Source organism: Erpetoichthys calabaricus, chromosome 14 (genome assembly GCF_900747795.2).
Source record: "Erpetoichthys calabaricus chromosome 14, fErpCal1.3, whole genome shotgun sequence".
Classification (NCBI taxonomy): domain Eukaryota; kingdom Metazoa; phylum Chordata; class Cladistia; order Polypteriformes; family Polypteridae; genus Erpetoichthys; species Erpetoichthys calabaricus.
Genome location: NC_041407.2, coordinates 91,859,781 through 91,931,869, shown reverse-complemented (window position 1 = coordinate 91,931,869; position 72,089 = coordinate 91,859,781). Strand labels below are relative to the sequence as shown.

Genomic DNA, 72,089 nt, shown 5'->3' with positions numbered 1-72,089 from the left:
TTTACCTGCAGAGAGGCATGCTAGTTACTGGTTGCTAGTTACTGACATGGGTCTGTAGGAGACATGGAAGTAAGGAACTGATTGGAGTCCACTTGTGGTCACTTCAATTGGCAGGCACACACACCTATCTTTAGAAGGTCCCACAGTTGACAACAACTAAGCCAAAGGAATTCCCTGCAGAGCTCAGAAACAGGAGGCTTTGAAAAGCACAGTGGCCTCCATAATTTGTCAACAGAAGAAATTTGAAACAACCACAATTCTTTCTTCTTAGTCTTGGTAACCCAGTTAAAACTGGGTAACTATGGGAGAGTGGCCTTGCCCAGAGAGGAAGACAAGAACCTGATGGTCACTCTGGCTGAGGTCCAGAGAACCTGTGTGGAGATGGAAGAAACTTTCAGATGGATGACCATCAGTGCAACACTCTACTAATCTAGGCCTTATGACATAGACAGTCAGAAGCCTGTCCTCCGTAAAAGACACATGGACATCCACTTGGAGTCTGCAAAAGGGTACCTAAGGGACTCTCACCTTGTAAGAAACCGTATTCTCTGGTCTAATGATAACAATAATGTTTTACATTTATATAACGCTTTACATAGAGAGTGGGGAGCCACTTCAACCACCACCAATGTGCAGCCACCACCTGGATGATGTGACAGCAGCCATTTTTGTTCCAGTACGCTCACCACACCTTAGCTAATAGGCAGTTAAGGGGTGAGACAGCCAGCCAATAAGGGACAGGGGATGATTAGGGGGCCAGACAGACCAAGCCATGTAGGGAAATGTAGCCAGGATAGCACCATATGCCCTACTGTTTACAAAAGGGGCCATGGGGTCTGCAATGACCACAAAGGCAGGACCTTGGTTTTACACCTTACCTGAAGGATGGAACCATTTTTACAGCACAGTGTCTTTGTCACAGCACTGGGGGCATTGGAATCTACATACAGACCCACACTTCTTCCAGCAGCAACCCAAGCTTTTCCTAGATGGTCTCCCACCCAAGTACTGGCCAGGCCCAAACATACTTAGCATTAAGTGGGTTAGCTGTTCTGAAGTGTATGTGGCATGGCTGCTGGCTATTGATGAAATCAATATCGGCGTCATGTCTGGAAGAAACTAGGCACCGCACATCACCTATGTACAGTAATACCATTCCAACGGTGAAGAATAATGTTGGCAGCATCAAGGTTGTGGGTTTGTTTTCCAGGAGTAGGAGACTGGACAGGATTGGGGGAAAGCTACACAAAGCAAAGTATAGAGATATCCTTAATAGAAATCTGCTCCAGACTGCTCTGAAACTCAGACTTGGCCATAGGTTCACATTCCAACAGGACAAACCCTAAGCCCAAAGGAAAGACTACACAGAAGTAGCTGAGAGACAACTCTGGGAATGTCCTTTGGTGGCCCAGTCAGAACCCAGACTTGAACCTAAACAAACATCTCTGGAGAGACCACAAAATGACCGTCTACTAATGGTCTCCATCTAACCTAACTGATCCAGAGAAGAATGCCCTAATCCAGGTGTGTGAAGCTTGTCACGTTAAACCCCAAAACACTCTAGGCTGGAATCGTGGCTAAGGAGGCTTAAGTATTGGGCAAAGGGTCTGAATACTTGTGTCAATAGGATGTTTCATTTTTTCAATGACATTTACACAAATTTCTATAATCCTGGATGGATGTTTTCACTTTGTCATTCTGCGGTGTCGAGTGTTGCTTGATGAGAGAACATTTAATTTAAATGATTTTAGGACAAGGCTACAGCAAAGCAAAATGTGAAAAAGCGCGGGGATCTGAAGACTTTCTAGAGACTCTGTATGTACTGACTGGGTGTCATTAATGTCTGTCCACTTACTAGACTACCTGCTAAATTAAGTTCATGGTCAAAGGAGCTGCAGCCTTTCTGACAACATTAGGCAGAAGGTGAGAAGCAACACTGAAAGTCCGGTGTGACCCAAGACATCTGTCCATATGGCACTCAAATTCTTTTCTAGCAAAAACTTTTTTTTAATGGCCTAGCGAGAAACGAAGATCAAATCAGATGCACACTAACAAATAAACCATCCAATGACTAAGTTGCGGCATTTAAACTAACAGAAGGGAAAAGACAAATTTATATGGGCTGACATGAACTTAATGAAGCAAATCTGTACACAAAGTAGACCATTAGGAGTCATTTTTAAATCCTAACCCGTCCACTCTGTGTGCAATGGGTATCCTCTTTCTGTACTTGAGTAGTGTTTGACCCTCAGTCAGGACAACTGCCAGCTCTAGATTAGACCAGGACTGTGTGTGTGTGTGAATGTGGACCTGTAAAAGGTGATTCGGTGTTCATATTATCCATTCACATAAATGCTGAAACAGCTTACAGGTTGCTTGGGGCCTGTCACCACCCAGAGCGTTGCCTGCATTTTAGTGGCGACTTCTATCCAACAAAGAATAAGCAGTGAGCAAGTCAGACCACAGGTCATTAGATCTGTTATTTTGAAACACTCGAGTCAGGACCAGGGTGGGTCTCTAAAGAGAACGCTTGGAGTTACCCAGGAAAAGCAAGGTAACACATGCCAAATCATATTTGCCCAGCAGTTTTTTCTTTTTCCAGATAATGGCAGACTAGTACCAGAAATAATGATCCATTACTGCCAGCTACTGGATGGAAGTTCAAACTTTCCTACTGTATTACACTTTTAATTACTTACACTACAAGAATATATTATACATTTCTGTATCTTTTACATACTTAGAAAAGATTTTTCTTGATTATACTCTTAACTATTTATTTTAAATTACTAAAAGGGAGTGTTTTTTGTTTAAATTTCCCAATCAGCTTTTGCCTTACCCTACTATATTTCAAACACCAGACCATGTAATGTTTCTTCAGTACCACATTGCTCACTGTTTCCTGTTTTATGCTTGCCAATGTAAAAATAGTATTGATTCACACCAACATGCCCCAGCTTTAATCCATTACAAATAATTTCTTCCTTTCTAACTTCAGGATACCATTTATTCTTACCCCATACTAGAGATTTTAACCAAAACAAATGGCTTCCTTTATCACTGCTCTTCCAAATGTTTTGCCATTCCCCCAAAATAACCTTTTAAATCATACACTTAAATTCATATTTGCCTAAAGGAACCTTAAAGTCTATTTCTGTTCTAAACAATACTTGTTTACCTAACATATCTGTGCTTTCATTTCCATACATTCTTTTATAAACAGGAATCCACAAAAAAATCACAATTATATTATTCAAATACAAGCCAGTTATGGCATGTATTACTTTCAATAAAAGTTCATTTCTATTTGATGTTGTTTTCTATGGTCCTAAGATGGCAATGGGTCTGACAAGTCAAGTCAAGTTGGGGAGCATGCACTGGTACACGACGAAACAACTCGGGATCCCAGTTGCCAACCCCCCAGGCAGACACGCGGTCCAGTCCCACCCTCCGGAAATGACCCTCTGTCTTCCACAGCCAGGTGTTACGTGGGCGACCCCTTGGCCTGGTCCAGCCACTCAGATCCCCAACAATGAGGATCTTACAAGCTGGACCACCCTGTTACGATAACTACTTTATTAGGTTTAACCTCATTTATGCATTTTAAAGCAAGTAAAATGGCAATCAATTCTTCTTAAAAACTTAAAATCTGATTTTCTAATCTTGATGCCAGAAAAAAGGCCTGTTTAACAAGCAAGGATTACAAATATCAGAGTGTACTTTGTCAGACACATCCACTACATTCACAATTTCAGGTCACAGGTTCAAGATCTCATGGATAAAAAGCAACTGGTTCAAATACTCTTTCATTCCAATTAATCTTTCAAATAAGTTCAAAATTAATAAACATCCACAGGCTTAAATCATAGGATCGTAGGTGGCTATTTCACCAATCATCAGTCAAGTTTAAATGTTAAGTTTATTACTTATATCTTATATGTTTGATCAAATGTTTCACCACAAGTAATATGCTCTTTGTTATATTTTATTTTTTGTACCAACTTTACGTTTGTTGGCTGTGTTCTTTGTTGATGTGTTTTAATGTTACATCATTGTATCGGCCGTCAAGGCAAATTTCCGTCATGAAATAATAAAATGTAATTAAATTTACATTTCGGTACCTCTTCCATGATATGTTGTTTCCACGTTAAAATCTATTATGAAAAGTCATTACTAAAAACTTAAATACTTCCATCCATTCGATAAGGCGGTAAAAGATTCTTATTTAAAGTAGTTTACCGTTGTGTAAAACAAATGGCAACTGTTTCAGAAGCTGTCAATTTAAACCCTACCCCGCCACATACATTTGAGTTCTCTTCACCGATACTGCGGGTTGTACTTTTTCTATGGGGGTATCAAAATTTCTTCCTCGTTTCCAAATGCCACAGTCATCTGCAACTAATTATATGTTTACATTTGATACTACTTGCGGTAAATCATTTATCATGTGATAAAACAGGGCTAGTTCTAACCCGCGATACGCCATTCCCTACTGAAAAATCCACGAGTACCTGACTGCAGTGTGAATGGTCCGGCCAGTAACAGAAAAGCACGAGCTGTCAAGCCCCGCCTAAACCTAAAAAATCTGCATTCTGCAGCCGTTTAGTGAACGACGGTCCATACCACGTGATGGAATCAACGGCGCCTGCCATGTCACGTGATTCTCCTCTCACGTGATCCACGCATCTCCAGGAAGTCGTACTGTTCGTTGTTTCTTCCAGTTTTATTTTTCGTTATGTTCGTTAACGCTGTTTGGTCGCTTCTTGGTTGGTGGGTTTTAGTGTGCACCGCGAAGCCGGCTTGGAAGGAAAATGCCACCGTACCTCTAGTGCTGTGGCATGGAATGGGTGAGTGTTTGCCCTATAAAGCATCAGATGAAGCGTGTTGTGATAGGATGGGTTCATCAAATCCTTTGAAAGACAGTGACTCGAGTTTTTTTTTTTTTTTTTTGAGAAACAGCATGTTTTATTAAACGTGCATGAGTCCCAGTGGGCTTTTCTCAATCTTAACCTTAAATTGGTGGAGCTGTTTACGTATATAATGGCTATACTTCATACGCAACAGGAAGAAGTGAAAATGCACAGGCAGAATTCCCCTGGCTGGTCCTTGCTGCCACGTTCTTTCCGCGTTCCTTGATGTTGTCAACGTCTTCCAGTACTTAACTTTATTGTTGACAGGTTACGCAGTCTACAAATATTTATTCGGTTTTTCCCTCCCCTAACAGGTGACAGTTGCTGTAACCCCCTCAGTATGGGAGCCATCAAAAAGATGGTGGAGGTGGAGATTCCAGGGATTTATGTGCTGTCTCTGGAGATTGGAAACAACATTGCTGAGGTTAGTACTTTAAGCTGCAACATTGCTCACTTGTTTAATGAAGTACATTCAATAATTATGTCCTCTGCCACACACTTTAGGATGCAGAAAATAGTTTCTTCATGAACACTAACGATCAAGTGACAATGGCATGTGACAAGATTTCCAAGGATCCAAACCTACAAGCAGGATACAATGCCATGGGCTTTTCCCAAGGGGGGCAGTTTTTGTGAGTCAAGAGTAGAAACAGTTGGATGGATGTGTCCCCATTTAGTCGTCACTATGCACTTAATCACACAAACTGTCTTTGCAGGAGAGCTGTGGTTCAGAGATGTCCATCTCCACCAATGAAGAATCTTATTTCAGTTGGGGGACAACATCAAGGTAATAGAGCAAATTGTGACTCTTGGTGAAATCAGTTGAGCAAGACTATCAAAATGACAGTTACTTTATTTTTTTAAGGTGTGTATGGTTTGCCACACTGCCCTGGTCATAGTGTAGCCATCTGTAACTGGATCAGAAAAATGCTTAACACAGGAGCATACAGCAAATTGGTACAAGATCAGTAAGTGCTTCTTCAAGACTTTGTGAGATCTGTTAGATTTACAGGACGAGTTAAAGATTTATAAAAAACCTGATTCAATGTATGTTTTTCATCTAAAGGTTTGTACTTACATACTTAAAATTCTAAGACATAAATGTTGTGAGCTTGATCCCTAAATGTGAATTTCTATCAAAACTCTAGAATTTTAGCTTTAAAAACATTTTTGAAATGTTCCCCGACAAGACATTTTCATTTAGAACTTTATTGAAATTCATAGCTGGAAAGTGTTAACCACCATCACTATACACTCACTGAACAAATCATTAGGAACGCCTGTCCATCTGTTTATCCATAATAAATGGATGTAAATAAGTAAATATCTATTCAGCCAATCATGTGGCAGCAGCACAATGAATACAATCATGCAGGTACAGGTCAGGAGCTTCAGTTAATGTTTACAGCCAATGGCCTGAATATTTGTCCATTATACATATGGCGTAAAAGAAAATAAAATGCTTCTACTAATTACAAGCTGTCATATTGTTTAAGTTTCTTCTGTAATATACCTATCTGAAACCAAGTTTAATTAAAAAAGTAGTTTTCACCATTTCTGTAACAACAAAAACATGTATATATATTCTCATACAATCAATTAACTGATAATGACAATTCAACACTGCTGAAATGTAAACATACATGTTCTTAAAAGTTTTAATTATTTTAAATCATTAATTGCACTACATCTTTTTGCTGTTAAAATATACATATGCTATATTTACAGGTGTGGTTTTTGTCCTTCAGTGTATCAGCTAGACATTGTAATTCTTCAGGGGTAATTATTAAATATGGATTACCATTTTAATTATGTAGTACTTGTTTCTTACCAAAACGTATGCTGTATTGACACACGGCAACAAATAATAAACTCCGTACAAGTCATTAAGAAAAGTCTACTGTTTACTAAGCAGCAGTTTCAAATTTATCTTTATCTTTTCTTTTTGCAATTAAAAGTGTAAGCTTTTGTATTTTAAACAAGCTCGCTGTCCAAACTCAAGCGATATCCATTTTAATTTAAAGGAAAAATTAAAGGTATGAATTCCTTAAAGTAGCTTTTCTTGCCGTTTGTCTATTGCACAGGATGACTTTTCTGATCTAATTTTTTTCAGTTTATTACTTCACTTTTTTATAACGTATAGGCTAACTAGGAGGCTTACCCCCTGCTCGCCAACACCCCTTTTCTGTGCTACACACCAGCCACTTTGCGTCTCTGCCACTTGCGTTGTGAAGAGGTGGGCTAAACGCACCCCAGGGAGACACGGTTGCTTCTCCGAAACCCCCTCTTAAATGGTGATACAATGGGAAACAAATATTTATTTATTTATTTATTTTTATTTTTTTTAAACCTCCTCTTTGCTCAATCAGCTGCTGGCTTGCTGCTGCTGCAGTGCCGTGTGATCAGCATCTCGTGCAGCGCTTTGAACATTTAAAAACCTGTACAGCAGCTGTCTTTGTCATCTACTCTTTGTCTTTTATTTCCGGACCTGGCGTGGTTAAATCTCTTGGCACAAACTCTCGTCCCCTGGGACGTGAGTTCTTGATATTTTTTAGTTTAGAATTTAAAATTGGAATAAGAATCTGAAAATCTAACAACATCACATTAAAGTTTGATAAATTCTGAAAGGAGTGATACCAAACATACAGTATGTACAGTATACAGTGCATCCGGAAAGTATTCACAGCGCATCACTTTTTCCACATTTTGTTATGTTACAGCCTTATTCCAAAATGGATTAAATTCATTTTTTCTCTCAGAATTCTATACACAACACCCCATAATGACAATGTGAAAAAAAAGTTTACTTGAGGTTTTTGCAAATTTATTAAAAATAAAAACATTGAGAAAGCACATGTACATAAGTATTCACAGCCTTTGCCATGAAACTCAAAATTGAGCTCAGGTGCATCCTGTTTCCCCTGATCATCCTTGAGATGTTTCTGCAGCTTAATTCGAGTACCCCTGTGGTAAATTCAGTTGACTGGACATGATTTGGAAAGGCACACACCTGTCTATATAAGGTCCCACAGTTGACAGTTCATGTCAGAGCACAAACCAAGCATGAAGTCAAAGGAATTGTCTGTAGACCTCCGAGACAGGATTGTCTCGAGGCACAAATCTGGGGAAGGTTACAGAAAAATTTCTGCTGCTTTGAAGGTCCCAATGAGCACAGTGGCCTCCATCATCCGTAAGTGGAAGAAGTTAGAAACCACCAGGACTCTTCCTAGAGCTGGCCGGCCATCTAAACTGAGCGATTGGGGGAGAAAGGCCTTAGTCAGGGAGGTGACCAAGAACCCGATGGTCACTCTGTCAGAGCTCCAGAGGTCCTCTGTGGAGAGAGGAGAACCTTCCAGAAGGACAACCATCTCTGCAGCAATCCACCAATCAGGCCTGTATGGTAGAGTGGCCAGACGGAAGCCACTCCTTAGTAAAAGGCACATGGCAGCCCACCTGGAGTTTGCCAAAAGGCACCTGAAGGACTCTCAGACCATGAGAAAGAAAATTCTGTGGTCTGATGAGACAAAGATTGAACTCTTTGGTGTGAATGCCGGGCGTCACGTTTGGAGGAAACCAGGCACCATCCCTACAGTGAAGCATGGTGGTGGCAGCATCAGGCTGTGGGGATATTTTTCAGAGGCAGGAACTGGGAGACTAGTCAGGATAAAGGGAAAGATGACTGCAGCAATGTACAGAGCCCAGACTTGAATCTGATTGAATATCTCTGGAGAGATCTTAAAATGGCTGTGCACCGACGCTTCCCACCCAACCTGATGGAGCTTGAGAGGTGCTGCAAAGAGGAATGGGCGAAACTAGCCAAGGATAGGTGGGCCAAGCTTGTGGCATCATATTCAACAAGACTTGAGGCTGTAATTGCTGCCAAAGGTGCATCGACAAAGTATTGAGCCAATGCTGTGAATACTTATGTACATGGGATTTCTCAATTTTTTTATTTTTAATAAATTTGCAAAAACCTCAAGTAAACTTTTTTTCACATTGTCAATATGGGGTGTTGTGTGCAGAATTCTGAGGAAAAAAATGAATTGAATCCATTTTGGAATAAGGCTGTAACATCACAAAATGTGGAAAAAGTGATGCGCTGTGAATACTTTCCTGATGCAGTGTGTGTAGGTTTTAAAAGAAGACCTATTTAAAGCATGACAAAAAACGTCACATAAAATCGTTGCACTTTTAGGCTTAGGATTTTATATATAGAGTAGATGTATCAATTACTTCTTGTTCACTGATAAAACAAGCTGCCAATCACTGCTCTTTGTTCACACAGCAGGAAGTTTGCTGCAAAAGGAAAAAAAAATGACAGGGCAAGCTTAACTACCGTATTACCTCGCATAAAGGAGCACAGCAACTAAATAACCATAATGCTAAGAAAAGCAGAAGCTCAAAATATAGGATTTGGTGATTGGCTTTTTTTACTGATCATCGAATCAAGCCTTTGTTTTTTGTGAAAATCATCCAGTTGCCATCAGCAGACAATCGATCAGAACATCCCTACTGGTTTGTGACTGACAAGTTCAGATTGCTTCTTTAATCAATCTACTCCATTGTTTTTCAGCTTGGTCCAAGCTCAGTACTGGCATGACCCACTAAATGAAGAGCTGTATCAGCAGCACAGCCTTTTCCTTGCTGACATTAACCAAGAGAGGGTAAGCATGGAAATAAAATTGATTGGATTCATTCTGTGAAGTTGGAAGGCAGACATCTCCGCTATGTAGTATTTGCTTATTCATATCAATGTCACAAGCAGTCATGTACATTCAGTCAGCCACAGTAGAATTAATAAACATTTGTTTTGATTATTTTTCACAAGAGTGTGAATGAGACCTACAAGAAGAACCTACAGGCACTGGAAAAGTTAGTGATGGTGAAGTTTTTAAAGGATTCAATGGTGGAACCTGTTGTGTCAGAGGTGATGGATCTTATGTTAATTCTTGCTTTCACTTGATAACTTTAGACAAAGATTTGTAGCTACAGGTGGCACACTGTGTCAGACAAAAATAGCAGTGACATTACAGTGTTGGAACTGATTGTCACCTATGATGAAAATTGCTTTCATTGCAGTGGTTTGGATTCTACAAGCCTGGTCAAGCAAAAGAAACCGAATCTTTACAAGAGAGTGCATTATACAAAGAGGTAAGCTGTTTTCTTACCAGCTTTTCCAAAAACATAGCGCTGTGGGAATACATTCATTTTAATGACATGCTTTATTCTATTGAAATCGGACTGTGTTGGCACATACGGTACTTGTTCAATCTGCTGTGTGGAGTATGACAGGTCATATGTCATCTAAAGTGACAAACAATAAAAGGTCAATCATCTCACAAAGTGTATTATCTTTATTTAGGATCGTCTAGGCCTACAGGCAATGGACAAGGCTGGCAAGTTGGTGTTCTTGACCTCAGACGGTGATCATCTTCAGTTTACTGACGAGTGGTTCAAAAACAACATTCTGCCATACCTGCATTGAGCTGGGACTCATGATCGCTTGCAGTGCTAAAATAAATGGCTTTCCTGACCCCCTTCTTCATCTACTGCACAGATCAGGAAATTGTAGGAGATTAGAGGACCAGCCAGCTTTGCCATCCAAGAAGTGCACACTTACTGTCTTGAGCGAGCCCCTGGATTATTGGAAGGTGGTGCAAATGCAAGGGGCTACATGGGCCTGGGTAAAAAAAGCCTGCTGACTGGGGGTAAACTGAAGGACCTTATAGAGAAGCTAAGCTAACTTTTAAATGAAAATTTTTTTAAAATCTAATTTAAAATCCTACTAACCTTAATGACAACGTGAATCTGTTTCTGCTAAGTTTTATATTGTTTACAAACAAAAATGAAAATTAAATAAGCTTCTTGCTTTTGATTGGGTTCTTTTCTGTTTTGTATTTAACTACTGCAGTAAACAAATTGTAATGTGTGGTAAATGTAAGCAGTAATCAGCACCTCACTGTCATTTACACTTTAAATGGTTGTGCAGACATTTTTGCTATAGTTACAAATTCACACATACGTTGGATTTGAGCATTCAGATCCCCTCACTTTTTGCGCACTTCATTGTGTTGTAGTCAAGTTGGGGAGCATGCACTGGTAAAATGCGTTGCCGCACCCACTATATGACAAAACAACTTGGGATCCCGGTTTGCAACCCTCCAGGCAGACATGTGGTCCGCTCCCAACCCTCTATCTGCCACACCCAGGTGTTACGTGGGCGACCCCTTGGCCTGGTCCAGCCTCTCAGGTCCCCGACAATGAGAATCTTATGAGCCGGATCACCCTCAGGGAAACGCGCCACATGGCCACAGTGCCGTAACTGACGCTCCCTCACAATACAGGTAATGTGCCTCATTCGGGACTCCATGAGCAACCGCTCATTCGACACAAAGTCAAACCAGCGGTACCCAAGGATTTTCAGGAGAGACACAGTACAGAAGGAGTCCAGTCTTCATCTCAGGTCACTGGATAGCGTCCATGTCTCGTAACCATATAGCAAGACAGGAAGCACCAGGACTCTAAAGACTTGGACCTTCGTCCTTTTGCATAGATATTGGGATCGCCACACACCCCTTTCCAGCGATCTCATGACACCCCTTGCTCTCCCAATTTGTCTACTGGCTTCATAGGAAGAGTCACCAGAGACATGAATGTGGCTGCCAAGGTAAGTAAACCTCTCGACGAGGTCGACAGTCTCTCCGCAGACAGACACACTGCTGATGGCTGTGCCCAAGAGGTCATTAAAGGCCTGAAACTTGGTTTTTATCAGTCGCAAGCCCAGACACTCAGACTTCTCGCTCAGTCAAGTGCCCCGATCAGAGCCTCATTGACTCCGCGAAGATCACAGCATCATCAGCAAAGTCAAGATCCGTGAATCTTTCTTCACCAACAGATGCCCCACAGCCGCTAGACCCCACGACCTTGCCCAACACCCCGTCCATACAAGCACTGAACAGAGTAGGAGCAAAAACAAACCCCAGAATCAACTGGGAAAAACATGGAGGTCCTGTCTCCACTCTGCACAGCACTCACAGTACCATGATATCCAGCAACCTCAAGGGGATCCCACAAACCCTCAGGATGTCCTGCAGGGCAGCTTGATCAACTGAGTCGAATGCTTTGCAAAAATTGACAAAGGCTGCAAAGAAACTGCCGATATTCGCGTTTGCGCTCCATGAGGACCCTCAGTGCCAGGATGTGGTCGATGGTAGACTGCTTAGGCGTAAAACTAGACTGTTCCAGTCACTGGTAGGTGAGCAAGTGATCACGGATCCTATTGAGGATGACTCTAGCAAGGACCTTACCCGGCACCGAGAGCAGTGTTATCCCCCTGTAGTTGCTGCAATCCAGGCAATCCGCCCTTCCCTTTCCAGATAGGGATGACAAGTCCCGTTTTCCAGTCAGTTGGGATGATGCCAGTCTGCCAAATGGAAGCAAAGATTGCTTGCAATGCCAGGGGGACAGTCTTATCACCAGCCTGGAGAAGTTCATCCCAGATACCACAGATCCCTGCAGCCTTCCCAATACCCCCCCCACCCCCCCCCCCACCCAACCTCAGCTGGTTCACCACCTGTGCAAACTCAGTGAGACTGGGTGGTTCACAGCCAATTGGAGGATCAGCCTCACGAACCGTGAACCCAGAGATATCCAACATCCTAGCCGGAGGATCAGCTTTGAACAACTGCTCAAAATAGCCAGTCTAGCAGGTCACAACTGCAGTGTCATCCGTAAGGACCATTCCATCAGCTGCTGTGGCTGCAACTCTCCGAGGAACAGATTTGGATGTGCGTAATGCTTCGATTCCTCTGTAAGCAGGACGTGGGTCGCTAGACCACAGATGGTGTGTCACTTGCTCACAGATTCCTCTAACAAACACCTCTTTATCTGTCCTCAAAGCCCTCACAGCCGTCCTTCTTAGTTCCCGGTATAGACCAGAACTGCCACTGAGCCGTGCGCTGCGACTCCTCTCAATGATATCCAGGGTGCCCTACAAGATAAAACACCTCCTTCTGGGGACACTGGGAACACCAACACAACCCTTAGCAACCTTCAGGGTCTTGTCACGGAAGGTCTCCCACATCACATTAGGATCAGCAGTCGTACCCAAATCTGAAAGTTCCTCACACAAACTACGTGCAAACTCATTAGAAACAGCCTGGTCTTGGAGTCTGTGTTGTAGATTTAATTTATTTTAAATGGAGAAATATGCCATTTTTGTCCTTCAATCTTCACTGAGTAACACATGATGACAAAGTGAAAACATGTTTTCAAAAAAGGTTGCAAAACTTAATTAAAAATCAAAATGTGAAATCTCTCATTCACATAAGTATTCAGACTGTTAATTCAGTGCTTTGTGAAAGCCCCTTTGGCAGCAATTCCAGCTCTAAGTCTTCTTGGGGAAAGTCTCTACAAGCTTTGCACCCCTGGATTTGGGCATCTAATCCCATTTTTCCTGACGGATCCTCTCAAGCTCCGTTAGATTGGATGAAAAGTGTCTGTAAACTGCCATTGACGGGTCTCACCACAGATGTTCTATGAGGTTTAATTTTGGCCTTTGGCCACTCAAAGACACTCGGAGGCTTGTCCTGAGGGCACTCCAGCATTGTCTTGGCTGCATGTTTTAATCATTATCGTGCTGAAAGGTGAACCATCGCGTAGGTCTGAGGTCACATACATGCTTCAGCAAGGTTTTCTTCCAGGACTTCTCTCTGTTTGGCTGCATTCATGCTTCCCTCTATTCTGTCCCTGTCACTAAGAAAAAAACCCACAGCATGATGCTGCCACCACCATGCTTCACCGTAGGGATGGTATTAAGTAGATAATGAGCACTGCCCGGTCTGCACCAAACATAGTGCTTTGAGTTCTGCATAATGAGTTCATTTTTTTTTCAACAAACCAGACAATCTTTTTCTTCATGTTCTCAAAGTCCAAGCAGGCTAAGCCTTTTACTCAAGAGGGGCTCCTGTCTAGCCACCCTACTATAAATGCCTGATTGAATGAGTGCAGCAGGGTGGTTGTAGATTTTTCCAGCAAATCCATCACTAAAGTTATCAGAGCTAGTGGCAAAGTTTTTGCACTCCATTGGGGTATCACCAGAAGTTTAGTACAGGCAACTCACTTTGGAAAGTTTTACAGTTCTTCTTTTTTCTACTGCTAATAAAACCAAAAGTTTTGTTTGTTTGTCGGGACGTCATTCACACTTATCTTCCCATGTTCACATTTCCAACCAGCAGGACGGACCTACACAAATGGTATGGTAAACTCAGTAATTTACTAGTCATTAGCCTACCGTTCACATCACATGCGTTGAGTGGTGGAGATTAATAAAATTTTAAGTTAAATGTTATTTTGTAAACTTTGTTAGGTAGACGTATGCTGTAAAATCGCCATCCATCTTTTCCAAATAAGTTTTACATATTACAGTACCTCTTAGAGTGATAAGTAACACTGGTGATTTTGTTGTGTAGGTTTATAATTAATTGAAATTAAAATTGATGTATGTTAAAATGCACATATAATGCTTATGCTAATTTTTAACTGTAAAAAGTAATAATTTAAAAAGCTAATGATCAAAGTGGTTGAGCATAGGGTACCTGAACCCCTATATATGGTAAGGCACCTAGTGGTGATGACTTGAAGAGCTGTTTGATCACAGTAGCCACTGATCTTTGTTGTGATAGACTCCCGGTTTTCATCCAGTACAACATCTTGCAGCCCTGCACCAGATTAAACAGATTCTATAAGAAATTTATAAGAATAAACCAGAGCGTAACCGAGTCAAACTACTATTCAGAACATTAGGTTAACTAAAACAGGGATTCTCAAGTTCAGTCCTGGGAACCCCTGAGGCTGCAGATTTTTGCCACAATCCACTTCTTCTCTTAAATGAACTCATACCTTAATGAAGCGAGCTGTTATTTCCCAGTTTTTATGGGGTTTTTTGCATCCCTCCAGTTATGCTGCATTCTGATATATGAATTCATATGTGTTAAATGGGTAAGAATTCATTTTTTTTCTTCTTCATTATTTATATTTTTTATAAGCACACACATGGGTAACACTGAAGAAGCTGCTCCTTTCAGAGTCATTTGCAGTGGTATTTGTCGTACTCATCATTAACTAACTGTATTCTGATAAAAATTCTGTACACTCCACGGAAAAAGTGAATTTAAAAAATAAAAAGCATTTAGATATACAGAAAAATATAAATGTCTTAATGCCCTCTAAGTGTAAATCTGACACTGCAGCAGTTTTCGAAATGCATAATGAAAGGATGAAAAGGGTCAGCTAATTAAACAATTAAAGGTAAAACATGACTGACTAAGAAACTGTTTGGAACAAAAACTTGCAGCCGCAGGAGGTACCCATGACTGAACTCGACAACCACCGAACTAACATATAACTTGGTGGCCATTACTCCTTAAGCCATGCTGTTTATTTATTTATTTTAATCCCGACTGTTCCACTTTAGATAACGGGTGAAATAGCTACAAAAACAGGTATATAATTTGAGAGATTTCTGCAAAGTGTAGCAAAATTAAAATTCAAACTATTAAATACAAAAATATTATTCCGTGTTAATGGTGTTTTTATTAATTAGTTGTTATTTTGCCTTGGGGTATTTATAGGCGAAGGACCCCCGCTGGCTATTTTGAGCTCTCCCATTACCTTAAAAGGCTCGGTCACGTTTAGTTTACTTCAGAATTGTCGATTGCGGGTTAGGTGAGGCTCATACATTTATTTATGACAAAGAGTTATCAAAGTTTGGTTGATGTGACATTAATGTATTTTAAGAGGTTGGAGTTTGACAGCTTTCATCTTATGTGATTCGTTTTATGACATTATTGTGACATGTGTGATAACAAAAGTAAAAGAGGCTTTACAATATAGCTATCTTCTCTTTTGAAGCATTCCAGGGCGGAGTCGCATATAGGGTGCCGTTTTTGCTGCTGTCGCTTCTAAGGTATGAGCTTCGAATGATGAGAAGACGATTCTAAAAGTCTTTCAGGCAACACTGTAGCCACGTCCATACACTAATTGACTTCTGTGTATACGAGCATCTTAAGTAACTCGCCGCAACTGGCATTTACGGCTGTCTTAATCGATAAGGTGGAACACTCAAGTATGTTATTCAGTTGCGAGAACTGGTGGCGCTGGAGGAAGCGAGACTACCCAAGCAATAAACCTTTTCCTGTCAATGGCTGTCACACGGCTGCTTGATTATTTTTCATTTCTTCTCACTTATTACCGAAGTTAATTTTGTAGTGAAATAATTGAGATATGCCTTGTGATGAACCCGGCTTCACCTCTTTTTACTACTCGGATGCATTTCCCTTTGAAAGACATTACCTTGTACATAAAGTAGATGTTTTACAGTTCCGAGAACTAAGGGCTTAGGTCCTGCATTAGTTATAAATTAAACCAGTCACTTGCATTGGTGGAGGGGGCAGATAAACAAGAGCTCCATCTGAAATAATATTAAGCAAAAAGTGTCTCATTTGAAGAGTTTCTTCAACAAAAGGGACTGAGCTCATTCAGTGAGCCACATATCTAACACAGCTTTTCCTCTTATACCCTGAGTATCAATCTTGTAAGCTATTTCCTTTACAGGATCTGCACAGCTTGCTCCAGATTTAAAATTGTATAAAAACTGGCTGTGTTGTAACCTATGTGGTCTCACTACAGAATAAAGAGAAAGCCAGCAGTGATCTATTTTTTCAAACAGAAAAAATATGTACCCTTTAAAATCATTAGACTATTAATATGTGGTAGCATGATGCCTCACATCCACACAGTCTCCGGATCAAATGCTGGTGTCATCAATATGTGGAGGCTGTGGGCTTTTGTTTGGTGTCTCGTATGGCTTTTGGTTCCTGCAGGTTGACTGGGGATTTTAAATGAGACCTACATGAGTGAATATGCCTGACATGTCCAGAACTGCTATTTTCCTTGTTTCTCGCACAGAGCATTAGTAACAAATAATTGTTTCTGTGGGCTGCAAGGGGTTGAAAATGTGCCATTCCTTTATGTGGATATGACTGGAAAGAATTGTGCTGATGGTTATGAAGCTAAACTTCTTTATATTAAATGTATATTTGTGTTAGGACATAAACCTATAGATGTTCGTGATGATGATTATTATGGCTAACTGGAAGCCGGCATTAAACATGTTCCATGAGAGACATTAATCCATTTCGCAAAGCTAGCATGGGTCTTGGACATACATCCCAAGAGAAGGCACTTAAGTCCACATTCATAATTCTTGATGAGAAAACATCTATTATAGGTTTATAAAGTCATTATAGTGACATTTACAGAGAACAATGAAATTTTTACTTGCATATGTTAATCAACATGCAACACATTGCCACTCTCAGGTGCCATGATTATAGGAGTCTTGTAGAAAGTAACCAATGGCAATACTTGAGTAAACATAGTTACCTTATAGAAAATGACTCAAGTAAATGTTGCCAATGAGAAAACCACCCAAGTAGATTTTTCAAACTACCACCCATTATCCAACCCGCTATATCCTAACTACAGGGTCACGGGGGTCTGCTGGAGCCAATCCCAGCCAACATAGGGCACAAGGCAGGAAACAACCCCGGGCAGGGTGCCAGACCACTGCAGGGCACACACACCAAGCACACACTAGGGACAGTTTAGGATCGCCAATGCACCTAACCTGCATGTCTTTGGACTGTGGGAGGAAACCGGAGTACCCGGAGGAAACCCACGCAGACACTGGGAGAACATGCAAACTCCACGCAGGGAGGACCCGGGAAGCGAACCCAGGTCTCCTAACTGCGAGGCAGCAGTGCTAGTCACTGCGCCACCGTGCCGCCCTTTTCAAACTATCCAATGTTAAATGTACTTAAGTATAAAAAGTACAAGTCAATATAGAATCTCCCTTTCTCTCTTTACTTTATACTATATATACTTTAAAACATTTATACAAAAATAAAATAATTCAGACTACCCTCCTTTTTGCTTGTGAGTTGTATTACATTCACTAAAGTACGAGTCAAGTAACTGCAGCCTGACGCAGTGACATTCAGTGTGAGCAGACATCTTAATGATTAGGTCTTAAGAAGGAGCTATCCAGAGAATCCTGTCATAAAGCGAACTTTCATAACACAAACACTTAATTACAGATAATTTAAATAAAAAACATTTTTAACCTTTCCCTGACCCAATAAATGACCCTTCTTTTTGCTTAGATAATAACAAACTTTAAAATTGACAGAATTACTTTAATAAACTCAGTAGCATCAAAGCAAACCCTACTAAGGCATTGTCTTTCATTTAATAATGTTTAATAAAGCGCTGTAACTAGAATTTATCACTTCTGTTTTCTCAATCAAAGGAATGGCCTTTCAGTTTTCCCCAATATTTCAAAAGCACAATCTGTTTTGGATTTGGGATGCCCAGCATAATGTGAGAAGATGCTCAACTGTCCTCTTGGGCATCTTAAATATATATTTACTGTATACAGTATATAAAGACACTAAGAGGTCCACTACCTATGTCTAATTAATTTGTTATGGTCTTAATACACACGTCTAACTGACAAAGAGGTGGTTTATACATAACGAGCAAGCAACACACATGACAAGTTGAGTGAATCTCAGTATGTGAACATACAAGGGCGCCTCACTACAACTGGAGGGCGTGAAAACCGTGTCTGAGCACAGCAGCACCAACTGTTGAAATGAAATAACTGAGGCTGGGATTGCGCGTCTCCAACGTCCAGCTGCAAGGCGTACTTGGAAGGACTACATTGATGTTCAGGTCTTAGTGCAAGCGGCATATAATTGAAAATCATCTCAGATTCTTCATATATGAAAATTTTCCTAAAGCAGTTTTTCCCGAAGTGGGGAAGGCCTATATTTTAGATAACTGACTTAAACATTGTGCCAATTTGTATACTCCATTTGTATTTTGGTTTAATATTGCAGTAATGAATGTGTCTATTATTATTATTATTATTTTTAGAATAAACATAGCCATTTACATTTAAAAATGTAGTGAAATAAAAGTGAAACATTCTTTAAACATACTTCAGCATAGTAACAATGTATTTACAACACAGGTAGTGAGTATAACAAACTTACCTCAAAACTTCAATCTTCCTCCCCTGAAAAATTCTCAAGACATAGTTGTCATTGGCAGATAAACAAGCAATACAGTCCAGGAATAGCCTGTATACAGTATATTAAAAAGGCTTCAGTTATTCAATGCTTTATACATATCCAACATTAAAACTTATAAACAAATACAATGGGTTAGTAAGTACAAATATATAAGTTCTTGACATGGACTTTTCAAAGTGATTGCAAACTTGGATAGTTAAAAATTCAACCATTTGAAATCAATATATTGTCAACAGATACCTCAGTATCTGAAACATTTTGTTGTCTTCTTCCTCCCCTTCCTCTTCATCTTTTCCCACTCAATATCTGAAACATAATGAATGCAAAAAAATGAATATGAAAAAATAATTAATTTCTGTTAAACAGGCGGGTGCCTTCTAGGTGTGAGCACTGATTACTCATTCTGCTGTCCAACTCAATAACACTCACATTAGGACAAATAATTAACAGTTCTATAAATTGTTGGAAAAGACCTGGCTGTCCACAGGGAACTCACCTAAACACGATGAGAATGTGCAAAGTATGCAGAGAATTAGAAGGCTGTAGACGTAAGCCTTCCATACCAAGGAAAACTCATTCACAGACAACACGCCATCTATACTACAAATATTGTGTATATCTGTACTTCCTATATACATCATCTACACCTTTACACTCCAATATATCTCATACATAGATCTGCACATCTATACCTACATAACATAACAATTAAACTGCTATTGTCATTTACATATACAGTGGTGTGAAAAACTATTTGCCCCCTTCCTGATTTCTTATTCTTTTGCATGTTTGTCACACAAAATGTTTCTGATCATCAAACACATTTAACCATTAGTCAAATATAACACAAGTAAACACAAAATGCAGTTTTTAAATGATGGTTTTTATTATTTAGGGAGAAAAAAAATCCAAACCTACATGGCCCTGTGTGAAAAAGTAATTGCCCCCTTGTTAAAAAATAACCTAACTGTGGTGTATCACACCTGAGTTCAATTTCCATAGCCACCCCCAGGCCTGATTACTGCCACACCTGTTTCAATCAAGAAATCACTTAAATAACTTAATATATATATATATATATATATATATATATATATATATATTGAAGGCTAGGGAAACCCCAAGCATGAACACACAAACACAGTCCCAAGTTCAAATAAAAGATGTTTCATTAAACAAATACCCTGTATAACAATTAAACACTGTTCCTTCTTCTTTCTCTCACCATCTCTCTCCACTGCACTGCTACTCCTCTGGTCGAGAGTTGCCTGTCTCAGGTCCCAGCTCTGACTCACCTGGTCAAGCCAGTGTGGTCTGTTTTATGGAGAACCCAGGAGTACTTCTGCTGGTGTGATGTAATCACTTAGAAGGACTTCCAGAAAATGAAAAAGCCAGGAAGATCCTCCCAGGCAGCATCCTTTATCATTCATTAGGGACCCCTACAGGGCTGCCTGTGGGTGTCCAAACTGGGGCTCTATATGAGGGACACTCCCATTTATTAAAGTGGGGGATGGACTGCTCCCTGTCATGCTCTCCTGCCAGTTCTTGTAATCTTTGGTCACCCCAACCAGGACAAGGACCATAAGGCATCTCAACTGGGTATTGCCCCCATGTAGTCCATCCTTCCATTATGGCATCCCAGCCGGGTAAGAACCCTACCTCCATCCTGGGAGGGATGCCCAGCCGTCCTATATATATATATGTATATATATATATGTATATATATATATATATATACACTGTCACTAACAGATTCACTACATACATCTAATTTGTTATGGTCTTCTTACACACTTCTAACTGACAAAGAGATGCTTTATACATAGCTAATATTCTAAAGTGCAGTCGTTTATGTTTTGATTATGACTGCACAAAGTCCACATGTTATGGTCTTGTTACTTGGCAGTGACTGACTAATAGATAAACACAGTTAGGCTCCATTCTCAACTGTTGCTAAATAGATAATTTAACCAGAGAAAAAATAAGCATGGCACAATGGCTAATGCTGCTGCCGTGCAGCCCCAGAGTCCTGGGTTCATATCACAGTCCAGAGAGTGCCCAAGTGGGGTCTGAAGTTCAGGGACTTGTTAGATAACTTCCCTTGGCACTTTGTTTTTCATGCCAAAAATGTGTAGGATAGGTTATTTGGTATCTTAATTAGCCCAGTGTTTGTGTGCTGTACCACAGACTGGCACCCCATTTGGATGTGGTTTCCTTCTTGTACTCAAGAATGTCATAACTAACTTAGTACCTTGCAACTGTGAGATCAACACATGGGTTAGACAATGGACAGAAACTAAATAAAAGATAGTTAGAAGGTTTGAGGTTCTTAAAAATGTATTAAACTCTACTAGCAGAATTGAGAAACCAAGCAGGCATCAGTTCATTGCTTGGTAACACAGTCACCCTTACTGGCCAGAGGAATCACCAAATAATGTGACCTGCACATCTTTGAAATGTGGTGGAAAACTGAAATACCTGCTGAAAAAAAAACCCACACCAACATGGAGAGAGCATGCAAATTCCATGTCATGATTGGGCCTGAATTTGAACCACATCTTCCATCCACTGCATCACCATTCATCTGTTGTAGAAGTTCTGAATTAAGCCAACTTCTCAATTTGGACTACTTTTATATTTAAATGTACAAAAGAATATTTCAATCAGAAGCATTAACAGTATAGCAACCTACAATATGTTTTATTGCTTTATGATTTGTTGATTTCTGGTCTTGAAGGTTGTAGTAAGTATGCAATTTTATTCTGTTCTATTGTAAAAAAACAAAATATTAACAATCCAAGAACAAGGTGTAAAATCTGATTTGGGAGTCCTGGCATCCTATGACAAAAAGGTGACTTCCATTTTAAATTACACCTTTTGAGTCTTTAAAGGATCTTCCTCTTCTTAATGCTGCACAAGCTGCTTGTATAATTGTCACTGTGAACTTACTCCCTCCCCTCTTCTCACAAAGGCAATGGCTAATTTGGAGAGACTGACTGAACGTCTGGAACGTGCAGTTGGGCAGCTTGAAAAAACAGTTTCGAAGTCTGGACCAGAAAGAATGCGATTTGGTGATCCTGCTCACTCCATGGAAGGTAAAAGCAGCAGTGGTTGTGATTAAGAAAATTGCTTGTGAACCCATACTCTGGGCTGTTTTATGATGTCATAGCTTATAGTATGTTTCATACCACAGAGGTAAAAGGGCAAACAGGCCTTCACGTATAAGGCTAGGATGTTACTGTCATTGTTTGAATGAGCTGCCTTTGACTACCTGGCACATTTTTACTTAAAAAAAATGTCTTTCATCCGGAAGAAGTGATCTTGGTTTTATTTCCCACTGAGTGAAATCTTGCCGTTTGGCATAATAAATAGGTAGCTCTCCAGATGGATTAAAATCCTGACTCGCGGCACTGCCTACCTGGTGGGAATATGCCCATTCCCTACATTCCTTAGGTGGGTTTCATCCCAAAGATGGGCAGGTTAAGTGGATTGGTAAAAATATCATTACAGCTTAAATAGATGCTTCCTACCAGGTAGCTGCCTTTGTTATTTTCTGATCTAGCTTGGCCTTTGGATGGCCTTTGAATGTAGACAGTGATGGAAAATGGCAGAAAAAGAGTTAGACAGTGAAAGCAAACCTATGCAAATCCTATGCATCATGGTACAGAGTGACTCTCCTGATTAAACAATCAATCCTAAGCCACAACCCAGAATAAGCCAACTCCCTACTTCATACCAGTTGTTGTTTCAGCATTACCCCATTCCATCTCTATCCTAACTTTATTGCCCTTTCATCTGAGCCTAACTGGCCTGTTTCAAAGATTTACTTGTGCCTTTGTGGGGGTAGTGTGTTTGAAATGGAACACAATTAGTGCTGGTACTCTGTTTGTGGTGGATATAGTGTACCAGTACTTCCCGGTACGATAAGAAAAGTTGCAGGTACTCTATTTAGAAATTAGAAGAGGTCCTGGTACTGTGTACTGGTGAGTACCAGCCCACTTCAAACACTGTCGGAGGGATGACTCAAGAATGTCCTTGTAAAACTGGCTGCAAGTTGATTAATGAATGCCTCCTACCACAAATTATATTCAAAAAAATGTTCTTATCATTATAGCATTCCTAAAACAATCGGGAGTTTACGATGACTTGTTTCAAGAAAGCTGTTTCATTCTTCAAGTCACTAATTCTTAAGTGACAATTTCTAGCAATTATCAAAATATCAGATATTAATCTACTTTTCAACAGTACATAGATGGCCCTCTAATAGGCAATGTGGCCTCCAGTTGACTGGAAACCCTTAGATTAGGTTTCTGCCTTGAGCCCAATGCTGATTAACAAATGGATAAATGGCTGAATCAACTTTGACTTTCTTTGTCCCTTTTAATCTGGTTTTGTGCCAATCTCTTAACAGCAGGTGGTGTTTCTCCCTTCGTGGAAGCCTTTGATGCCTTTCTCTCAGGACCAGTGGAACAGTACTGCTCCCAGAGTCAGGAAATAGGGGGCGATGCCCAAAAACATGTAAGATGGGCAGTAAGACAGGGGTAAGACAGAACATTTGAATCTCAAGTACTGTAAGTGTAACCTTTGGATTCTTCTTTTGGGAAGGCTGAGATGGTCAAGGCGGCTCTTAATCTGCAGAGACAACTGTTGGTCACTGCATCTCGATGCCAGAAGCCATCCGATGTGAGTAACTCATCATAATGTTATAGTGGTTTAGTTATTCATTTTCATCGGGGAATTTGCCCCTGCTAGCTTCACTCCATAGCCACAAAGAGTAGGCTCCACCCCCGATCTGCCTGGTGTTTGGACTCCAGCATACACTGGACATTTTAATGAAACATGAAAGAGTTAGAGGGTAATGCCTGCTCCTACAAATGGCACAAACATTGAATATATACTATCTTAAAAAATAATATGGGTATTTTTTTAAGTCCTAAGCTATTTCAACATCACAGGAGTAGTTAAATATTTGTCAAAATATGGCCAGTCTGCTAAAGATATATTGAATATATCTTACAGTCCCTGTAGTTGTGATACCACAAATTAAGACAGATCGGAGTTCTCACTATATCATAAGGACAAGAATTTGTCCTACACCAGAATATAATGTGAGAAGTAGTTATGAAACATCTTTACAACCACTCCTGGCAAGTAGGAGGCCACTTTTGAGAATGAAGGTCACAATTTTATTGCACTCCAAGCTGCAAAATAGCACTTATGAAGGTGTTTTGTAATTACCTTCAAAATGGTGATGATGTTATGTAGTTTTTTGATGCTAATGCTAAGCCTTTACCTTAATAATGTTATTATTATTAAAATATATATTTAAAGCTAAGGCTTTACCTCAAAGATGTAATTATTATTGTTAAAAGAAAACTGACAACTGGACCGCCCAGGAGCTCTCTTAAGTCTCAGACAGATTGATTGATTGATTAAAATAAACAAACTGATGCCACAAACCACACATACTTGCATAATGGGAAGAAAAAAAAAACAGCTTAAAGCCAGAGCCCACAGAACAGTCCAATCATGGTCATCCATGTTGAGTGGCTAGCTGAAGGTAATGACTGGCTGCAAGGAAAACAAGAGGCCCAAATCGCTCCCCTGCGGCAAGATTGCTGGGCAGTAGCCTCATTGTTGATTGTCTAAAATTCCGAAGTCTATGACCACTGCCCCTCCACCCCGTTACTGATTGACAAAAAGCTGTAGCCACTCCTCTGTTTCATGATTGGTGGACAGCATGCTTGTTTTTAACAATATACAGCAGGAATGACCCAGTCCACCGTCCTACTTGTTCTGCCCCTGGCAAGGTGAACAAACTGAAAATAAATAGAAAAACCAGAACATGAAACATAGTCCGACAAGCAGTAGGTCAAAACAAGGAAACAAACCAGTCTTTTCTCCTAGCCAAATGGTTTGTTAAATCTGAAGCACAAAGAGCTTCAAAGTTATCCACAAACTATGAGAGTGAAAGTCTGTATGGGGACTGACTTTTAAACTGTTGTGTTGATGACTTCTAGGGACATGTCCCTAGCAACTGCACGTAACAAGACAGTAAAATGACAATGTACATAAACCAAAATGGCATGCTGGTAAGAATATAAATAAAGATAGTAAAGTGTTCTACATATTAAAAAACATAAGTTTTAACTGCAAACAATGCATTGATATTTTTATTTTCTTCAGAAATGATTAAAAACATAAAACAAAGTCATGACCCTGGCCCACTTTCAAATTGTATATATTTAGCTTCCCTTAGCACTTTTTCACAACTCATTTCCACATACCTCTTTCCCCTCCTAGAATGAACTTGCTGTCCTTCTGCAGCCCATATCTTCCAAAGTTCAAGAAGTGCAAGAATTCCGTGAAAATAATCGGGGAAGCAAACAATTTAATCACCTGTCTGCCATCAGTGAAAGTCTTCCTGCACTCGGCTGGGTCACAATGGTAAGTGGCTGCCAGCTGTCATAAGAGTGCAGATCACCTCTGAATGACACAGTGCTGTTCTGAAAAAAATGTCTGTTCCCACAGAGCCCCAAACCTGGTCTCTTTGTAAAGGAAATGAAAGATGCAGCCATATTCTACACAAATCGCGTCCTTAAGGACTTCAAGGACACGTGAGTAACCTTTAACTGGTTTGGGTGGTCTGTATAATTGTTCTGAATAATGAAAACAGAATAATAGCACAATAATTATATTAGAACCTACAATAATTGCCAACATCCAATATACATTATATTATTTATCTGGCCTTTCAGAAAACATTTGATAAGGTGCCACATGAGAGGTTGGGCACCAAACTAAACAAGTTGGAGTTCAGGGTGATGTTTTTAGATGGGTGCAGAATTAGTCCAGACATGGGAAGCAGAGGGTGATAGTGCAAGGAACCATAGATAGATAGATAGATACTTTATTAATCCCAAGGGGAAATTCACATACTTCAGCAGCAGCATAATGATACAAAAACAATATTAAATTAAAGAGTAATAAAAATGCAGGTATAACAGACAATAACTTTGAATAATGTTAACATTTACCCCCCCCGGGTGGACTTGAAGAGTCGCATAGTTTTGGGAAGGAACGATCTCCTCAGTCTGTCAGTGGAGCAGGACAGTGACAGCAGTCTGTCTTATTAGAATTATTAGAATTGGCTGACGTTAAGAGTGGCATCAATCAGGAGTGAGTGTTGGGGCCGCTGCTGTTTTTAATATATATATAAATGCTTTGGATAGTAATGTAAGTAACAAGCTGGTTTAGTTTGTAGATGATATCAAGATAGGTGGATTGACAGATAATCTGGAATCTGTTAAATCATTACAGAAGGACTTGGACAGCATACAGACTTGGGCAAATTTGTGGCAGATGAGCTTTAATGTCAGTAAATGTAAAGTATTACACGTAGGAAGTCAAAATGTTAGGTTTGAATACACAATAAGAGGTCTGAAAATAGAGAATACACCTTATGAGGAGGGTTGAGGAGTCATAGTGGACTCCACGCTAGCAACTCCCAGACGGTGTTCAGAATCCATTAAGAAGGCTAACAGAGTGTCAAGTTATCTAGCACCCTGATGTGTGGAGTACAAGTCCAAGTTGGTTCTGCTCAAGCTTTATAACACACTGGTATGGCCTCATCTGGAGTACTGTGTGCAGGTTTGGTCTCCCGGATACAAAAAGGACATAGCAGCACTGGAAAAGGTCCAGAGGATAGCAACTAGGCTGATGCCAGGGCTACAGAGGACGAGTTGTGAGGAAAGATTAAAAGAGCTGAGCCTTTTCAGTTTAAGCAAAAGAAGGTTAAGCGGTGACATGATTGAAGTATTTAAAGTTATGAACGGAATGAATACAGTGGATCGAGACTGTTATTTTAAAATGAGTTCATCAAGAACACGAGGACACAGTTAGAAACTTGTTAAGGGTAAATTTTGCACAAACATTAGGATTTTTTCTTTACAGAGAGAACCATAGACACTTGGAATAAGTGACCAAGTAGCATGGTGGACAGTAGGACTTTAGGGAATTTCAAAATCTGAATTGATGTTACTTTAGAAAAATTAATTGGATAGAACCGGTGAGCTTTGTTGGGCTGAATGGCCTCTTCTCGTCTAGATTGTTCTAATGTCATTTGGGATTGCCAGTCTTTCCTCAGGACCAGAAATTGTGAATATTTAATATAGCACAACATATCTCTTAGATTCTAAACAACATTCTTCTGACATGTCCTGATGCTGTTCTTTTCCATAGCACATCTCTTATGAATATTGTACAGTTTATCTACCCCCTAACAAAATATGTACAATGCATGGATTCTAAATTTTGAAGTTGCTGCATTCCAGTTAAGGTCAGTTATTGTTATAGGTTCTAACATAATTATTGTTCCTTTTGTTTGATTCAAGACTTTGGAACTTCAGACATTTTTTTACAAAATGGATTACATACTGCTGTTTTGAATTCTCCGTTAAGTTGAATAGTGTGTGCTGTGAAATAAAGATACATTGATTTAATGTTGCTCTGTGCTACCTGCAGAGATGGATCACAGCTCATTTATTATCTCCACTCTGCCCTCCAGAATGTGAATTTCTCTTTGATCCTCTGTGTGTTCATTACCGCAGGGATAAAAAGCAAGTTGAGTGGGTGAAGTCATATCTGAACATCTGGTCAGAACTCCAAGCCTACATTAAAGAATATCACCCCACTGGACTAACTTGGAGCAAAACGGTAAGAACTAATAGCATCAGCTTTGTCCATTTTGTGTATAGCCCAAACAGACTGTGCCACTAGGCTGAAATGCTGCCTTTTCTTATTATTCAATGCTATTACTTTCCAAAGTTCTTCTTACACCTTATATTAAGCAATTAATCCTGTTAAACTGCATTTTTATGGACTTTTTGACCAAGTGGTTAGAGATTACAAATCAAGCCTACAGGTTTGGAGTGACTCTCTATTGTACCCTGAGTCTGCTTCTGCTGAGACGGTATAGATACTGTAGATGTCACTATAAAGTTCATTAGAAAAAGTAAAATGTACCCTCATCTGTTTTCTCATTTAGGGCCCAAAGGTGTCTGTCCCATGCCTCCCCACAACACCTGAGGTTCCCCCAGTGAAGCGAAGTGTGGCTTCATCCCCTTGGCAAAGATTTACCCCTCGTTTCACCCTCCCAAAGTACCCTGTGGATCCCACTGCCCGCACTGCTCTCTTTGCAGAGATCAACCAGGGGGCAAATATCACAAAAGGTGAGTTTTGAGTTTTGTGTTTTTTTATGCAAATATCAGGCTTTGGTATAAGTCTGTTAGTCTTTCCTAATGCAATCAGGCAGAGGCGGCCTTAGGGGTGTGCTGGGCCTAGGTTTGACCAACCCCATGCTGGGCCGGTTACGTCAAACGCTGTTACCGGTATGTGTGGACTGTATAATCTTGCTCGTGAATTTAATAAAAATAATGTTAACATACACCGGATTTTCTCATTACAGTATTCAGCAAAATTTTTGCAAGATAACACATGGACTTTATCAAAATATGTTATAATTTATTTAAAAAGTACAATTCATAATTCATGACAATACCACAACAGTACGAAATGCGATGCAGTGTCATGCGGAAATTAGTAGGGCCTCTTCTAGAAAAGTACCCAAATTGCAAGTATACTCTGAGTCTCGATATGCAGGATGTCACAGTCATAACTCACATTGATGTCATGTCAGCCAGTTATCACTAGCAATACATGTTTTTGTGCAATAATATTCGGACATGTCTATGGCCTACAAATAAAATGTTAGTTTCAGTGTTTCGACAGGAAGAGTCAAATTAACATTGAGGGATCATCATGAAATATCTTACCGGTTTCCAGGTTCAGGGATGAAAATACACTTTTCTTGCCTTCCGATTGGAAAAGTCGTTGATGACATCTTCATAGTCTGAATGCAATGTCTTTTTCTATAGATAGGAGAAGCCAACCAGGCGACTAATGGGCTACACCTATTTTAGGAAGGGATTATGCTGGCAACCCATTTCGGGCGATGAAGGTGGACTATGGAATTTTTTCAAAGACATACATGTACGCAATTTGACCTTGAAGAGGGATTTTAAAACAGTTCCTCTTAGATGCATCTCAAATATATATATATATATATATACTAGAGAATATAACTTGACAAATCTGCTTGAACGGGACACGCAGATCTCAAAAGCAGGGCCCCCCTTAGGCATGGGGCCTGGGAAAGTCACCCCACTTTCCACCCCCAAATGCTGCTCTTGCAATCAGGTCATCAGAAACTAAATATGCACACTGGAATAAAGTTCAGTCCAGAAGTGGAGGCATTCTGTGCTGAGTGGCAGCGACCACATGCATCACACACAGTTATCTCTTTCTGTAGTTCTGAATTGATGAATTGCTAAACATTTGTCCACTTTGTTTTTCTGCCCTCTTGTAGTTTTGAGGCATGTATCAGATGACCAGAAACCCAATAAGAATCCCGTCCTAAAGGCACAGGCTGGTCCAATGCATAGTGCAGCTGCTTTCGGCACTACGCTGAAGCCAGTATCAAGCAGAGCTACTGCCCCCCAAAAAATGTCGAAAGAGATGACCAAATTGCCACCGGTTTTGGAACTGGATGGAAAGAAGTGGAGAGTGGTGCGTATGTATGGCATCCATGAAGATGTTTGTGTAATATGTCTAGTTTTATGACAAGCCAAATTGACATTTACAGATATTTAAAAATGTGTTTTAAGGTATCTGGAAATGTATTTAAGATATCCTACAATGAATTTCAGATGATCTGAAAATACAACTGTTTCAAGTCATCTGAAAATACATTTATTTCAAGATTTTTTTAATGCATTTTTAGATAGATATGTGAAAAACTAAGTACATCCCATGGAAATTGTTGACTTATTCAGCATATCGCACAGGTAAACAGTAGATCTTCATGCAAACGGTGCCTACAGGTAAAGGTGATCAATTGAGAAAAAAAAAGAAAATTAGCTTTTCCAATCATTTAGTCAACAAAAATACAAACAGATATAAAGATCTACTGGCAAAAAGGTAGGCCGTCCTTGACTTCTGAAGTTGGCATTGTGCCCTTTGGCAGAAATTACTTACTGTGGGTGTTTTGCAGAACTGTTCACCAGACTATGTCATCAGCTCGATGAAATTTTGGACCACTCCTCCATGCAAAATTCCTTTAGTTGCAAGATATTTGTGGGGTTTCTTGCAAGTCCTGCTCATTTCACCGAAAAAAAAAACATTTCACTGTGATTCAAATCAGGGTTTTGACTAGGCCACTCCATAACACTCCATTTCTTCTTTTAGAGCCATTCCTTGGTGGATTTGCCAGTGAGATTTAGGTTATTATCATGTTGAAAAGCCCATTTCCGGTTCAGCATCACCTTTTGGACAGATTGTTGGCTCGGTGACTGCAAGCTGCCCCGGCTCTGAGGCAGCAAAGCAACCATAATGCATATTTCTAACATCATGCTTCACACTTGGTATATGGTTCTTCTGAAATTCTGTCTACTGTTACTGTGGCTAAACAAGTCTATTTAATTTTACTGTCCAGAGCACATTGTTCCACAACACCTGGGGCCTCATGTATAAATGGTGTGTATGCACAAAAATGTCCTGTACGCCCGTTTCCACGCTCACATTGCTTATAAAAACTAAACTTGCCGTAAAGCCATGCACATTTTCACACCAGCTCAGTCCCTGGCATACTCAAGTCCTCCGCTCAGTTTTGCAAACTGGCGGCACCCAGCGTCAAAGCAGTGCTTTTGCTCCAGTGTGGGTTCCCCTTCTTTTTTTAGATCCACATCCCTGACACGGCTTCATCAAATACACTGAAATTAACCACATATCGTTTATTAATTTAAGGCATCTGATTGTAATTAACCTGTAACAATATAATGGTCCACGGAATGGCCAATCTATTCCAGATATCATATCTACTTTAGTGTTGTTACTCTTACTGCACCACTCAGAGTATTTATCCCACTATATCTGAGTGTGGAATCACAGCTCTACAGCAGCTGATCAGAAAAAGAATTATTGGTATACAGCATCAAGCACAAACTGCCTCAGCAATGCGCACAGTTTATTTAAACTGCCCCCATACAGCAAACGCTTCAGAGCCTTTCCTGTAGGGACCTCGCGGTTCAGAAACAGTTTCATCCCAAGAACTATAAATGCACTCAGTCCATCAAGTGCTCCTGGTAGAACTGTTTGTACTTATAAGTACAATTACCTTACTGTAAACTTGCGATACAGTTATAATATTACACAACCTGCGCCACTTTATAAAGCATGTATTTACATTTGATGACGACTGGCTTCTACGTCAATTTAGATTTCCAAACTCTATCTTCTTGGAGCTCTTGATAATATTTTTAAGATGGAATGCAGCAAAGTATGTTTATTACATCATACAGATAAAATTTTAACATAATTTAAATAATCAGTTTTGTTAATAATTAAACATGTGAGGACACAGTGTTGCAGGGATTGTTCCCACCTCGCGCTGTATGCTTGCTGGGAATGGCGCAACACCGGATGGATAGATGGATAGAATAATTAAACATGTACTACGAAGATATTTCAATGTTCCTTAAAAGTTTTGAAGAATCAGCATTCCCAGCTTACAGATGGCTTTACATCTATTATAGAGCTGATTGTGTGGCGATTAGTTACTTGGAGAAAGAAAAGTAAGGACAGGAATTGGGGGTTATTATGTTTGAAAGAGATATTACTGCTGCAGTTATTTCATTGAAGATTGCACATGGCACAGCAAGCATCTTGCGGGAGGCTGGAACAATCTCTGGATGGGGCGCCAGTTCGTCACTATCACTGCACCACTGTGTTCCCATGTTTAATACATGCTTTAATTCCTATCATCACGAAAATTATATCAAGTAAACAGCTTAGTATTTAAATTGTTCAGCAAGCTGTGATATCATGAATGTAATGTATTCTGTGTTCTGTCGGAGGAAGAGAAAGCCCGTTTACGAAGCATGTAGAGTGATTCACACACATAGAGCACATAGAAGATCAAATACAAAACAAAGCATTTAATGTGCTACTTTAGTTACAATGGGATTTGAGAAACTAGTAAATTAAACGTTCTACTTTAATGACAAAATAAACTACGTGATTAAAGTGGAAATTTTTAGATTAAAGTTGACATTTCAAGCTTTTTTTCCCCACTGTGTCCCTATTTTTTTTTCTTTTCTCTGTACCCTAATAAGCTTCCATAGGACACTCAGATGGTGGGCTATGACTCACCTTTTCATGGCAACTTTGATATCTGACCACTTCTTTTTTATTTCAGGCACTGTGTGACTTTGTGAACTTGAGCTTTCGAGTTTCTCTGACACTCTTATGTCAATCAGTCAAGTTCCTTTTGTTGTTTACACCACTGTTTAAACCAACACATAGTTTGTTTTTCTTTGCCTCCCATTGTCTTTTCACAGAATGCTGAACTTAAGGGCTATTTATATTGATTTGCATATTCAAAGAGGCGTAATCCTGGGAGGAGACAAGGTGAGACGCCAGACGTGTGAATGTGTGTTACTTTTCACACTGACTGGGATTTATGGAGAGGAAGAACGTGGAAGTTGCCGCACACACAGATTTATGCATCTGGATTTTTTGTCTGTACACACAATTCCGCTTTTGTCCGTACGCCATGTTTTTGTGTTTATTCTACACACGGCGTTATGCATGAGGCCCCTGGTCTTTGCCGAGATGTTCACTGGCAAAACCTAGTGTTGCTCTAATATTCTTTTCGAACAGCAAAGGCTTTTTCTTAGTACACCTCACATGCAGGTCAAATGTGTGCAGTCACTTTCTGATTGTAGATGCATGCAATTTGACACCAACTGTTGCAAGAGACACCTGCAGATCCTGCAATGAATTTTTGAGTTTCATGGAGATGACTTTTAGTATCAAACAATCAGGTCTTGAGCTGAATTTGCAGGGCCAAGCAGTCCTCCGTCATTTGAAATGTATACCACTTGTAGATGTTTTTCCTTACAGTGGAATGCTTGATTTCAAATAATCTGATGATCTTTTTAAATCCCTCGCCCAACTCATCGGCATCCACAACCTTCTTTCTGTGGGTGGTAGAGAGCTGTTTTAATTTGGGCTTGATGACACCAAAAACGTCAATAGCAAAGACCCTTGATATCTGTGGTATAAATAGGACATGGCCCACCTGCATACTCCCTAAGGAGTTTATAATCATTGGAACCTCATTTGGAACACCTGATTCTAATTTAATGGATCTGAAGTGGTGATAAATGTAGGGGTGTGTTTACTTTTTCCATGTAACAAATCTGCATTTTTTTTTCATTTAGATTATAAGAATGAATACACCAATGTCAATTTGATGTGTCATTTATTCAAGTACATCACCTTAATCTATAGGCACTATTTGCACAAAGATCTAATGTTTGCCTGTTCAGATATGTTGAAAAAGTCAACGATTTCTGTGGGGTGTGCTTATTTTTTTACATGACAGAATCTCAAATGGATATCAAGAGATCATTTTAAATATTTTAATATTTCAAAGTAGGTCTGTACAGTTTAAGGTATCTGAAATGCAATTCAAGATGTCTCAAAATGTTTGCAGATCTCTTCAAATGTACAGGAACATATTTTGAGATTTGTGGAAATTAATTTCTGAAATTCATTCTGAGATATCGCTAAATACGAATTTAGCTTACTATATAGTTTACTCAAATGCCTGCTTGTGCCAGTTGATATCTTACTGTTTTACTCTTTTGTCAGTCTGGTTCATGTTTTCCTGTACAATTACACATTCCTTTTATATTTTCTCTGATGAGTCATGCAGTGATTGGTGCTGCTGCCTCATGGATCACATGCCTAGTTGTTGTCTGCATCGGGTTTGCACATGTTCCCCTTGTCTCTGGCAAAACTGGTTTGCTCCCCAGATTACCAAAGACTTGCTGTATCTAGCACGGGGGCAGGCTACCTAGAAATGTATTTTTTAGGAAATGTGGCCATACTACAATCAATATACCAGTATAAATCATCTCTGGTACTGCAAATTGGTATTAAAAGTCACAGAATTAGTTCAGTGAAGGTCACCTGTCTTGAATTTCAGTTAATTGCATCTGGATGTTCCAGTTTGTAGTGACTAAGTATGGTGACCTTGCCTACACAATGAAGTTAAAAGAACACTCCAAGCAACTTCTTGAAAAAGGGGGAATTTAAAAACACAGGTCAGATGGAGAAAAGAAAGTATCCAAATCACTGAATATACAGTTAAATCAATCATGAAGAAACAAAGAGCGCCATACAGCTATAAATCTACCTAGAGCAAACCATCTACAAAAATGGAAGAAGACAATGAGGGAACTCATCAAGAGTCTTCTGAGAACCCTGAATGAGTTTCAGGCTACAGTGGGTGATATTGGAGGGACTGCGCAGACAACAACAGTTGCTGGGTGTGACACCAGGCTTTATGGCAGAGTGGCAAAGAGAAAAGATGCTCATGATACATCAGCTAAAGTTTGCCAGAAGTCACTTTGAAGACTCTGAAGTCATCTGGAAGATGTTTTTATGGTCAGATGAGACCAAAATTGAACTTTGTGGCCATCAGACTAAACATCATGTTTCCAAACAATGCACATAATGAAAAACACACCATCGTGGTGGCAGCATCAGACTGACAGGATGCTTCTCTACAGCAGGCCTTGGAAGGCTTATGAGGGTATGATGACTGCAGCAAAATACTGGGAAATCCTGGAGGTAAAACCTGATACACATCTAAAACAAGCACATGTTAGGGTACTTGGAGAATCTGTGAATGTGTATGGCTGTACTGTCCAGGGTTGGTTCCTGTCCTACAACTAATACTGCCATCTTTTAGTGACTAAGGCTGCTCAAGAAAATACAGTACATGCATTGATGAAGTTAACAGATGCATATACAGAGCAAGTGGCAGGGTGGGATATGCGAAGCTCGGCAGAGCCTGCACCTGCTGCCTTGACAGACTCTTAATGCCATCCATCCGCTAATATCCTGAACTAGTCAGGTTTGACTATTGCACAGGTCAGCATTGCAACACACATTTAGCAGAAATTAACTATTGCTTCAAAGGAAATCTTGACCCCATCACACCACATTTACCTTCATCATATTAAGGAAAAGTAAAATAGTTAAAAATGATAAAATGTTAAAATAAGTAAATGTTATGTAAGTGTTGTCTAACATAAGCATTGAATACTAAATGTGTTTCTCTTCATTCACTTTTATTTGGGGTCTGACTATCCAAATAGGAGAACCAAGTCGACACCCAGGAGCTCGTAATCAGTAACACGGAGCTGAAGCAGGTGGTCTATATGTTTAAATGCCACGGTAGCACGCTGCAAATAAAAGGCAAAATCAACTCCATCACACTGGGTGAGTAAAACAGAGAAAATATTTTCTTACACTTCACTCCACTGACACTTGAATGTATTGGGTGTGTCTCCAGCAGGGGTGTCTTGCTCCCTGGGATTGTGTTCTTTACTGAATGCAGGACCTTTTATATACCCCTTCAGTAACCATGGGGGAAACAATCAAATGAGAAAAATATGGTACAAAAAGCATTATATATACACTCACTGGCCACTTTATTAGGTACACCTTGCTAGTACTGGGTTGCACCCCCTTTTGCCTTCAGAACTGCCATAATTCTTCATGGCATAGATTCAACAAGGTGCTCGGAAACATTCGTCAGGGATTTTAGTTCTTAATTGAAATGACAGCACTGCGCATTTTCTGCCAATTTGTTGGTTGTACTTCCATGATGCAAGTCTTCTGTTCCACCACATTCCATCCATCCATTCATCCATCCATTATCCACCACTTATCCGGGGTCGGATCGCGGGGGCAGCAGCCTAAGCAGGGAAGCCCAGACCTCGCTCTCCCCGGCCACCTCCTCCAGCTCCTCTGGGAGGACCCCAAGGCGTTCCCAGGCCAGCCGGGAGATATAATCCCTCCAGAGTGTCCTGGGTCTGCCCCGTGGCCTTCTCCCAGTGGGACATGCCCGGAACACCTCACCAGGGAGGCGTCCAGGGAGCATCCTGACCAGATGCCCGAACCACCTCAACTGACTCCTATCATTGCGGAGGAGCAGCGACTCTACTCCTGGATAACTGAACTCCTCACCCTATCTCTAAGGGAAAGTCCAGCCACCCTGTGGAGAAAACTCATTTCGGCCACTTGTATCCGCGATCTTGTTCTTTCGGTCATTACCCAAAGCTCGTGGCCATAGGTGAGGGTAGGGACGTAGATCGACTGGTAAATCGACAGCCTCGCCTTTTGGCTCAGCTCTCTCTTCACCACAATGGACCGTTGCAGAGCCTGCATTACTGTGGATGCTGCACCGATCTGTCTGTCGACCTTCCGCTCCATTCTTCCCTCACTCATGAACAAGACCCCGAGATACTTGAACTCCTCCACTTGAGGCAGTAATGTGTTCCCAACCCAGAGAGAGCATTCCACCCTTTTCTGACTGAGAACCATGGCCTCGGATTTAGAGGTGCTGACTCTCATCCCCGGTGCTTCATACTCGGCTACGAACCGCTCCAGTGAGAGCTTCATCTGCAAATAGCAGAGACAAGATTCTGAGGTCACCGAACCATACCCACTCCGCTCCTTGGCTGCATCTAGAAATTCTGTCCATAAAACTTATGAACAGAATCGGTGACAAAGGGCAGCCCTGGCGGAGTCCAACCTCAACAGGAAACGAGTCCGACTTATTACTGGCAATGCGGACCAAGCTTCTGCTCCTCCTGTACAGGGACTGAATGGCTCGTAACAACGAGCCTTGTACCCCGTACTCTAGGAGCACATCCCACAGGATGCTTCGAGGGACACGGTCGAATGCCTTCTCCTGATCCACAAAGCACATGTGGACTGGTTGGGTAAACTCCCATGCCCCCTCCAGTATCCTGGCAAGGGTGTAGAGCTGGTCCAGTGTTCCACGGCTGGGATGGAATCCACATTGTTCCTCTTGAATCCGAGATTCAACCATCAACCGAACTCTCTTCTCCAGCACCCCTGAATAGACCTTACTGGGAAGGCTGAGGAGTGTGATCCCCCTATAGTTGGAGCACATCCTCCGGTCACCCTTCTTAAAAAGGGGGACCACCACCCCGATTTGCCAATCCAGAGGCACTGCCCCTGATGTCCATGCGATGCTGCAGAGACGTGTCAACCAGAACAGCCCCACAACATCCAGAGCCTTGAGGAGCCCAGGGTTAACCTCGTCCTTGCCGCCACGAGAGGCACCGACAACCTTGCAGCCACAGCTCCATTCTGCTGCTTCGACAATGGAGGCTCGGAACATGGCCCATTGAGACTCAATGTCCTTCGCTTCCCTCTGAATAAAGTTGAACTTCTGCCAGAGGTGGCAGTTAAAGGTCTTTCTGACCGGTTCCTCCACTAGACATTCCCAGCAGACCCTCATTATATGTTTGGGTCTGCCTGGTCTGTCCAGCAGCCTCTCCCGCCATCTGATCCGACTTACCACCAGGTGGTGATCAGTTGACAGCTCAGCCCCTCTCTTCACTCGAGTGTCCAAGACATAAGGTTGCAGATCCAATGACACGATTACAAAGTCGATCATTGAACTGTGACCTCGGGTATCCTGGCACCAAGTGCACTTATGGACACCCTTATGCTGGAACATGGTGTTCGTTATGGACAATCCATGGCCAGCACAGAAGTCCAATAACTGAACACCACTCGAGTTTAGATCAGGGAGGCCGTTCCTCCCAGTCGCACCCCTCCAGGTTTTACTGTCGTTGCCGACATGAGCGTTAAAGTCTCCCAGCAGGACGATAGAGTCCCCAGGAGCTGCACCTCGCAGTGCTTCTTCCAGGTACTCCAAGAAGGCCGGGTACTCCGAACTGTCATTCAGTGCATAAGCGCAAACAACAGTCAGAGTCCTTCCCCCAACTCGAAGGCGCAGGGAAGCAACCCTCTCATCCAATGGGGAGAACCCCAATACACAGGCCTCGAGCTGGGGGGCCATAAGCAAGCCCACCCCTGCCCGCCGCCTTTCACCCACAGCAACTCCAGAGTGGAACAAAGTCCAGCCTCTCTCAAGAGGAATGGTTTCACAGCCCAGACCGTGCGTAGAGGTGAGCCCGACTATATCTAGCCGGTACCTCTCAACCTCACGCACCAGTTCGGGCTCCTTCTCCACCAGAGAGGTAACATTCCATGTCCTAATAGCCAGTTTTGGCAACCGAGGGTCGGAACACCAGAGTTCCCGCCTTCGGCCACAACCCATATCTCATTGCACCCGACCCCTATGGCCTCTCTTGCAGATGGAGGGCCCACAAGAGAGCGGAACCACATTGCTCCTTCGGGCTGAGCCCGGCTGGGCCCCGTGGTCGAAGGTCCAGCCACCAGACGCTCGCACCACATTGCAAAGGTGCTTTATTGGAGTAGGATGTGGGGATTGTGGAGGCCATTTAAGTACAGTGAACTCATTGTCATGTTCTAGAAACCAGTTTGAGGTGATTTGAGCTTTGTGACATGGTGCGTTTTCCTGATGGAAGTAGCCATCAGAAGATGGTTACACTGTGGTTATAAAGAGATGGACATGATCAGCAACAATACTCGGGTATTAGCATTTAAAAGATGATCAACTGGTACTAGGAGGCTCACAGTGAGCCAAGAAAATCCCCCAAACTATTACACCACTACCACTAGCCTGAAACATTTATACACGGCAGGATGGATGTATGCTTTCATGTTTTCTTCAATCTTCTATTGTCAGTTACATGTTCTTAGGTGACAAGAGTGACACTCAGTGTGGTCTCCTGCTGCTGTAGCCCGTCTGCTTTAAGGTTCGAGATGTTGTGTGTTCAGAGATGCTCTTCTGCATACCTCAGTTGTAACAAGTGTTTATTTGAATTACTCTTGCCTTTCTATCAGTTTGAACCAGTCTGGCCATTCTCCTCTCACCTCTGGGATCAACAAGGCATATTCATCCAGAGAAGGGCCACTCACTGGAGATGTTTTTCTTTTTTTGGACCATTCTCTGTAAACCCGAGTTGGTTGTGTGTGAAAGTCCCAGTAGATCAGCAGTTTCCGACATACTCAGACCAGCCTGTCTGGCACCAACAACCATGCCACATTCAAAGTCACTTAAATCACCTTTCTTTCCCATTGTAATGCTCTGGTCATCTTGACAGTGTCTACATGCCTAAATGCATTGAGTTGCTGCCATGTAATTGGCTGGTTAGATATTTGCATTAACAAGCTGTTGAACAGGTGTACCTAATAAAGTGGCTGGTTAGTGAATATTTAACTTGCTTTGCAATGTAGCTTTTACTCCCATTATACAATGTAGTATAATTGTTTATGCATATATATCCAGAGGGCAGGGGTTCTCCCCTATATCTCTCATATGTAGCCTCTAAGTCCCATTTGGTCATTCAGAGCCTTCAGCCATTTTCACTACATTTTCTGTGTATTGGTACATACCGGTCCATCTCTTGTGTTCTTCTTACTATAGATAACTGTACAAAGGTGGGCTTGGTTTTTGATGATGTTGTTGGGATAGTGGATGTGATCAACTGCAAGGATACAAAAATTCAGGTAAGGTGGTGCAATCGGGTGATTGGATGCCTTCTTTATTTTGCTTGTTAATTGTCTGCTTTGTGCTCATCATAACTGTATTCTTACCTTCAGGTGATGGGAAAGGTGCCCACTATCTCAATCAACAAGACTGATGGCTGTCACATATACCTGAGCAAGGATTCTACACAGTGTGAGATCATCAGTGCCAAGTCATCTGAGATGAACATCTTGGTGCCCGATGCCCATGGGGAATTTGTGAGTAGCCTTCTGTGCAGGAATCCTATTTGTGTACTGAGCCATGTCTGTCTTCTTTTGGTTTTCATGGGCTGGTGTCACCATCTTTTTGCCTGACAAATCTCCTCTATACATTCTGCACCTTATTTAGTAAACAGTTTAAAAAATGTATACCTTGAGGTGCATCAGTCAGCTGGGAGTGATGGGTATTGTTTTAGTAGGTCATTCAGTGTTAACATTATGGAAACAGCAGGCCCGGTCTTAGGTATTATGGGGCCCTAGGCGAAAGGGGGGTCCAGGGGCCCCCTGAGGGGGGCGGAGCCCCCCTGGAAGCTCTGCGAAATGCGTGAAAATTAGACCAAGAAGACGTTTTCTTGTAACGTTACGAGGTCATCACCCTGCGTCCCTTTTTCGCCCGGAGTAGTTAGCTGCTAGTGCGACTGCCGCTGTTACCAGCACCAACTCTCACAAAATTGAGCAAAGCTCCTCTCTGAGACGCAATGAAAGCATCAGTATCGGCTTTTTTCTTTCGCTTAGCTGCTCCAGATTCGTATTTACGCTTCGAGGACATACTGACAGACAGGGGTTTCGTTCGTTCTCGCAACTCAGATTGCGGTTCTGCCTTCCCGCTCCCGTGCCACCTGCTGCCACTGACGAGGTGGAAGGATTTATGAGATCTTGACTTCTTCTTTCTTCTTCGACGAATGATGATGAGGGCTGATTCACTGATGTGAACGTTCGACCCATAGAAATCTTGACTCAAACCGCTCCACTTTTATAGACAGCCGCCCACGCGGACACGCCCCCGCTGGCCCACGTGATTTAAACATACGAGGGGAGGGGCGGGCCAGGGGCCTGGACGCCGGGGCCCTAGGCGGTCGCCTACTTCGCCTATGCCTAAGGTCGGGCCTGAAAACAGAGCCATCTGTTTATGTTTTTCTAATGTTATTAAATCAGTGCTTGTTTCAGATTAAAGAGTTTAAATGGATTGCACAGGCAGTTATAGCCCATGGTGGGATCTGGGTTTGATTCCCTGCATAACAATTTCCACTTTAAAAACACATCTATTAATGGACAATGTTTTATTGAAGTGAAACATATGTGAAAGTAATTATGGCTGTACAATTTAGGTGGTGCTGCTGCATTTTAGCACTCCACATTCCATAGGTCTTTTATTTAGTTTGTAATAACGTGACAGGGATCAGGGCTCAGACCAACATTCATATATTTCCACCCAGGATTATATGGCTATGTGAAAAAGTAAGTACACCCTGTGGGAATTGTTGACTTTTTCAACATATTTGAACATGCATGAATAGTAGATCTTAATGCAAACTGTGCTCACACAGTAGGAAAAATTGCCATTTTAACAAATTATTCAAAAGAAATTTCAATTGTGTAATGGTCTGCTGAGAAAAAAGTAAGTCTACCCATGGCCTCAAAAACTAGTATTGCCCTTTAGCATAAATGACTTTGTTTAGGGGTTTTGCAGAACTTCTCACCAGTCTCTGACATTGAGTTGGTGAAATGTTTGACAACTCCTTAATGTGGAATTCCTTCAGTTGTAAAATGTTTGTGGGGTTTTTTTTTGCATGTTCTGCCCATTTCAAATCCCCCAGATCATTTCAATGGGGTTTAAATCAGGGTTTTGACTAGGCCATAATATTCCAATTTCTTGTTTGTGAGCCATTCCTTGGTGGATTTGCCAGTGTGTTTTAGATTATTATCATGTTGAAATGTCCATTTCCGGTTCAACTTCATCTTTCTGACAAATGGCCTCATATACTCCTCAAACACACTTTGATATGATGCAGAATTCATAGTTGACTGAGGCAACAAAGCAACTCCAAACCATAACATTTCCACCACTATGCTTGACAGTTTGTTTGAGGTTTTTCCATGAAATAGTGTCAAACATGTCTACTGTTTCCAAACAACTCTTTTTGATTTATCTGTCCAGAGCACATTGTTCCAGAAGGCAGGGTCTGTGCCAAGATGTCCAATGGCAAACTTTAGTCTTGCTTTATTGTTCTTTTTAAACAGCAAAGGCTTTTTCCTGGCACTCCTCACATCCAAGTCAAATTTGTGTAGTCTCTTCCTGATTGTAGATGCATGCACTTTCACACCAATATTTGCAAGAGTTACATGCAGATCCTGAATTGTGCGGTTCTTAGAGACTTCTTTTAGTACCAGTCAGCTGAATCTGCTGGGCTGGCCAGTCCTGAATAAATTAGCAATTGTTTGAGGTCTGCTCTACTTACAGATGATGTTCCTTACAGTGGAATGATCTGTCGATTAGCAATATTTTTAATACCATGTCAGATTTCTAGGCTTTCACCACCTTCTTTCTGAAGGCCTCAGAGAACTCTTTTGAACTTGCATGTTGACACCACACATGTCAATACCAAAGAGAACACATCTGTGGTTTAAATAAGACAGGGCCACCTGCATACTCCTTAAGGAGGTTCTAATCTTTGGTACCTCATTTGGAACACCTGATTCTAATTTAATGGATCTGAAGTGGTGATAAATGTAGAGGTGTGTTTTCTCTGTCCATGTGACAAATCTGCATTTTTGTTAATTTTGATTATGAGAATAATTACACCTTGTCAATTTGCTTATTTCAATGACAATCTACTGTTTGTCAGTTCAAGTATGTTGAAAACATCAGCAATCACCATGGGGTGTGTTTACTTTTTCACATGACTATCATTTTTTGTTCTTCCTTCTACCCACTTTCTTAACCTGTCTAGTGCAATATGGAGTTGCACTGGGTTGAAGACATACCCCAGCAGCAGTATTGGATTAACCATTAAGAAAAATAAGAATCTGTTTAGGATCCAAGGGAAGAGTGGCTGGCAATAATGCCCCTAACTCTTTAACTACCACACCCAACTTTGCTCAGTTTTCAGGGGGTTTTTTTTGGTAATTATCCCTACCTGCCACGTTCAACTTTATTTGCATTGTTAAAAAGGTGCTTTCTTTGGCATGATAAGTGACTAAAGTTAAAACGTTTGGTATTGAAATTGTTGTCAGATGTCACATTTGTTTCCACCTTATGGTGTAAGAGTTTTAGTTCTGTCAAGTGTAAACACAGCTCAGTAGGTCTGGCTAGCATTTAACTCACCATCTGATTTGTGTTGCCCTTAGGCTCTTTATTTGGTTATTTCTTTTACTAATTCTTCACATAAATGAGGGACAATTTAGTCTCGTATTCATCTTCAGCACTTATTGACTCCTAATGTCTTGTCAGTTAACCAATGAAAGGCCAGTTGGCCTTAATCTAGCCCTGTTCAGAAGCACCAAGTGCAAGGACTGAACCAACTCCAGAAGAGACACTAGTCGAATGCCAGACATCTGCATTTATTTGTGGCAAAATTAAACAACCCAATTAACAAAACATACATGACCTTGTGATGTGTAAGGAAACCTAGCATGTATGATGAGAACATGCCAACAATACATGAGTCTCTCTAACTTGTAAAGAAGCAATTCAAATCACTGCACCTCCACCTCACCCATTTTTATTCATCCATCACCTATTTGTTCTGCCTATTCCAGTTAAGGGTTGATGACTTTGACGTTGTTATGGCAGCACTGGGAACAAGGCAGAAAACAGTTTTACATTTACGTTTATTTATTTGGCTGATGCCTTTACTCATATTTGGGTTTACGATTTGTTACATTTCTTTTTTGTTTTTTCAGTTGAAACACAGGCAGGTGAAGTGACTTGCTCATGGTCACAATGTGTAAATAGCGGGATATGAACCCACAACCACAGGGTTTGAAGTCCATAGCCTTAACCAATACATTTTTATGCCTACTTTAACCTTGGAACCTTCAACTGGCATACTCACCATACATGTGAGGCCATCTTTAGTATGTGGAGGGAAAACCAGATTATCTTGAGAAAACCCCCTACACACACAAGGAGAGCATGCAAACTCCACAAAGGCAGTGCCTCCTAAGCCTAGGATTAAAACCCAGGATGCTGGAGATGAGAAGCAGCAGCACCAACTAATGCACCACCATGTCACAGATCTAAGCTCAATTCAGTTTATTTTTATGAGGCACACCTTCAAATAGACACACTTAAGCACAATACTAATTTTTAATAATGGTAAAAAAAAGTTTCTGCCTGTATATGTACTTTGATCCTTTATACAGTGCTGGCCCACCTGGACAGGTATAGGGAATTACGTATGAATACTATTTACAGACTATAGTTCGGCATTTAACACAATAAACCCTCTAAGCTCATCCACCAGGTTCAAGTGAGTGGCCACATTTCATTACCCCTCACTCTCAACAAACATTCTCCACAAGGCTGTACTCACTCTATACACATGGCTGCATGGTTGTACATGACTCTGTCATCATTTTCACGTTTGCTGTTTTGAGCCTGACCTCTAACATCAATGAAGAGGCTTATGTGAATGAAGTGGACTATCTGTTACACTAGTCTTCTCCTGAATGTCAGCAAGACAAAGGAGCTGATTATGGACTTTGGGAGAAAACCACAGAGGCACCACCACCCCCTTGGAATTAACAGCAGACAGGTGGAAAGGGAGTACAGTTTTAGATACCATGGTGTCCACATCATAGAGGATTTGACCAGTTCCAAGCACATTGACACCTTGGTGAAGAAAGCAAACCAATGTATTTTACAACCTTCGATGCCTAGGGGTTTTAGGCTGCCCTCCCAGATATCAAAGAATTCCTATATATCCACTATCAATGGGCGGCACGGTGGCACAGTGGTTAGTGCTGCTGCCTTGCAGTTGGGAGACCTGGGGACCTGGGTTCACTTCCCGGGTCCTCCCTGCATGGAGTTTGCATGTTCTCCCCGTGTCTGCGTGGGTTTCCTCCGGGCGCTCTGGTTTCCTCCCACAGTCCAAAGACATGCAGGTTAGGTGGATTGGTGATTCTAAATTGGCCCTAGTGTGTGCTTGGTGTGTGGGTGTGTTTGTGTGTGTCCTGCGGTGGGTTGGCAGGATTGGTTCCTGCCTTGTGGCCTGTGTTGGCTGGGATTGGCTCCAGCAGACCCCCGTGACCCTGTGTTCGGATTCAGCGGGTTGGAAAATGGATGGATGGATGGATCCACTATCAAAAATATAATGACAGGAATTATTACTGCCTGGTTTAGAAACTACAAGGCTTTGCAGAGATTGGTGCAGTCAGCTGAATGCATCATTGAGTGCACACTAGGTCACCTCAACTGGTGGCCCACAAGCTAAGACCAGTCCAGAAAAGAAATTATCTGGCCCAACTCCAAGTAGCTGGAGTTGACTTAAGTGTGTGCCAATACAGTCTAGCTGCAGATCTCCAGACCTCTGCCCAGTTACACTGGGATAGTGGGAGGCTTATTTGACTCAAAACGTACCAAGAATTATCGAGTAAGTTAGCTCCACCTACATGGAGCTCCAAGGTGGAGACTCCAGGTTGCAGATATACTTTAAAATGCATTCATCATCGCAGAAAAACATGAATACACAGAATTCAAATTCCTTGAATAGAAAACAGTTAATAATATCTTAGCACAATAATATCTTAGCTCAACAAATCCACAAGCAGGAAATTTATAATTATAGAAATTACCAACACAGATGGAGATATAATCATTGACACGTTTAGGGAGTACTATAAGTCCTTATATTACGCTCAGTTTAAAGAAGACTAGACGCAATCTAATGGGTTTTTTGATTCATTACAAATATCACGGCTAAATACTTGGTGCAGAGGAACTAAAGAAACTTCTCACATTCTCAGAATTACTGGATGCTATAAACACACTCCAAGGTGGGAAAACAGCAGGCCCTAATGGCTTCCCAGTGGAATTTTATAGAAATGTTCAAACAAGTTATCTCCCCTATTAGTAGCAACATTTATTGAAAATAGAGACAACAAAATTCTACCTCAAACCTTTTGCCAAGGATTAATTACCATCTATCCAAAGAAAAATAAGGAAAATGTGCATCATACAGATGAGTTTCTCTTCTAAATAATGATAATAAGATGATCTCCAAAGTTCTAGTAAAAAGAATTGTAATATCACAAAATGAAAATGGATTTATTATAGACACTTATATGTAGCTTCTGATCTTCTTCCTTGTTTAATGAAATATACTCACCCATAAAATCTAATACACCAGAGATCTTATTATCTTTGGACACAGAAAAAGCATTTGACATGGTTGAATAGGATTACCTTTACACTCATTGCACAAATTTGAGTTTGGCCCAAATATATGTGCATTGATAAAACTATTTTGCACCAGTCCAGAAGCCTCTGCCTGTATTAACAAAATTATCTCAAACTACTACAAACTCGAATGTGGTACTCAACAAGGATGCTCCCTATCACCATTGCTTTTTTCAATTGCCATTGAGCCATTGGCCATTCACTTTCAAAATGCATTAGAGATAAAGGGGATTATCAGAAAAGGACTCGAACAGAGAATATGACTATATGCAAATTATATGATACTGTATATATCAGATCCACAAACTTCCTTACCAGTAGTACTTAATGCACTAGCAATACTAGACTGGATATCTATCCATTTATTGTATCAGAACAGTTTAAATATCTAGTGGTAAACATCACAAACAATATAAAGATTTTTTTAACAAAATTTTGCTGTCAGTATAGAAACAATTAAACAAGATGTGGACAGATGGCCTACCCTCCATCTCACATTAGAAGGGAGAATCAATTCTTTCAACATGAATATCCTTCCCAAGCTTCTTTTTCTATTTCAGAGCTTCCCCATATTCATTAACAAATCATTCTTTAAGAAATTAGACTCAATTATAACCTCACTTATTTGTAATTTGGGACATCCACACATTTAAAGAGTGACTCTACAAAGTCTTAAAGCAGAAGGTGGTATGGCACTACTTTTCACTTTTATTACTGGGCATCAAATATACAAGCTATAAAGCCTGGACATAAATTGATAAATATACACAAGCTTGGTCTACAATGGAAATAAAATCCTTCTGTACTTCTTTATATGTCCTGCTTTCTGGTGTAGTAAATACAAATTATCATCAATATACCAAATAATCTGATTGTCCATCAATCACTCAGAATATGGAAGACAGAGAAGCCTATATTTGTTGCATCTTTACATGACAATCACCTTTTTCTGCCCTCTCAAACCTACACATTATTTAATGCTTGGAAAGCATTCGGGATCAAACATTTAAAGACTTTTACATAGATAATGACTTTGCATTTTATGAACAATTACACTTTCAATTTAACTTCCCACCAACACAGTTTTTCCACTGTTTTCAAATCAGAAACATTGCTACAAGGAACCTACCCAATTTCCCTCACCTTCCACCCATTTTTATTCCAGAAGAAATACTGATCAGGTAGCATTTCAATAATATATAAAAAATATATTAAAGTCTCTTCCTTTCAAAGATCCTAGGGTACGGTGGGGAAAGGATCGCTCACGTAATATCTCAGAAAAGGTGTGGCAGCCATGCATAGTACACATACTAGTTCCATATGCACAAAGTATTCAATCACTCAACTTAAAATCTTTTGTCAATCAAGTTTATCTAATTTTAAATTGTCCAAAATGTATCCAGGCCAAGATTAAACCTGTGAACTATGCAATGTGGCTCCAGCCTAACTGGGCCACATGTTTTGGAAGTGCACCAAATTAATTAAGATTATTATAGACAAAAATCTTCAAATGTCTAATAGACAGCCTTGGTGTCACAATCACTCCTAACCCATTAACAGCTATGTTTGGGGAGAAGGACAAACAAATTACAATTGCCTTTACAACACTAATGGCACACACTCTTATCTTGCTCCACTGGAAGAATCCAAGCCCACCTGTTACAAGTCATTGGGTAACTGATGTTCTATACAGTACTATTTAAAACTGGAAAAAATAACATTCTCACTTAGATGATCTGTTCAAAAGGTTTTTTAAAATATGGTAAGATCTACTTAATTACATTTTAGAATAAGCATTTATATCGGGGGAAAATGACATTTCTTTATTTTTAGGGATGTGCTCTAGCTGTTCGCTTTCCTCTCTTTCTCTTGGGGTGGGAGTTTTATTCTGTTTTGTTAAGTTTGACTTGGTTGCATGTAATGTTACCTTCTTCGTTGTATAAGTTAAACTCAATCGTATGGAATGTTATTTTCTTTGAATAAAATAAAAAAAAGAAAACAGCTTGTTCTCTTTGCCTTGCCCCTTACTGTCATATTCTATTTAGATGCTTCTGCTCCAAAGTTTCACAAGGTGCCGAAATTCCACTAGCTATTTTTCTTATTTGCTATCTAGCAAATATGTACAAAAATGTCTTTCTCAACCTTAAAGAACTTAGAAAATGTATGCATGATGTAACATTCAAGAGTGTTTGGGGACTATGCAGGCATTATAACTGTCAATGGAATGATTGGGGTTCTAGAACCTTCTCAGTCTCACCAGGTTTGGGCAAAAGGTAGAAAACAGGACTGGATAGGACTTTAGTGTATAACAGGGACCACTCTCTCACACATGCACCACACACCCCATATTCACACAGGGTGACAATTTGCAATTGTAAATTAACATAACAAATTAACATAACCTAAATAAAAAAATAAAAACTGTTGTAATTTACTTATTCATTGTTTGAGCATGTCTGGCTGTAGCGATTTATTATATAGGACTTGGCAAACTTATTTGATTATAATAGTGACAAAAGTTTGGGAATAACTAAAGTGAAAAGCAAACTTTATTGCATGCTGAATATCAGGTGAATGTGGCACTCTAATGGTAAATATTTTCAAAGTCCCAAATTGGGATACTTGTGTGGCATGTATAGCCATGCATAAAGCCCATCGTCATTTGTTTGTTGCTTTATCTCCCCATCAGGGAGTGAGATCAGGCCTCCCCTCCAAAAAAAAACTAACTGATGAACAGATAGGATTCCACACAGCGGTTTAGGTGGAAACAAAGAAATGCTGGTACTGTGTTTGTGTGCTTCTTGTTTCTCTTTGCAATGCTGGATAAATATAACACAAGTTGTTAATCAAGTGCCCCCCCTTGGAATTTCATACCAACTTTTGTAATAACATTTTGACAATGTTTGTTTTGGAGAAGCAATATTTGCAGCACTGAAAAAACTTTACTGTCCTGTTAAAACTGGGAGATGTTGGTATTCTTTAATTATTTATCTAACTTATCTATAGTCTGAAATCGGGACTGTCAATGTGATGCCTGATCAACCTAGTAAATTATACTGACAGGGAAACAGTTAATCATTATAATCTGTAGATAATAGAGCTGTTAGGCTGATTTAGTGTAATGTAGTACTGAGTTAATGTTATTTTCTATGTACACAATGGCATACGCGCAACAGAGCACTTCATATCTAGATACATTTTGTTTTCTTTCTTGTATTTTATACTTTTATGGTTAAGGTCATTTAACTTACTTGTTATGGCTTAAAGCATCGGAAAGTTAGAGATGCAGATGCACTGGTTCTCTTCTACTTGCAGTCAAGTCACTGCAAAGACTTCATAAAGGAGAAACAAAGTCCTATTGGAGAGGAATGAGCAAGTGCTCCACCAGACTTGCAGACAGAGGATTGCCACAGGTGCTCAATCAGCCAGCGACAGCAACTTCCTCCCCTGTGCACGCAGTCTGCTGATGTTTTATTAATTTGTACTGGGAATCTGTTTGCCATCAGTAGCAAAATACTCAAGTTGGTAACACCGCTGTCTAAGGTAAAATTGAAACACAGTATTTTCCAGTTGAAGTTGCACAGGATGTTTCTCCATCTATTAAGAAAGACCAGTTCACTAATGCTTTTCTATGGAAGATTCTGAATTTGTAAAACTGCGTGATACAATCTGTTCAAGATATTTGAATGAAAATTGAACTGCCTCAACAATTTCATTAAAAGACAAAGGTGCCACATTTCAACAAAATTGTCCCTGGGGGCCAAGTTGTTTAATGCTGACAGGTACTTCGTGCATTATATGCAAATGTACCTTAAAAAGAGAGGTGACAATGAAAATAGGCAGTTTAATAATGATCGGATGATTGGACTAAGAAATATCTATTTGTACCTGTTTCATTAAAACCAGTATATTTGCTCTGTAATGAGTATGTTAGTGTCACTGAAGAATACAACTTAAGAAGGCACTTTAATACAAAGTACTCAAACTTTGACACAAATTTTCCAGCAGGCCCAGATGCTCCTAGACGTAAAGTGCAAAGCCTAAGAAAGCAGACAAGCTATCATGGTTTGATCATATTCTGAGCAACAAAGATACATCAGCCTCCCTCCATCATGGATTCTCATAAAAAAGAAAGTAACCGTTCATTGACTCCAATTCTGTCAAAGAATGTATGTGAACTACTATAGAGGGATTCATGTCTGACAACAAATTTAATCCAATCAGAAAATAACGATTTCCAATACCACAACTGTGAGAAGAGTTCTGTAAGAAGCACAGTACTAGCAAGTAATGGTTTTGAAACTCTATAGAGTTATTGAAGAAGGTTGATGTCATGTTGCAAGCTATTGATGACTCCATTGAAGGTGGTGACAATGCACAACTATGTCCACATGTGAGATTTTTCGATGGGGAGTGCTTATGTGAGGACTTGCTCAGTCTAATTTCTTTGGAGGGACAGACAACAGGGCAAATCAGAAGGTTTTTTTTTCTAATAATACAAATGGACTTGGTTTGGAACAAGTAAATCTTCTAGTAACAGATGGTGCTCCCTTCATGGCTGGAAGGGTTCCATCAGCCTGCCTGACTGAACTAACCCTGCATATGAAATCTTCACATTCCCTGATACATCCAAACTCGTGTTTTTGTGTCCAAAACTCTGTGATGAGTTAAAAACACAATAGACAGTGTTAGGTGGATGATCAATCTCATCAGGGTAACTTCCAGGCAACAACACCTCTTGTTTCACAAACTCCTGTCTGATATGCCAGAGAAGGATAATGATGTATTTGTGAATAACAATGTTAGATGGATAAGTAGGGGCAATACATTCAAAAGGGTTTGTGAACTCAAGTGATAGATCATTGCTTTTCTAAGCGGTTGTCGTCTTAAAAAAGTGAAGACATTTATATCCAAAATTCTATAGAGGAGATGTTCATGACAGAAGTGTTCTTCTCAACTGACACCTTCCAATGTTTTAATAGGCTTAATCTTGTTTTGCAAGGAAAGGACAAAACAGTCAGTGATCCTGTGTAAAAATGTAACAGATTTAATAAGAAACTGGACTTGTTTTCAAATGAGTTTGTAGCAGTGCTGCTTAAAATGTTGTACATCTCCCAGCAGCCTCAGCAGTATAACGCTATTGGACAGCTTCGGGGGGGCTCAGGGGCTACTGGGAAGAGGATTGAGCAGACAGGCTCTATTAGATAGATAGATAGATAGATAGATAGATAGATAGATAGATAGATAGATAGATAGATAGATACTTTATTAATCCCAATGGGAAATTCACATTCTTCAGCAGCAGCATACTGATACAATAAATAATATTAAATTAAAGAATGATAATAATACAGGTGAAAAAACAGACAATAACTATGTATAATGTTAAATATTAACGTTTACCCCCCCCTGGTGGAATTAAAGAGTCGCATAGTTTGGGGGAGGAACGATCTCCTCAATCTGTCTGTGGAGCAGGACAGTGACAGCAGTCTGTCACTGAAGCTGCTCTTCTGTCTGGAGATGACATTATTTAGTGGATGCAGTGGATTCTCCATAATTGATAGGAGCCTGCTGAGCGCCCTTCGCTCTGCCACAGATGTTAAACTGTCCAGCTCCATGCCAACAATAGAGCCTGCCTTCCTCACCAGTTTGTCCAGGCGTGAGGCGTCTTTCCTCTTAATGCTGCCTCCCCAGCACACCACTGCGTAGAAGAGGGCGCTCGCCACAACTGTTTGATAGAACATCTGCAGCATCTTATTGCAGATGTTGAAGGAAGCCAGCCTTCTAAGGAAGTATAACCGGCTTTGTCCTTTCTTGCACAGCGCATCAGTATTGGCAGTCCAGTCTAATTTATCATCCAGCTGCACTCCCAGATATTTATAGGTCTGCACCATCTGCACACAGTCACCTTTGCTGATCACTGGGTCTATGAGGGGTCTGGGCCTCCTAAAATCCACCACCAGCTCCTTGGTTTTGCTGGTGTTCAGGTGTAGGTGGTTTGAGTCGGACCATTTAACAAAGTCATTGATTAGGTCCCTATACTCCTTCTCCAGCCCATTCCTGATACAGCCCACGATAGCAGTGTCATCAGCGAACTTTTGCACATGGCAGGACTCCGAGTTGTATTGGAAGTCCGATGTATATAGGCTGAACAGGACCGGGGAAAGTACAGTCCCTTGTGGCGCTCCTGTGTTGCTGACCACAATGTCAGACGTGCAGTTCCCAAGACGCACATACTGAGGTCTGTCTTTAAGATAGTCCACGATCCATGCCACTAGGTATGAATCTAATCCCATCTCTGTCAGCTTGTCCCTAAGGAGCAGAGGTTGGATTGTGTTGAAGGCGCTAGAGAAGTCTAGAAACATAATTCTTACAGCACCACTGCCTCTGTCCAAGTGAGAGAGGGATCGATGTAGCATATAGATGATGGCATCTTCCGCTCCCACCTTCTCCTGATATGCAAACTGCAGAGGGTCAAGGGCGTGTTGAACCTGTGGCCTAAGGTGGTGAAGCAGCAGCCTCTCCATGGTCTTCATCACATGTGATGTCAGAGCAACAGGCCGAAAGTCATTCAGCTCACTAGGACGTGATACCTTTGGGACTGGGGTGATACAAGATGTTTTCCAAAGCCTCGGGACTCTCCCCTGTTCCAGGCTCAGGTTGAAGATGCGCTGTAGAGGACCCCCCAGCTCCGATGCACAGACCTTCAGCAGTCGTGGCGATACTCCATCTGGACCCGCTGCTTTGCTGGCACGAAGTCTCCTCAGCTCTCTGCTCACTTGCGCTGTTGTAATTATGGGTGGGGATGTCTTTCCTATGCTGGTATCAGCAGAAGGATGTGTGGAGGGTGCAGTACTCCGAGGTGAGAGTGAGAGTGGGTTAGGGTGGTCAAACCTGTTAAAAAAGTTGTTCATTTGGTTTGCTCTCTTCACGTCTCTCTCAATGGTGGCACCCCGCTTTGAGCTGCAGCCAGTGATGATCTTCATCCCATCCCACACTTCCTTCATGCTGTTATTCTGCAACTTCTGCTCCAGCTTTCTCCTGTACTGCTCCTTCGCCGCCCTGAGTTGGACTCGGAGTTCCTTCTGCACGCGCTTGAGCTCATGCTGATCACCGTCTTTAAAAGCCCTTTTCTTCTGATTCAAAAGGCCCTTGATGTCACTTGTAATCCATGGCTTGTTGTTAGCATAGCAGCGTACTGTTCTTACTGGAACTACAATGTCCATACAGAAGTTGATGTAGTCAGTAGTGCAGTCAACAACTTCCTCAATGTTCTCACTATGAGATCCCTGCAGGATATCCCAGTCTGTAGTTCCAAAACATTCTTTCAGAGTATTCTCAGCCTCCGGAGTCCACTTCCTGAATGATCGTGTGGTTACAGGTAGGACTCTAACTTTTGGTTTATAGTGAGGCTGAAGCAGAACCAGGTTATGATCTGCTTTCCCAAGCGCAGGCAGCGGGGTGTCTTTAACGTTTGCATAAAGTAAATCAATAGTCTTATTTCCCCGGGTGTTACAGTGCACATACTGGGAGAATGCAGGTAATGTTTTGTCCAGCGTCACATGGTTAAAGTCTCCAGCGATTAGCACAAGCGCCTCAGGGTGCTGCGTTTGTAACTTAGCAACAGCGGAATGGATGATGTCACTCGCTGACTCCTCGTCTGCCCGAGGAGGAATGTATACAATAACAACAATGACATGTCCAAACTCTCTGGGCAAATAGTAGGGACGTAAACTTACGGCCAACAGTTCGATATCCCTGCAGCAAGTGGAGATTTTGACGTTAACATGTCCAGAGTGACACCACTGTGTATTAACATAGAGAGCGAGTCCTCCTCCTTTGTGCTTACCACAGGTACTTGCATCTCTGTCCGCTCTAACTGTGCTACACCCGGGTAGCTCCACGTTGGCATCTGGGATGGTGTTATTTAGCTAGGTTTCGCAAAAACACAACAAACTGCATTCTCTCTAGGTCCTTACATTTTTCACCAGCGCAGCCAGTTCGTCGATCTTATTTGAGATTGAGTTTACATTCCCCAGAATCACAGAAGGCACCGAAGGCTTGAAACGCCACTTTCTCGCAAGCCGCTTCTTTTTTAGCTTAGTGCCGGCTCTGCTGCCACGATACCGCCTTCTTACCTCGTCGGGTAAATGTGGAACCACACCGGCACTGGCATTTGTTCTCAGCGCCCGAAGTTGAGTACTTGAATAGGCGAGTCTCGGCATGTTAGAATCCATGCCCACGTTGTAAAAGTAAGTGTGTCCAGGGAAGGAATCCACATAAAATAAAGTAGTAGGAGTGATCAATAAATAAACATAGAAAAATAAAAGTAGAAAAGTACACATACATATACAGTCATACACAGAGCTGCTGAAAAGGCTGCCACTCACGGCGGCGCCACAGGCATAAATAAATAAATGTCTATTAAAAGGAACCTAAAAAATGCCAAGGAGATCACCATCATCCGTCTGTTTGTTAATATGCTTCAACACACAATTACGACTTGACCACCTTGGATTAAAGTTTCTGTTTGGATGTATGTGCTGTCCTGTGCCTACCTGTCCGTGTGAGTTCATACTGATTGTGAATGCTCTCTCAGATGAAGATGTATCCAATCACTTCAAACCCCACACCGTAACAGGAACCTGGTAGGATAAAACTTTACATTGCTTTCAGAAAGTGTTCACAGGGTGTTTCAATCACACATCCCATCATCAACTGCCCCTGCTATACTGAACTGTTTTGGACATTGATGTTAGTGTTTACTGTTTGCTGTTAGTGTTGTAATTTATTATCGTTGACAGGGAGCTGGGGAGGGCCTTTGCATATGTGAGCTTGTATGTTCTTTTATCATTATTTGATTAATACATTTCAATGATAATGATCTATTCATGGTGCCACTAACAGTGTCTCTGTGTGTGAGTGTGTGTGTGCCGGGTCAAGGATGGGTGTGCCCCGGGGTTCCCACAATAAAATGATGCAATGGTGTGAATCTTAGCATCTCTGCAACTGCTACAATTTGACTACAGAGGAAATGCTGCATTTTCAAACACTGCACAATTTAATGAAAATCTCGGCATCTGCACAAATTCCCATAACAATGACAGAATTTTTAGATAAGTTTAGGGCAAACTTTGCTTCCAGGTTTGACAGCTTTGACATTCTCACTAAGGTGATGAAGTTTTTGAAGAATCCAATTGATGTGGGAAAAGAGTTTGCATTGAAAGCCAAACAGGAGTTTATGTCTCTTTAAAATTGAAGGACATGCAAGAATCATCTGAGTGGAAACCGGTGCTTCAATCAGTGACCTGAACTTGGTCCAGTTTCCACATGCTATAAGGTTGTCTGTTTTTCCTCTAAGAATGTTTGCTCCAATTTATATATGTGAGTCAAGCTTCTCGCATATGAATGTAATACAAATTAACATTATCTCCCTCTTTAACTGCTTTTACTTCTTAAGAACTTTAATTTTACGGCTCTTGCAAAGTCAAGTAAGTGCAGTCTTAGTCATTAGACAACAAACAGAGTCCGTCAGGGCTGCGGGGATCCACTGGAGCCTATCCCAGCTAACATAGGGTGCAAGGCAGGTCCTAACCCTGGGCAGGGCGCCACTCCATCGCAGGGCAAACACATACATATATACACTAGGGCCAATTAAGGATCAACAAATCTCCTAACCTGCGTGTTTTTGGACTGTGGGAGGAAACCCACGCAGACTTTAGGAGAACATGCAGATTCCACACAGGGATGTGAACCCTGGTCTCCTTACTGCAAGGCAGGTTTGCTACCACTGTGCCACCGTGCTGCCCAACAAATGGAGTTCAATCAGTCAAATATATATAAAGATAAACAAGTAGTAAAGAAAAAAAAAATTAACTTACATGGGGATATTTTGTTATTTAACATGTGGTCCTGTGGATGTATTGTTTTTTAAAAATTAAAAGTGATTGTAACAAATGTATAAAATGTAATTAATATCAAATATAACAAATTAATAGAGTGTATTAAAGCCATTCAGAGTACAGTTGTAAGATTTTGTTTGTACCTGTGTGATTCATATTGATTTATATTATCAATATTAATGTCAGTGAACACCCTTTGATACGACGTATTAAATTAGTGTTGTTGTTCTCATTCACATGTGAGTGCTGTGATCCAAGCCCTCCCTACATTTAATATTTGATAATCTGGCCCTCAAGAGAAAGCAGTTGAACAACTTTGGTGTACACTCTGTAACTTCCAGGACATTATGAGAGATACCAGCCATCCCAACAATGGCCTCTTCTCTGTGCTGCGGTCAGGGAAACTTGAAGACCAAGTTCAGAGAGGCTGAGGAGGAGCTTCTTTCCAAAGTCCATCCTCCACATGATGCTAAACGAGGACAGTGTCTAGAATTACATGATGCCGTGTTGTTAATACTCTTTGTTATTATTGATTATATATTTTTATAACCTCTTACATTGTTATTATATATTTTTTCTATTCTCCTATGATACAATGTTAGAGTTTTGCAAGTAACAATTTCACTACATATTGTACTGTGTGGGATAACTGTATGTGACAAAATACATTTTAATTTTTTTATTTTAATTATTAGGTGGAGATCCCAGTACCAGAACAATTCAAGACTGTGTGGAATGGAAAAAAACTGGTGACTACGGCAACTGAGATGACTGGCTAAAGAAACATCTCAAGGCTGCATGATACCACCAGAAAACCGAGGCTGACCATTAGACCACCATGTTTTATAAACTGCCCATCTTCATATCTATACTATCTATTTTTATTTATTTATTTATTTTGCATTATTTACCACGTTCATGACAATAAATAAGAGATTAATCCAGATAGGGTTACCATTTCTCAAAGCTTTTGGCATAACCGAAGTCTTTTTAGATTTGGATGGTTTTCAGAGATACAGCTGCGCTGCAGCACAAAAAGTGGCCTGCTAGTCTTGGTGCAACGTTTTTTGGGGGACACGGATGCCCTATTTGATTTTTTTTTTTTAATTCAGAATCCAACCTTTGAACCTCTGAGGCATGGAACTGAAGCAGAAACCTTGTCATCCTTTAAAGTGTATATGGAATAGATATTAGGGCAGCTTAGCTATTATCTAAACAAATGCACTTGATGGACTGAAAAGTCTCTTCTTGCTTGTCATATTTCTTAATGTTTCTTTTTCTAAAGGTAAAAAGAAAAACAAAAGTGTTGACTCCTGTGGGTGCACTAGGCGACATGTATCTACTAGGTTCCAACTAAATGATTTTTCTTTTTTCTCAAAATTCTAGACCTTTAAGCTAAAAGTTATACAACAGTACAGTACACTGAGCTTTGCAGTTGTTGAATCTCGCACAAAAGTACTCCAGAGTCGGAAACAGAAAGTTCTGATTTTTGATAGGCTTGCACGCAATACCAGAAATAAAGATATGTCGGTAAACTCTTAATCCTTGTGTAATGTTCTTGTGTGTTTTGTGCAAAATGATTTTTCTTCTTGCAAAAAAAATCCATCCATCCATCCATTATCCAACCCGCTATATCCTAACTACAGGGTCACGTGGGTCTGCTGGAGCCAATCCCAGCCAACACAGGGCACAAGGCAGGGAACAAACCCCGGGCAGGGCGCCAGCCCACCACAGGGCGGCAAAAAAAAAATGCTAAAGTTAAATGGATGGATGAACATCACATTTATTTAAAAGGGAATAATTCACATTAAATATGTATAACATTTACATATTACATTACCTATATATATTACATATAAGGTTTAAGGTCTAAGGTTTCTTTATTTAGTCATGTTTACACAAGAAAACATGAAATTTGCCTTCTTAGTTGCATCTAATAACAGACAGAATGAAATAAAACAGACAAATACAAACAAGAAATGTTAAGGTAAGGCAGTTAGATAATGCATATTTACACCAAAAAAAAAGGTTTGCAGGATATATATCAACAACCTTAATCATTATCTCCAATATTTCTTATTGAAAAGTCATATGGCACTAGGAAGAAAGGAGTTCCTGGAGCGATTTGTGTGGGTTTTCAAAGCGACTATCCTTCCTGATTTACTGAACTTTAGTTCTACATGTAATGGATGTCTATATATACTGTATATATACATATATATACTGTGTATGTATATACAGTATATAAAAATATACATATATATATATATATATATATATATATATATATATATATACGTCACTTTTTCTGTTATGAAGCTAAAGTGTCAAAAATGACTACACAAAACTATGTCTCGACACTTTAGATTACACGAAGCCAAGTAGTTCACAGCCTTGTTCCTTTAAGGCCACTCTGGCCATTATCCATTAGACTTCATGTGCTCTCCCAGCATCTGTGGGATTTTTTTTTTTTTTTAAATGGCCTATGCCCAATTTTATATTACTCATTGTGTGAGGGAAAAATACAGGAAATAGTGAGCAGAAGGAAGAACTGATATTTTTAGAAAGCATGCTCACTTTCCTATTTTTACCACACTTCTTTACTGTTTTATTCCATTTATTCAGCTGTAATTTTTAGCAGCAAAATGCCACAGTGGTTTGTGCTGCTGCTGCTGCCTCACAGCTCCAGCCTACTCTGCTCAGTCTCCCCACTATTTTCAAAGGTTCTTCCATCCATCCATTATCTAACCCGCTACATCCTAACTACAGGGTCACAGGGGTCTGCTGGAGCCAATCCCAGCCAACACAGGGCGCAAGGCAGGAACAAACCCCGGGCAGGGCGCCAGCCCACCGCAGGGCACACACACACACACACCCAAGCACACCCTAGGGACAATTTAGGATCGCCAGTGCACTTAACCTGCATGTCTTTGGACTGTGGGAGGAAACCCACGCATACACGGGGAGAACATGCAAACTCCACGCAGGGAGGACCCAGGAAGCGAACTCTGGTCACCGTACTGCGAGGCAGCAGTGCTATCACTGCGCTACTGTGCCAGCCTCCAAAGGTTCTTCCTCAGGTATTTCATATGTTGTGTAATGGAAGGCCCAGATATATTGGCATTCTGGCTGGGATTGACAATGTATTAAAAACAAGAAGCTAATTGACAGAGTGTTCGGGAAGCCAGTATTGTGAAAGGACAGAGGGGGACTGCCGATCGGGGCCATGTGTTCACCCAGTAAGCTAGGTGGCAGCATTTCTCTGGCATAGCTCTCATTTGGATGCTCACAGTGCTGCCTGGGATTTGTAGTTCTGGCAGGCAGCACTGTTGGAGTTCAAGAGGGGTTTTTCCTGATCCTGAAGTGCTTTATAGAGGCAACGTCATGGCACCAGAAGTACTGTCAGGTCCAGCTTAAAGAAAAGGTTCTCCACCTCACCCGGGGAGTCAGAGTAATGAGTGGAGAATAATGAAGCTCAGCTCGGGTGGAGGCAGAAGAAAAGAGAAAGAAAGGAAAAGAGTTAATATTACTGCACAAATTAGCCTGTCATGGAGGTATTCTGCCAAATAAAGAGTGTATTTGAATCAGGGACTGGCATCTGTGCCGTTGTGTCAGGGGTTTGGGAGTCTGAGTTGACCCCAGTGGTCCCAGTGGGTATTAAGTTAACTGGCAGATCAAGTCTAGGGATGTGTATTAGCACTGGTCCTTTTTAAGGACGGTTAGTCCACTTGCACTTGTTTTTGGAATAGGAGACCCAACCCTGATTTGATTAAACCTGTTAGAAGGGGATGTATGAACTGGAATTACTGGTTTTACAATGCTTATTATTTGATTAGGTGTAGTTTCCTGTTTTATGTGTGTACTTTCTGTAAATATTAAAACTTGCCCTCCTTAAATTACCTGCTCACATACCAGCGACAGGAGCAGTCTAGTTGTATGCCTAAGAAGTCTGAGATCAACCACATCCTGGAACTGAGGGTTCTCATGGAGGGTAAACGGGAATATTAGCAGAGTTTCTTTGCAGCCTTTGTCGATTTTTACAAAGCGTTTGACTCAGTTGATTGAACTGCCCTGTGGGACATCCTGAGACTTCAGGAAGTTGCTGGAGGTCAGGGCCTGTGACGATGTGGGTCTGCTCCATGCTCCCTTCTTACTGTTGGAAGCCTCTTGAACCCGTTACCATCAGTAATGTAACTGGATGACCTGGACAATAAGGACACCAAAACAAAGCAAGGGGAAAGGTGCAAAGTGCAGAAGTGCTTTTATTTAAACAGTCAAAAGCAAAAAGTGTTCAAAACAAGTGCAGTGCTTCTAAAAGTCAGTAAATATCAATTAAAATTAATCAATTAAAAACAAGTTAAATGTGGAGGTTAAAATCCATTAAATAAATCCATTAAAACGAAGTTAAAACAATGGCTGGAAACAGTTTTTTAAAAAAACAAAACTCGGTGCCTTCTTCAGCTGGCGGCTCCCCTGCTTCTCCCTTTTGGGCCATGCACCAGGGAAGTCACCCTACCTGCAGCTGACCTTCTCCTGTTGGTGTGGAAGCCTTTTGGTCCCTGTCTCCGTAAGACTCTCACCAGACTGAGACTTGGGTTCTTCAGCAACGAGGGCACTCACACTGGGGATTCCACCTCCCAAGCCTCTGACTCCGGCTGCCTTCTATGGCCTTACATGGAGAGCTGTCCTCAATCGTGGTCACTCCTGCTCCTCTGCAAAACTCAGCAGGACTGACCCAATCCGTCTGCCCCCAGGTGCCGGCCAAACACCCCGCTAGGGCTCACTTCCCAGCTGCCTGTCCTTCTTACATTGAGCCTGCTCTCGCTTGCTCACACCAGCTCTTTCACTTCCTGCCTTTTCTCCTTTTTAACCTCCGTCCTTTTCTTTTTTCATCTTTTCTTTCTTCCCTCCGCACTCACGCTTCTCCTATTTATAATGGGGACGTGGCACAGGTGTGGTGACTAACAGCTCCCAGCCTCAATTACAGATACAGATGAATCCTTACCTGTGCACTTAAGCGAGGAAACGCCCGCACCACATCATGTCCGAGAACCACTCCGGCCACACTACCATGCCCTCTCTTTAAGCCACGAGTGCAGCGAATATTTATTTAAAAATTGGCCTTTTATTCTGAGCCGTGGACCCACTATACCACAGGGCCGGCCTGTACACTGGTGCTGTGAGTGCCGTGCAGAGTGGAGGCAGAATCTCTGCGTTTTTCCCAGTTGATTCTGGGGTTTGTCAGGGGTGTGTTTTTGCTCCTACCCTGTTCAATGCTTGCATGGACTGGGTGTTGGGCAGGGTCATGGGGTTCAGCGGCTGTGGGGCATCTGTTGGTGAAGAAAGATTCACTGATCTAGACTTTGGCGACAATGCTGTGATCTTAGCTGATTCAATGGAAGTTCTGATTCGGGCTCTCAAGAGGCTGAGCAAGGAATCTGAGCGTCTGGGCCTGGTTGGGCATTGTTTTTTTACAATACAATACTGTTAAATGCAATGTTAAAAATACATTTTAAAGTCAAATGCACCTTAATAAAAGGATAAGTGTCTATTTGTCTGTCTGTGTGTCCGTCTGGTTGCTATGTCTCTGTTATTTCAAAAGATGGTGCATCATAAACATTTTTAGTGATAAAATTCATTGTATTTGTCAATCCAATAGATGATGCATCACAAACATTAACATTGCTTTTACAATATATATATATTCATTGCATTTGCAATTCCAACAGATGATACATCATAAACATTTGTAGAAATGCATTTTATTGCTACAAATGTTTGTGATGTGCCATCTGTTAGAATGACAAATACAATGCATATGTTTCTGTTATTTGCTATTTGGTATGGGATTCATAAAAGAATTGTAAATGTTTGTGATGCACTATCTGTTGGAATGACAAATTAAATGCATTTTATTACTATATGCATTACAAAATGCATTTCCAATAGATGTGAAAGTTAACACTGAAGTCTGTGTTAATTACTTATATTTCAACCCGTCTTAGACAGGTAGCAAGCTAGAAAGTATCATAATAAATCCTGTAGAACGACAGCTTCCAGTTAGGCTTTGCCTTTATGTAGTTACAAGCCAGCAATTATTTTTACAGTTAAAAATTTCCTTCTTTGCCAGTATGTGCACTGTTATAAAGAGATTTGAATTCAAAGAAATTGAGATTGGCTTTCATAGTCACAGCTCTTTATGGCGTTTAGAGAAGGTTTTCAAAACTAGCTTACCGTAAACGCAGATAATTTGCCTTCGGTTATAAATAAGCATTGCAAACGCATGGGGCTGCGTACAAGATGTGCGCGTGCGTGTCGTAGCAGCCGCAGCAGAAGGCTGCTGCACTACAGTGCGCAGGCGCTGAGTGACGTCCTGGCTTCAAATATGACATTTTTTGAAAGGGTGATGTTGTTACTCTTGGATCAGCGATGGATTTAGGCTGGCAGTCTGACTGAGGTGCAGTATTATTTTTAGATCTGGGGTAATTTGTTTACTAGTATAAAGACGTGACTTTGATTTATTTCGTAACTATGCGTGAACCGAACATCATCAAACACATAACTGGTGCGCGAGAGCGAATTTTTCTATCAGTTCCATGACGCTTACTAAACAAAACAATACAATATAATATATTTAATAAACGCGACCATGCATTTGCCATAAGTAATCAGACTAATTTTAACGAAATACCTGTGTTAAGCGTCATCGGAACCATGAATTATTGTAATACGTGAGACGCATTTAAAACTGTAAAGTCCCTAAAAAAAAATCGCACCGCACCGGAACTTTGACTGCAGAATACGGGCGTATGTGGAGAAACGCGAAGTTGACCTTTGATGTGAGCTTACAAAGCTGTTTTCAAAAAGATGAAATGATTCTTTTGAACAACCTGACCCAATGTGTCAATTTTCTAAAGCAAAAACGTTGAGAAGGGGCATCAGGAAGTAATGTTGGTTGCTCATTCATATAATAGAGACAGACACAACAAGTACTCATTACTGAGCTATGGTTGAAGTTGACGTAACGAAACAAAATATACCCGTAAAGAAACTAGATCGGACATAAGGTCGCTTCCCAGTTCCTCCCTGTGTGGACAGCGCTTTGAGTACTGAGAAAAGCGCTATATAAATGTAATGAATAGTTATTATTATTATAAGGTGGACAGAATGACTGTAGTTTGTTAGCTGTGTTTCTGACGTGATTACAACAAGAACTAGCACAAAAACAAAGTACAGCATGAGTACAGACGGAATCAATAGAAAAAAAGCAAATTAAATGGGAATCTACAAAATACAGAGAATAAGTGAAGGAAGATTCTCCTGAAGAGCAATCAGACTGACAGAATCTCAGCAGGATTAATAGCACTGAAACAAGTGAATGAGGGGACATTTTACAATAGAACTGAATATTTAAATTGAGACCGTGCTTTTCAGTGAACTAATGTCAGCTAAATCAAGTATGCTTTCGTATTTGTGTCATTACAGTCGTGGCCAAAAGCTTTGAGAATGACGCAAATATTAATTTTTACAAAGTTTGCTGCCTCAGTTTTTATGATGGCAATTTGCCTATACTCTAGAATGTTATGAAGAGTGATGAGATGAATTGCAATTAAATGCAAAGTCCCTCTTTGCCATGAAAATTAACTTAATCATAAAAAAAAACATTTCCACTGCATTTCAGCCCTGCCACAAAAGGACCTGCTGACATCATTTCAGTGATCCTCTTATTAACACAGGTGAGAGTGTTGATGTGGACAAGGCTGGAGATCACTCTGTCAGAATAGCTGACTGGATGCTTTAAAAGGAGGGTGGTGCATAATATTATTGTTCTTCCTCTGTTAATCTTTGTTACCTGCAAGGAAACATGTGCAGTCATCATTGCTTTGCACAAAAAGGGCTTCACTAGCAAGGATATTGCTGTTAGTAAGATTGCACCTAAATCAATCATTTATCAGATCATCAAGAACTTCAAGGAGAGAGGCTGAATTGTTGTGAAGAAGGCTTCAGGACGCCCGTGAAAGTCCAGCAAGTGCCAGGTCTATCTCCTAAAGTTGATTCATGGCTCGGGATTGGGGCACCACCAGTGCAGAGCTTGCTCAGCAATGGCAGCAGGCAGGTGTGAGTGCATCTGCATGTACAGTGAGGTGAAGACTTTTGGAGGATGGCCTGGTGAGTGTCAAGAAGGGCAGCAAAGAAGCCAAGAAAAACATCAGGGACAGACTGATATTCTGCAAAAGGTACAGGAATTGGACTGCTGAGGGCTGGGGTAAAGTCATCTTCTCTGATGAATCCCCCTTCCGATTGTTTGGGGCATCTGGAAAAAAGATTGACCATAGAAGAAAAGGTGAGCGCTACCATCAGTCCTGCGTCATGCCAATAGTAAAGTATCCATTCATGTGTGGGGTTGCGAGTGGGCTCACTCACAATTTTGCCTAAGAACACAGCCATTAATAACAAATGGTACCAAAACATCCTCGGAGAGCAACTTCTCCCAACCATCCAAGAACAGTTTGGTGACGAACAATGCCTTTTCCAGCATGATGGAGCACCATGCCATAAGGCAAAAGTGATAATTGGCACGGGGAACAAAACATCAAAATTTTGGGTCCATGGCCAGGAAACTCCTCAGACCTTAATCCCATTGAGAACTTGTGGTCAGTCCTCAAGAGGCAGGTGGACAAACAAAAACCCACTAATTCTGACAAACTCCAAGCATTGATTATGTAAGAATGGGGGACCATCAGCCAGGATTTTGCACAGAAGTTGATTGACAGCATGCCAGGGCGATTTGCAGAGATCTTGGAAAAGAAAGAAGGGCCAACACTGCAAATATTGACACTTTGTATAAACTTAATGTAATTGTCAATAAAAGCCTTTGAAACTTATGAAATGCTTGTAATTATACTTCAGTATACCATAAAAACATTTAACAAAAATCCCTAAAAACACTGAAGCAGCAAACTTTGTAAAAACCAATACTTTTAGCCATGACTGTAGATTGTAAAACACAGTTACCTGAGATAATGTGCTCTGTGGTATAAGATGTGGAAACAACACAGTTGCAACTCATTGATCCTTTCTAATTTGTTTAAACTTATAATATTCACCTATTATAAGATCCGTTTTATTTCTGACATCAGGAAAGGATATGGTACCAGCTGCCTGGCAGGTATGGCAGTACAAGATGGACAACCCATGAACCTCAGTGACAGTGAAGATGAAGAATGGCCTACAGAAGAGGTGCAGCCATTACTGGACAACAAAGCACAAACATTAGGTATGGCATAAAAAAGGAAAAGGATCTGTAAGTTGTATAAAATATAACTGGGTAAAACTGGGTGTTTTATCGTGGAAGGGGTTTGGAGTGAGCCTATCCTAAGTTTGTTATGTAGTCCCACAGATATGCCTTCCATCCCAACACTTTTCTCTAATCCTTGAACTTATTCTTGCCTGGAAGGAAAACACAGCTCAGCAGCTGCAACACACTTGTACGTGGGACTAAATGGATCTGGTCTGCACCCAGACCTAGCTGTTACTGTGCTTCACTTTCCCTATTAGAAGACATCTTCTCTTTATTCATTAGTACCCCAGGTGACAGAATAGAGCAAATGTTAAATGCAAGCAAAGGGAGCATGTAATATAATTTATTCAGACATTACAGTCTTTAACATTCTTAAATATTTTAAATCAGCCAAAATGTGAAAGTAAATAAAAAAGACAGTGGATGTGGCAAATACCCATACAACCTGATTTTTTCAGGAGCTGTCGTAGATGATACTGACTGGCATACCCAATATATGTGTTGTTTTGTGTCTCATAAAGTTACATTTCTACATCTTATTTTATGGGTATTTCCTTCTTCACCTACTTCCCTGTTTTTCCTTCAATGTACTTTCATTTTAAGCTGATGACTTTTTAAAGCTTGTCCGCACCAAAGTGTACACCTGTAGCCCCTCTCTGTCCAATATCATTTTGAATGGCAGTATCAGTGCATGTTCACCAATGAACATGTGAACCAATGGTTCAAGGGCTTCACTTTTACGCAAGTGGAAAGTCCAGAAAATCACCATTTTATCATTTAAAGTTCTGACTCCTTCATCTTGCTAGACTGCTCTTTTTAAAGTGACAATTTTATTTTTGTTAGTTTAGTTGTTTGTCTTCTGTTTCTACTAACACTTCCTCTTTTTATGTGGTTAGCCTAAATTGCCACAGAGATCAGATGTTCAAGTGCAAAACAAAATTAAAGAGCTTACAGTTAAAAAGATGTTTATAATAATTACTTCTGCTTAACACTTTAAAGCACAAGAATAAAATCATGTTACCCTATAGTGGGGAAAAACATTAAGTAGTTGTTCAGCTCCCCATCTTGATCTGCTGTAGTGGCTAAGCTATAGAAGCTGAAATCAGAAGGTTGCTGGTTCATATCCGAACCTAGACTCGCACTCACTGTATGGCTTTAATTATTTTGCAGCCAGTGGTCATAATGTAAAAATATGGGAACAGTTGTTGCACACCTTTCATTCAGTTAGATAAGAATGAAAAGGTGCTATATCAAATAATGTTAGTTATATGTAACTACTGTACTGTATTTTTGAGATTGTAGTGTGGCTTTTGGTCGCTCATGAACTTTCTTTCTTTCTTTCTTTCTTTCTTTCTTTCTTTCTTTCTTTCTTTCTTTCTTTCTTTCTTTCTTTCTTTTCCATTAGTTTGGCTAGGTTGTCTTGCTAGAAGATAATCCTTGTATTTCCTTCTGTCTTGTCAAGTTTTCCAGGTTATGACCAAGAAAAACATCCCCATAACAAAAAACTACCATCAACATGCTTCACTACAGTGACAATTGATGATGTGCAACTATTTTGCTTTTAGCAAACATACTGCTTAGCATTAAGTCCAAAAAGGTCTTATCAATCTATATAATCCTCTCCCACATGTCAGCACATCTAGGAACCTTCATTGATACAGGCATTCTCAGCTGTTTTGCAACTCTCTCAGTTTTCGTAAGTATGCAGGCAATTGTTGCCATGTACACAGTTTCTCCTAACTCCTCTGCAAACACCCTCATTTCAACTAAGTCCTTTTCACCTGGAGAGACTATTGCACTGATTGCCTAATGTCTCTTATTTTGTCCCTTACTTTATAATAAGCCTTTATGTACCATATCATGTATTTGATGATATTGTAGGCTGTTTTCTTGCTTTGAATTGCATTTGTTTGTTTTCTAAAGTGCTTTATAATTATGCAGTACTTTATGAGCGCTATATAAAACCAAGACTACTTGCCTGTAACTTTAGACATTTTCAGTGCCTTGGAGATTGTTTCTGACCTTCTCCGACTGCTGCATTCAGCAACCTTTTCTCTGGTTTGCACTGAAAGCTCCATTGTCTTTCGGATTTCCAAGGCTATAATTAAACATATTCAATGCACACAAGTGAATCCATGCCTCAAATTGTGCTGCGTTTAAAGACAAACTGGTCACACCATTTAGGTATGTCATAGAAAAATAAGTAAATATATTTTTTTGTATCAATGTTTTACATGCAATGATCAATAGCAGTGATTCTCAAACTATGCAAGGAAAAAGAAAAACATTAAAAATTAAAATGTGGAGAAAATGCCAGGTAATGAGGTGGGGGGGGGGTGCAGTTTTTTAAATAAACTTAACATTGCAGAGAGGGATGCTGAATATGCATTCCAAGTTAGACTTCAAACATATTTTTAGTTTTGGTAAACTTCAACCCTGATTTTTAGAACCGTTTTAGAGAGGTTTCCAGACCAATGAAGAAGAATATACAACAAGGAACAAAGACAAATTTTAACACTTATTAATAATAAAATAAACATATCTAATGTTAATCAACAGCATAAAGTTAATGTTTCAGATAGTTGCCAATGTTCAGTTATCTTTGTTCTTCTTTAAAAAATAAAAGCAGGTATAGTCTTAATCTAGAAATAAAACTGCTTCAAATTATCAAAACTGGAATCCAACATCAAGAGCCTGTGTGCCATGAAGCAGGCTCACCTTGTAAACATTTATGAGTTTTGTTCTGCCTTTTTTTTTTACACATACTATTGTGGGGGGCATGGGACTCACCAAGTTCATTATGGATGGTCTACTCTCATCCTAGGCTTAACACGCATGGACCTGATCCACTTAAGCCCCGATTATAAGTGATGTCTGCACAGTTAGTTATTCCTCGGTACTCGCTCTGGTGTGAACAAAACAGAGGCATCTCTGGCTATAACTTATACCTAAAATCTGTTCCCAAACAGTCAAATAGACTGATGTTTACTCACTGATATTGACCTCTATTGTAAGTTGCTTTGAATAAACAAATAAATAACTCCTTGGTCCTTGAAAATAACCTTAACATACAAAGGCTGATTTACTTTTATTGTGTCCCAGGATGTAACCTAGAACTTAAGTGCTGATACACCATGATCCCCAAGAATAGCCTAGATACATGGAGGCTAATTAAATGCACAATTAAATGCTTTTAAGATTCTGTGTATACTAATAATACACAAAATGTACAAAACAGTCTAAAAGCATTTTTGTGCCTCTGTATATTCCAAAATTATACAGCTACAGAGGAATATCTCTTATGAAAATAAATAAATAAATACACGCATTGTGAAATGTGAGAATAAATATAACAAAATGATAGTTAAATGTGTTACAAAATAGGAACATGATGTGCAACATGAGATATACCTTGAAATTAAACCTGTCATTTTTATCCTTCAAAGATTAAGACGGTAGACTTTAGCAAGTACTGTGTTTTGACTGATGAATCTTTGGCCATCAAAGGCTACATTTACAATCAACATTTCAGATATAGACTTCTGGTGAAGAATTCAGAGCTTCTTGAGTTAAAGTGTTCGCTTTGTAAAGTAATTGTGGGCAAACGTTTTTTGCACATACATTTGCCACAGAGGCATACAGTCACAATTTTCTGAATATGTGTTTCTCCCACAATTCACCTGTCAAAAAAAAAATTAATCGCTAGGGCCTACCCTCTCAACTTTGTCGGGTGAAAATTTCAGTTTGTATTTCAAGACTTATTTCATGTTCAGTGTGGTGTCACAGAAATAAAAGATGATTAAATGATTAAAAAAATACTCCACCAAAATATTTTAGATATTGTTTATATGTTACTTACAATGTAATGATGGCTGAGAATTTTTTTTTATCTTACTAGAGGGCTCTGCCCCCTACTCGCTTTGCTCGCCAACCCCCGTGTGGGCCCTACGCGCTAGTCATTTCCTGGATCTGCCGCTTGAAACGAATCATGCTGTGCTTTTGGATAAACACGAATATCAACTCTGTCTTTGATATTTCCGTCTTCCAAAACTATTCAATTCGTCACATGTTGGTTTATTATATATGTAAACGTGGTCTTTTGGATTCATACAGAAATCCAAGAAAACTTCTTTTTCTGTGTTTTTCAGATAAATTTAGTGTAAAGTGCAATAATTTTGGACGTATGGATTTGTATGCTTTATTGGCTGTAGAATTTCTAATACGTCCGATCATTTAACTCTTTCAATTCTATGTTGCATCGCTTCTCTGTAATCATAAATATAAACCTGACTGAATTGTGGTTTCTTTGAAATTAAACTTGTAGCAGCTTTAATTGTTGCAGGACCACAGATTCTCATAGCGTATGGTCCTGAATCGTGTAAATCAACGTTTTGAGCATTGAGTGATGTGAACGCGAACAGATTATTGTAGATTTAGATATTTTGCCTGTAGTGTTTGTGGATTTCACTTTCACCAAATAACAAATCTTTTATTTCTCGCGGATACACCTCTTCATTGGGAAGAAACACTACTTTTCCCTGATGGCAACACGAATTAGATGATCTACAAGTCTCCGAACAATATCTACATAATTCTGTCATATCACCTATGTCCATATATTTGATCTCTTTTCGCGGTTCTGTTATTTCACAGAGTAATAGTTTCCATTTGTTAGCACTAATGCGATCTTTACTATCAGTTTTTTGATACTTTCTAATTTTAGTACTTTGATAATCTCTATCCTGCTCTGCATGTGTATCGTGCCAATGTTTTTGAACCTCTTTACAACGTTCTACTTTGTCTACTACTCTTTGTCATTTATTTCCGCCCCTGCTTGGACTTGTTAGGTTTTCAATTCCTCTTGTTCCGGGCTGATTATAACTTTCCTTATTTTCCGAATTTGCACTTAGACTATTATTCTTCTTTTTTGAATTCTTTTCTTCCCACTGCTTTTGGGCCTCTTCCTGACGTGCTGCCCTTTCTTCTTCAGTTAGTCGTTGACGTTTCATCTGGAACGTATAAAATTATTGTCCAGAAAAGGACTACATCGAAGGAAATGAATAGATTATATGTCTTGTATTAAAATGAGGAAAACATAAAAATTTATAAGAGCTGAGAGCACAGGAACCGTTTCTGACAATAGCATTCTCACAAATAAGAGGTGAGTGGACCGTGAGCATGGTTAAATGTCTTGGCACAAAGTCTGGTCTTGCAGGACTTGAAATTATCTCTCTGAAAAAGTCTTGTCTCATCTCAGGATTTTTTTTTATATAATACAGAGATATTTTCATGCAGAACGGCAGAAAAAAAGTTTATGATATAATGCAAGCCAATGGTGACCAATGCTGTACAATGGCAAATGTTGTGGAAAACGTCCATGGACAAAAAATCTCATGTTACTTGTGTTTCATAATCCACATGTCAATTATCCAGCCATATGCTGAAAATGTGCAAAATATGAATTTATTGCTAAAATACTGAAAAGTCAAGCAAAATGACACCTTTTATTGGCTAACTAAAAAGATTACAATATGCAAGCTTTCGAGGCAACTAAGGCCCCTTCTTCAGGCAAGATGTAATCAAAAGATGCAAACAAGATGTAATTGCTAAAATACTGTTATACACATACATTTGGAAAAGTTACTGCATATCATAAACAAGGAACACATTCCCACAATACTGCACTTTTGAAATAAAGATCTGCCTTCCTCCCTCATTCACTGGTCAAGAATCCCATCTTTAATTGAAAGGCACAATATTGTGTGTAAGACATTCTTCCTGTTATTCTTCAACACTAAGTTTTCTGAATTGTTAATAATATTGTAGCAAAAATGCACACAATGTGCACAGTTTGAGCATACGAATGGATATTGGACATGTGGATTATGCACTACAAAGTATGCAACACAACCTATGTGAGATTTTTTTCTTTTTTTCCATTGATATTTTTCACATTGTTTGCTGTTGCCTAGAACTGGTCACTATTTGGTCTCATTCAAATTGAATCTTCTTTATGTCTCTTCTCCACTTAAACATGAGATACAAATTTTTCTCAGGTGCCACTACAAAGTACATGAGCTAAATAACATATTAAAAAATATCATTTTTGGGTGGCTGCGGTGGGTTGGCACCCTGCCCGGGATTGGTTCCCTGCCTTGTGCCCTGTGTTGGCTGGGATTGGCTCCAGCGGATCCCCGTGACCCTGTGTTCGGATTCAGCGGGTTGGATAATGGATGGATGGATATTTCTTTAAGCACTGTGACACCTCAATTTTATCGTCAGTATAGTAACCTCTGTTTTAATGGTCTGTCTTTTTTACAGGTGGAGCACAACATGTTACCAACATATCCTCAGTGCCACTGATAGGCTCCAGGCAGTGCTGCTCAGCCCGCTGGAACTTGTCCTTCTTGATGTTCCTGGGGTTCAGTATGGTTTATGCTCTACGTGTTAACCTTAGTGTGGCAATGGTAGCCATGGTCAATAGTACAGTTCCTCAGCCAGTAGACAACAGCACCTATTTGGCCGTGTGTCCAGATCATTCAGCTGACAACAGTAGCAACACCAGCAGGGAAACGCTAAAGGTACAGTATTATCGCTGTCTTTGTGAGGGCCACCAAGCATCAGGCAGGAGGTTTATTGTAAACCTCCATAAAGAAGATGCTTCTTTTCTCGTCTTATTTTATATTTCCATTCCTGCTAGGTTCAACAGTTCCAGTGGGATTCAACAACTCAGGGAGTGATTTTGAGTTCATTTTTCTATGGGTACATCCTTACTCAGGTTCCAGGGGGTTACCT

General features: G+C 40.4%; 3 protein-coding genes across 5 annotated transcripts in view; all 3 read left to right on the top strand.

The window, feature by feature from the left end:
* Positions 1 to 4,663: 4,663 nt before the first annotated feature.
* On the top strand, positions 4,664 to 10,785 carry ppt1 (palmitoyl-protein thioesterase 1 (ceroid-lipofuscinosis, neuronal 1, infantile)). The gene is made up of 9 exons (XM_028819319.2): positions 4,664 to 4,847; positions 5,225 to 5,334; positions 5,415 to 5,542; positions 5,627 to 5,697; positions 5,776 to 5,878; positions 9,484 to 9,574; positions 9,739 to 9,837; positions 9,990 to 10,061; positions 10,273 to 10,785. The coding sequence occupies exons 1-9, from the start codon at positions 4,736 to 4,738 to the stop codon at positions 10,393 to 10,395; spliced, it is 909 nt and encodes a 302-aa protein (XP_028675152.2). The 5' UTR covers positions 4,664 to 4,735; the 3' UTR covers positions 10,396 to 10,785.
* Positions 10,786 to 22,039: 11,254 nt separating this feature from the next.
* LOC114664614 (adenylyl cyclase-associated protein 1-like) lies at positions 22,040 to 57,518 on the top strand. Its single transcript, XM_028818799.2, has 12 exons — positions 22,040 to 22,161; positions 23,478 to 23,584; positions 23,672 to 23,749; positions 25,370 to 25,513; positions 25,598 to 25,683; positions 27,676 to 27,781; positions 28,113 to 28,296; positions 29,493 to 29,692; positions 35,353 to 35,476; positions 39,591 to 39,673; positions 39,767 to 39,910; positions 56,689 to 57,518. Exons 1-12 carry the CDS (start codon positions 22,041 to 22,043, stop codon positions 56,770 to 56,772), a joined length of 1,461 nt encoding a protein of 486 aa, XP_028674632.2. The 5' UTR covers position 22,040; the 3' UTR covers positions 56,773 to 57,518.
* Positions 57,519 to 62,352: 4,834 nt separating this feature from the next.
* si:ch1073-513e17.1 (sialin) overlaps positions 62,353 to 72,089 on the top strand; it is a 19,651-nt gene continuing 9,914 nt past the window's right edge. For all 3 annotated transcript variants that reach the window (XM_051918873.1, XM_028820051.2, XM_028820050.2), the window contains exons 1-4: positions 62,353 to 62,450; positions 65,134 to 65,270; positions 71,616 to 71,875; positions 71,995 to 72,089. The exon at positions 71,995 to 72,089 is cut by the window's right edge and continues 139 nt beyond it. In XM_051918873.1, the coding sequence (XP_051774833.1) occupies positions 65,165 to 65,270; positions 71,616 to 71,875; positions 71,995 to 72,089 (461 nt within the window). In that variant the 5' untranslated portion in view covers positions 62,353 to 62,450; positions 65,134 to 65,164. The remainder of the gene's footprint in view (positions 62,451 to 65,133; positions 65,271 to 71,615; positions 71,876 to 71,994) is intronic.

Excerpts from the sequence above, each read along its gene's own strand:
- LOC114664614 (XM_028818799.2), top strand. The coding sequence starts at position 22,041 with ATGGCTAATTTGGAGAGACTGACTGAACGTCTGGAACGTGCAGTTGGG. Across the intron at positions 22,162-23,477 it reads TCCTGCTCACTCCATGGAAG|CAGGTGGTGTTTCTCCCTTC; the intron begins GTAAAAGCAGCA and ends ATCTCTTAACAG. Across the intron at positions 28,297-29,492 it reads GGGGGCAAATATCACAAAAG|TTTTGAGGCATGTATCAGAT; the intron begins GTGAGTTTTGAG and ends GCCCTCTTGTAG.
- ppt1 (XM_028819319.2), top strand. The coding sequence starts at position 4,736 with ATGTTCGTTAACGCTGTTTGGTCGCTTCTTGGTTGGTGGGTTTTAGTG. Across the intron at positions 5,335-5,414 it reads TTGGAAACAACATTGCTGAG|GATGCAGAAAATAGTTTCTT; the intron begins GTTAGTACTTTA and ends CACACACTTTAG. Across the intron at positions 5,698-5,775 it reads AGTTGGGGGACAACATCAAG|GTGTGTATGGTTTGCCACAC; the intron begins GTAATAGAGCAA and ends TATTTTTTTAAG.